The sequence below is a fragment of the Chelmon rostratus genome, chromosome 13 (genome assembly GCF_017976325.1).
Source record: "Chelmon rostratus isolate fCheRos1 chromosome 13, fCheRos1.pri, whole genome shotgun sequence".
NCBI lineage: Eukaryota > Metazoa > Chordata > Actinopteri > Chaetodontiformes > Chaetodontidae > Chelmon > Chelmon rostratus.
In genome coordinates this window covers 603,060-666,166 of record NC_055670.1, presented here as the reverse complement: position 1 = coordinate 666,166, position 63,107 = coordinate 603,060, and the positions used below count along the sequence as shown (strand labels likewise).

At 40.6% G+C, this 63,107-nt stretch overlaps 1 protein-coding gene across 3 annotated transcripts; it reads right to left on the bottom strand.

Annotated features, from left to right (window-relative positions):
• Positions 1–5,029: 5,029 nt before the first annotated feature.
• On the bottom strand, positions 5,030–44,136 carry frzb (frizzled related protein). Of its 3 annotated transcripts, XM_041951428.1 has the most exons (8): positions 43,698–44,136; positions 19,971–20,219; positions 16,542–16,577; positions 16,183–16,242; positions 9,862–9,927; positions 9,231–9,435; positions 8,798–8,861; positions 5,030–6,905 (listed from the first exon to the last, which is right to left on the bottom strand). In XM_041951428.1, exons 1-8 carry the CDS (start codon positions 43,900–43,902, stop codon positions 6,846–6,848), a joined length of 945 nt encoding a protein of 314 aa, XP_041807362.1. In that variant the 5' UTR covers positions 43,903–44,136; the 3' UTR covers positions 5,030–6,845. The 3 variants fall into 3 exon arrangements, with proteins under 3 accessions (XP_041807362.1, XP_041807364.1, XP_041807365.1); XM_041951430.1 differs by lacking the exon at positions 16,183–16,242; XM_041951431.1 differs by lacking the exons at positions 16,183–16,242; positions 16,542–16,577.
• Positions 44,137–63,107: the final 18,971 nt, after the last annotated feature.

Below are 63,107 nucleotides of genomic sequence, written 5' to 3'. Positions count from 1 at the left end.
CATTGGATTGATGGAGCCACTGAAATGGACTTCATTTATGCTGCCATTCTGGGCTCTGCAGCTGAACCCATTCAGTGAAATGAGATAATGATCTACAGTATCAAATGCAGCACTGAGATCAAACAGGACAAGCACATCACTGCTCATTCTGAGGTCATTCACAGCTTTGACTATAGCTGTTTCTGTACTGTGCTGGGCCCTAAGACCATGCTGCAATTTTTCAAAGACACTCTTGTCAGGGAATCATTCAGCTGTAAAAACATGATTTTTCTAAAATCTTACTCAGGCTGGAGATTGACCTAGATCTCATTGTCTTTTTTAATCAGTGCTTTAATTTAAGCTGTTTTAAAAGCCGTAGGAAAGGTGCCTGTGAACAGTGAGTGATTAATTATTGTTAAAACTTCCTCTGCCAAACAATTAAAAAAAAACTCTTTTTAAAAAGTAGTGGGAATGGGATCAAGAACACAGGATTTTAACTCACAGACAACTTTCTTGACCATTTCCAAGTCCACTGCTATAGCAGTGCATGGTGCATTTGGATTCTGGATTAATACTGTGCGGTATATTGTCCATCCTTTTCTGAGTAATTGGCTGTAAGTTTATTGGATTTTGGAGCGCTCAGTTGATAAAATAACTAAAATAACTGATAAAGCAACACTATAGGAGCAACAAGGGTTGGGTTCTAGTTCCTACATTAACTAAGTGAGTAAACCCAGGGTGATGCTAGACGAAATGTCAGGGCATCACCTAAGTCAGTAGCATTCATCCTCTGGGGCAATGAATGTCTATAACAAAGATCATGATAACCCATTTAACAGTTAAGATACTTCACTCTTGACAAAAGTGACTGATTGACCGACCGACATTGCCATCCCTTAATTGAACTGCATAGTCATTGATTATGAATCTTTTTAAGGAACTAAACTTTTTTTTCAAAACAAGAGTGATATGTAATTCAAATCTGTTTGAAAATGTTCGAAGTTTCTCTTATGCCATCAGACAAATGTAGTGGAGTAAGAAACAGAAAATTTCACACAGTAGAAATACTAATAGATGAAAGACTGCCATTTAAAAATGTTTTCTAGTACTGTAATTAACAAAATAACAAAATGTACTTTCCACTTCTGAGTAGTTAGACCAGAACAATTCTGTGTATCTCTCCCTCCCTCTAACCCTCTCTGTTTTGTGGGCAGTTGGAGGTCAGCATTGACGCAGCACTGCTCCATAAACCACTGGAACCACTTACTGTGTGCGTGGTCTATTGTTTCATGATGTGAAATGGAGCAGCAAGTTGGACAAACACTCGCTGAGGTATTGTGGGAACCAACCTGGTAATACTCTCTGTGTGTGTGTGTGTGTGTGTGTATGTGTTTGGATGATGACGTCAGAATAAAATCACTAATTGTGTTGGACTGTTGAAGCTTTGGCTTTGCGTGTTTGAGTTGGAGAGCAGTGCTGATCACAATGACTAACTCACAAAAGAAAAAAGCTCCTATGAGACTGGATCTGTGTATGATTTAATCGTTTAAATTCAGCATTGTATGACAGCAGCAAAAATGAATAGACACGTTTTTCTTTCTTCAGATTTGATGCATGAATTTCTCCAAGCACTCAAAGAATATTGCTGGACTGAACCACGGCTAAAACACAAAAGAATAGAAGACCAAACCAGGGCCAAAAAAACAACAGCAAATATTGGACCAAAACAGGAATAAAATGCATTTTTGTTAATGTATTCAGAACCTTCAGAGCTGAGGAACTTAGTATGGAAAAATCCCTTAATGCAGCTTTAACTGCTTTCTACGAGGTCAGTATAGAATTGGACAAAACAGGGCTAAAACCAAAGAGAATGCAGAATCAAACTGGGACTAAATCACAATGAATACTTGACCAAATGTGGGCTAAGACAAACCATATTCTGAACCAAACCTGGGCCACAGAACCAGAGATTATGAGACTAAACCAGCCAAAACACAAGTGAATATTAGAAAAAACTGTGGCTAAAATACCAGTGAATTTTGGACCAAAAACTAAAATGCCACAGAATATTGGACAGAATTGGCAAAAACAACAGAAAATATTGGAACAAAACCAGGGTCTGAACACGTGAGAAGAGTGTACCAAATCAGGGCTAAAACACCCGGGAATTGACCAAACCTGGGCTACAGCACCACCGAAAACTTTACCAAACCTGGACTACAAGAAAATCCATGGATTTCTTTTTACGGTTCAGATGCTGCAAAATGTAATGAGCTAAGGTGGTACATTGTGGCTGGTAGTTGTTTGTTTTTATCTGTTTTCTGCCCTCTAGTGTTGAAAACTCACTTAATCTTGCTTTAAAGGCTGTCAACTAGGCCAGTCAGTATGAAAATATTCTGTGTGTGACTGTTTTCTGAGTTGCTGTGTCAGCACTCAGGAACATGAATGGAACCACTCAGCCTGGAGGAACAGACTACACCTTATACTAACACCAGGTGTGTTTTCAGTCAGCTGAAGTCAAGGTGGTGAGGAAGGGAATAGAGAGAAGACAAAATTGGAGAGGAAGAGAGCCAAGCGGGATAAAGAGGTGTAATAGCAGTAAATCCATGAAAACATTTTCTCTTCGCTCTCATGGAAACTGCAGCTGAGAAAACACTGCTGGAAATTAGGAGGCAGGAACTACTGGAAGCACGCCTACACACACACACACACACACACACACACTGAACATACTAACACACATTGACTGTGTTTCATGCTGCTGCTCTGTTTTGTTAAACAAACTTAACTCACATCTGTGAGAAACACTGAAGGTCTAAATGTTCTGTTCCTCTCCTTTTCTGGATTGATGCTTGATTTGTATGATATACGGTAGGATTATTTCAGCCTACATTTAAACAAATTCTATATCACACATTTAAACCAGCTTTTACTGATTAGACAGACAGCTCAGTCGGTTTAATTCCTAACAAGTCTACAGACATAGCAGCCTGAGGCTAAAGAAGTTTGTGTCAATCACATGCGTAGAAACATAGATACCTCATTGCCTGCAGGATCAAAAATCAACATCTCAGCCACATTCAGTGGTCAAGACTGGCCTGTAAACAAACAGAAGTAAATGGAGGAACTGCAGGTTTTCTAGAAAAAACACACAATAATGTTTACGTTCATCAGCCAATTTCAGTGGGTCAGTTTTCTATTCAAGGGTTTATGATCTATGAGGAGTAGAAAAAAAGTTTTGTCTCTAGTTGCTTATAACCACTGCTAGGTGTGTATCAACACTTACAAGAACTGAATTAAGCAAGTGTTGTTGTCAAAAGGAATTGTTGAAAGATTTGCCAAACATGGATTTGGCTTATTTTCCTTGGTTAGTACTTAGTGACATCCCTATAATATAATTGAATGTACATGAGATGTGCAGATAGTTTTTTACATGGTGGAAATGGCTTTTTCTCATTTTGCAAAAAGATTGGCACAAGAGAGTATGTAGAGACTATAACTTCATGTAGAACAGTAACATGTATTATATACAGAACCTTATTTATCATATTTGTATTTGTTATACGTATATACTGTATATATTTACTGCCCTGTTCCCAGAAAACTTGAGATGCTGTGTAAAACATTGAATCCACATATTTAATTGAAAATAGCACAAAGACAACATATCAAATGTCAAAAAAACTGAGAAATGAATCTGAAGGAATGTCTGTAAACAAGGGACAAAAGCAGAAAACCAATACTGGATGCCTGAGAGGGCACTGCACAGACACAATTCTTTAGTGGACATCACTGCGTGGGCTCAGGAACACTTCCAAAAACTGTTTGTGAACACGGCTCAGCGTTGCTGCCACCAATGCAAGTTGAAACTCTACCATGAAAGAGGAAGAGATAAACTTTGTTAATCCCCAGCTGGGGAAAGTCAGTGTTACAGACAGCATCAATAGAAATTGCAATAGCAAGGCAGTATAAACCATATACAAACCAGAACCACAAATGTTGCCGCCTTCTCTGGTCCCGAGCTCATTTAGGATGGAATGAGGCGAAGCGTAAAACTGTCCTTTAATCTGACGAATCAACATTTAAAATTCTTTTTCGAAATCATGAAATCATGTTTCCTTGCAAACGATTTACACATTTCATTTGTAAATCCCCAGTCTGCAAGTAGCAAGTTGTTACTGAGAGCCAGTGCTGGGCAACTTAGTTTCAAAATGTTATGTATTGCATGTTAATATACATATTACTGTCTGTGTAGAGTAATATGTTACTAATTACACAACTTTCCTGTTACATTCACCGAAATAACCACAGAAAGTATTTACAGAGTTATGCAGTTTGTAACGATAATGCTATCTACTGCTTCCTACTGGCATTTCTCACACAACAAATCTCATTTCAATCTACAAGTCTACAGTTTTCATTGCTGCAGTTTAGTTGGTTCCTATTTCATATTCAAAAGCAGACTTGACAGTGAGACCTTCCAAAGACAAACAGCCACAGACGTCAACTTTGACCATGTTGTCTAAATTCATTTTTAATGGTTCAAACAGCTGTGAAGAGTCCAGAGTTCAAAGTTGTTAGTATAGTTTACTGATAAAAGTAGTGTAGTATTGAGTGTTAGTGTGTTTACATGAACAGAGCTGCTGTGTGATAATGAGAGAACTATTTGTTTATCAGAGGCTGAGTATACATAAAAGGAACTCCAGTCAGCTCTTTCAAATCACAATGTAGTGAACATAGACTTGCTCTAAGGCCTTTTTCACGAAAGACATTTTGACATAACACATTAGGAAAAACACATGTTCATAATAAAATTGATGATAGTTGAATTCCATTGGGGCTGCACGGTGGCTCGGTGGAGTTTGCATGTTCTCCCTGTGCAGCGTGGGTTTTCACCGGGTTCTCCGGCTTCCTCCCACAGTCCAAAACCATTCTGAGGTTAATTGATGACTCTAAATTGTCTGTAGGTGTGAATGAGTGGTGTGCGTGGTTGTTTGTCTATATATGTAGCCCTGTGGTAGGCTGGCGACCTGCCCAGGGTGTCCCCTGCCTTCGCCCGAGAGACGGCTGGGATAGGCTCCAACCCCCCCGTGACCCTGCAAAAGGATTCAGCGGTGTAAAGATAATGGATGGATGGATGAATTCCATTGGCCTGCTTCAGTTTCAGGGTCCTTGTGTTGTGCACGCTGGCTGGCTGACACACTGCCATGGCTCACTGTGACACTTAGAACAGAGTCTTTCTTAATGGCTAATGGCTATGTTTCCTATTATGACACGTCAAAATGTTTGCTGTGAAAAAGCCATTTGAAATAACTTTACTGGATTCAAAATTAATATCTATCCTGGTTTCCTCCAGACACCAGAGTCTGCTAGACAGTTCTCAGAGCTCATTCATATGGGTAAAAACCAGAACCTCTAAAACCTCTACTCTACTTCCTTAGAGCAGCAGAACTGAAAAGGGAAGGCTTAACAAGACAAATGAGGTCAGCTTTGCTTTGACATGCTGCTGAAAAAGAAAAATTGAGTCAAAACACTCGCTTCTTAATGCGGCTTGACACATCAGTAATTTTATTATTTTAATTTCCTGGATCACCCTTTTACTATCCTACCTCAATGACATCTTCTGTGAGTATTACGCATTTGGTGTGCGACACACATGCCCTTAATTTACTTTTTAGTGTGGAAGAGATCATTGTCATACTTTCTGGAATTCATCTTTTGCAAAGACAGGGCAAGCCTTGTAAATTACTGGAGACAGTGTTATGTTGCATATGTACTCAATGCTTGCCAACAATATTTGCAACATTTACAATTGTTGACACAGCAACAAGTGTAAAAAGGCAGTGTCACAGGATTAACTTGCTTCCAGTGGGTCTCCACATTTCAACTAGTAAAATGTTTAAAGTGATGTTCCACAATGTTAAGGCATGGTCACATTACTTTTCCATTCAGTGAATGCCTCTGATGCAAGTAATAAATATTAATCAGAGTGACAACACATTGCATCAGTGTTTTTACTGGCTATTTGCACTCCAGTGGAGCCGGCTGGAGACTGACCTGAAACAGGAAACGCATGCCTGAATTTGCCTGTCATGTAGGTTTCAACAGAATATATTGGGAGAGATGGAGCAAATATTCATAGGTCTGAAGTGTAACGTGATCATACCTTTTCCATCATATCAATCAAACAGCAGGGTGTTTGTGTGTATACATATATACTTAGACACACACACACACACACACACACACAGATTTATCACACACACACAAATATATATATATAATGATATGTGTGTGTGTGTAGATTTCCTATTTAACAGTTTGTCGTTGTCTATAGTCCAAAATGTTGTAGTCCAAATTGCCATCTCATTTAGATGTCATCCACCACATTTCCACAGTAATATGACCAACTTCCAGGTTTATTAAAGCCTGCTGACTGTGGAGAGGAGCTGTGGAACCAATATGTACACCACTGAAAAGAAATTTGTTCATGAAATTATGCATAATGTATGGCTGTGCATAGGTTTAGTACTACAGCTTTGAAGCTCTACTCCCTCTCTGGTCTTTATTGAGTGCTTTAAGTGCATACCCACACACACACACACACATAAACACACATATACACACACCCCAAATACAAACACACACACATGTACAAGCTGATAAACACACACAAACTAAAGGCACACTAAATAATGTTTGTGCAAAGAAAATAAATGATAAAAATCAGACTCCATACAGTCTGATAGATGAAGAGATGGACTACATCCAGCTACAACAGCCTGTGATAGTGCAATATCTACACACACACACTCACACACACACACACACACACACACGCACATGCACGCACACACAGTCAGATCTCAGTGGCGATTCCGGCGCTGAGTTGCTCGGCCTTTCCCCTGCAGGATCTGATCCCATCTCTGGATAGAAAGATAGACAATCAGGAAGCGAAGTTGACAGGAAGACATGATTTGTCACTCCATAGACTATACATTATGTTCCTGATGAGGTCAGCTGGTATGTTAATCGTGAGGATTTCAGCCACTTTATCCTTGGATTTTATTCAACTTAATCAACAGTCTGAGCAACTCTAAAATATGTTTTCAGGCTGGTACAAATCGATTGTTCACTGTTTTAACATTACACGACAGAAGAAAAGACTTTTAGCATGAAGACCAACAGGCGAGATTGTCAAATTAAACACTACCTTGGAGAACAAGTTTGGCTCTGGTTGAGCAGGACAGAGCTGCGAATGTTACGGTACATCCTGAGCGCTGAGTTCACATTCTTTGTGAATAGGGCTTTCTTAACGTGACCTGTGACCTCACAAATTGTAATTAGTTAACAATATTCACTTTAGCCTAGTAACTCTGAATTAGTTTACTGTACTAGGAAATAATCAAGTTAGCCGGACATGCTAACTTTTGGACCTTAGGGCAGATAAACACACTGTTTAATTAATTCCCTACACTCAAGCCCTAGAGCAGCTAGACGAGGGTCAGACAAAAAAAAGCCGCATCTAGAACCTTAAAGTTTTCACATCCAACACAGAGAACCAAACCAGAGTTAGTGATTGTTGTATCAATTGTTGTAATGGTTTTGGCTTGTTTTATTCTGTTTCTGTGGGTTTGAATGAAGTGTGTTTATGATGAATAAACCGCACAGTTAAACTAGTCTTTGTTGGTAAAAGAGAGAAACTTGAATTCAGAAGGCATTCAGAAGGTTGTATTTTTCTGTTCAATAAGGACTATAGGCGTAAGAGTATTTTCTTTCCTGACAATTTGTGAGTTTGTTTTGTTTATTTATTAGACTAAAAAAAGCTAAGATTGCTTGTGAAATTAACTCGTATATATCTCCCAGCTGAAACTACAGGGGGGCTGTACTATCGGACTGCTGCCTCTTGTGGTATTGAGTAGCAGAACTGCTACTTCTTTACATTCTGTTGATAATATTAGTTCATTTTAAATTAAAATTCTTGCCATAATTTCCACATTGTACCTTTAAATTATCTCTAAAGTATCTCTCTTGCTATAGCCCCATGTATACCACTTCAACACTTGACAGACCTCTTGCCTAGTTTTGTCTATTAATGGTTGTTAAGATATAATTGGACACTCGCTTTTTGGGGCGGGGCTTAGCACATCAGTGCTAGATGAAAATGTTGTATCTAAAGCCAAACATACTCTGCCCACTTTGTTTATGTCCAAACATGTCTGGTTCAGTTCTTTACAATACATCTTAGTAAAACACATCAGCACAACAATAAAAAAGCCAAAAAAAAGGCAAAAGAAAAAAGGAATTAACTAATGATTTCATATTAAAGAAGCAGCTATGCTAGTTCACACATGATAGTGTACATTCATTTGTGTTTTTTGTATAACAGGATGTTGTAGGTCTCTTGTTCAGTATGCTTTAAGCTGTCGTCTGTCATATTATTCCTGAGTTGCAGATGAAATCATCTCATTTTGCAACATGTCTTGACAGGCAACTTAGTTAAGCTGTTGTATTAGAAGTAGAAATGGTACAACTGAACACTAACAAGTGTAGAGCAAAACTAATTACCTATGATGTAGCCATTGGTGTTGACTTCATGCCCAATCTTCAAGTCAAATTTACATTAAGCTGGTGTAACAGACTGCACGTAATACAGTTCCATTCAGTACAAATCAGTAGCAGCTCATAAAGCCTGCACCTGTACCACTGCAGGTGTGTTTATATACAAAAAAGGAGGGGTTGCCCTGAAGCCATCATCACCAGTGTGTTTTATATTTAAAACTACTGCTGTCTGAGTGCATTTGTCTGTGAATCGCACCTTGACCTTCCTGCTCATTTTGTCTTTCCACTTCTGGGCAATGGAGCCATCAATCAGGAGCAACCTGCAAACACAGAGTGAGGTTAATGCAGGCTTTCCAACACCATTTTATAGTGGAGGTAACAAGCAGCACTATATCACACAGTAAGAACATGCTATTTAATGCGTGAGGTGACAAGTTAAACATTGATCTACTAATGGATAGGGAGATCAGTGTGTCCCGGTCTGTCTGATTGAGCTCAGCAGGTGAATAATTGGTCACACAGTATGTTTGCTTTGCAGGATGTATTCTGAGCACAATGTCAGGTAAACCCTCTGAGGTTTAACAAGATGAGACACGGTTTACGTGTAAGTTCTCATTTACTGGACTAGCCAATTTCCTCAGGGAAAACTTGATGTCAATACTATCTGTTACAACTCCTGCTGCTCATACCTAGATGTTTCCTCGTTCTCGTAGCCCATAATGAGGTATTCTTCCCCAGGAGACAGAGGAGGACATAGGCAGGAGGACGAGTAGTAGAGTGTCTGTGTCTCTTTGGGAATGTTGACCAGAGAAGACTTGAGCACCTCCTTTACCTCCACCACTGCTGTGGGCTCCAGACCACGATTCCTCACTTCCCTCACCCTCGCCCTGATCACTGAAGGAGATTCATCAGCAAACATGGACATATTGGACACTGGACTTTATATCTCACACAAAGGGAAATGACAAATCAGGCTTTTTAAACACTTCGCATAAAATATAAAAACTTCAGTCTATAACTACAACAGCTCTTGCTATAACAATTAATAAAATATAAAACTTGAAAACAATGTGGACATTGCTGAAATCTTCTGAGCTGCAGACTATTGATTCTTTGTTGGACAAACAGCAGGAAACACTTCATTAACATGTCATCAACATTATGGGGAAGGATTCAATGCAATGATCAATAATTGATAAATTCTCATTAATATATCAGTAGATACTATTATACTGAACAATGTTACAGAGTGTAAGAGTAAAATACAATGATCCTCTGTCTCATGTTTGTGAAAACTGGAATAAGTCCCCGGTGACTCACCGTAGTTGTAGTTGTTCTTCAGGTAGGTTTTCAAACCCATTTTTACTGTCTTACATCTACAGCGATCTACAGACACAGAAACACACACACACACACACACACACACACACACACACACACACAGACAGACAGTGGGTAATGATATGATTATAATTTTTAAAAGAAAAACAGAAATACAAAGACTGTTCTGGCTCAACCTCCTTAGAAGTTGAAATTTCCAGAATGTATGTTACATGTTGCTTTCATGTCAAATAGGAAGCTCGAGCAGGGGTCCCACTAACTTTTGTCATTTTTCAGGATTTTTTCAGGATATTTTCAGCTACGATCGTAGCTGGTAAGACAGACAGGGATTGCACTACACACTAATATGCTCGTCTCTGTGCAAGTCTGACGTAAAAGAGTATATGGGCATAACCTGTAGATATTTTAATGTCAGTACTTTTTGTCATGACCCGTGCCATGCACGGCGGTTTTGTTTAGTTTCTCTTGTTGATTCTTGCCATTGCCTCATTTAGTTACTGTTGTCTCAGTCATGCCATGTTTTTGTATTAGTCTCCATCCTTGCCCTGTCTTGTTTGTATTTTGTTAAGCTTCCCATTGTGTCTTGTCTTTGCTTGGTTTTGGTTACTTCCTGTTTTATTTTGAAGGTTCATGTCATGTGTCTTTGGGTTGCTTTACTTCCTGTGTTTTCCCTCCCGTGTGATTGTCAGATTGTTTCCACCTGTGTCTCATTAGTGTTCCTCCCTAGTGTATTTAAGTCCGTGTCTTCCCCTTTGTCTTTGTTGGGTCGTTGTCTATGTTTCCTAGCCAAGTCCATGTAACCTTGTTGCCCATGATTCTTTGTCACAGTCCTAGCCAGTAAGTGAGTGTTTGTCATTGTGATTCCTTTGTCCTGTCCGAGTTGTGTTTCTTGATGCGTTACCTTTGTTCGTGTCCGTGTTTCTGTTCATGTCTGAGTTGTTCCTTGGTTCGTCTTTGTCTTTAGTTTGCCACAGTCCTAGTTAGTTTGTCATCTTGTTCTTGTCTTCGTTCGTGTTCATGTCTTGTTTTATGTAGTGTACCCATTCTGTGTTGTCTGCCATTCCCTAGCTGTTTAGTTTCCCAGGCCATAGTTCCGTTGTGCGTGTTATTTGTTTGAAACATTAATAACTTAGTTTTCTGTTTTCTTTTATTAGTTCATAGCCTTGCCGAATTGTTCTCCTCATGTAAGAGTGATTTTCTGTTTGATTACTTTTATTTAGATTCTTGTTTCTGTTTTCTAGGAATGTATTTTGAGTTGTGAGTTTTTCTTATCTAGTTCTCTCAGTAGTCAGTTCCGTTTTCCATAGCCTTTGTCTTTTCCTCCTTCCTTTTCCTCCTATTCATAGTCTGGTCCCTAGCTCTCATGTGTCTTGTGTTAATGTGTTGTCTTTCCCTGAGTTTTGGTTGTCTTGCGTTTTCCCTGTGTTTTAATAAATTTATTAATCGAACCTAGCGCCCCCTTGTGTTTCTGCATTTGGGTTCAGTTTCCCTTAGTCCCAGCTCCCCTTGACACTTTTACTGCTATCTCCACCTGCCCACATAAAAAAAAGACAACAAAAAAATTCATGACAGCCCTTAAATCAGAAATTATAATGTTAATAATAAACTTTACTTAAATAGCACAAATCATGCATGAAATGGAACACCAAGTGCTTAACATAAAAGCAAATGAAGAATCACAGCCATAACAATGCTGACAACATACACAACTGGTGTAGCAGTGGTCTACTGCATTCTGATATGAAGTTACGATTTTTCAGAGAAAGAGGGTAGAAAAAAGGATAAATTCATAAAGAAAATTTAAATTCAATTAAGCTTGTTTTATGAATTGTGATTGACTCTGAGAGTTAGTCCACCCCACTGTAGTAAATCTGAAACTTCATGTTGCTAAAACTGGTTGTCAGATTTTTAAGAAATGCATGTGTGCTGGCAGAGATGAGTTCTGCCAGTATGGCACTGGTTTTTAGTTCTGCCAGTTGGTGGTGATATACTGCCAGTGTATTCATTTGCCAGTACAACAGCCAATCAAAATGACTCAAGTCAGTAAGAAGTAGGAAGAAGATAAGTAAGAAGTTAATGGCCCACAGAGACAGGGCTTAAATGTAAAGCTTCTTCCTCGTCCATCCTTCCTTGTTACTTTACAGAAAGTACTGCCTGTGAGTATTTACAGTAATGAACATGTCTTAGAAGTTATACCGATGTGAATGAGCCGGGTTCAACCCGGCAAACGTGCACGTGAAGGAACAGCTGTGCCCACGGGACCTGGAGCTGCTTGTTGTGGCCATGCGGCTGTACTATCTACAGAGGGAGTTTTCGCATGTGAATGTGTTTTCTGTGTACAGTCCTCCTTTGGTGGAAGCTCTCTCCGCCTCTCTCCCAACGCTCACACAGTATGTTAAGTATCATACGAGGGACAATATGACACTGGACCTGCTGTATGCGAATGTGAAGGATGCTCACACCTCCACCCTCCACACCTCTAACACCTGAGGGGGAAGCTGGAGGACGTGGAAGTGGATAGACATCTTGCTGCCTGGACCATCGACTGCCTCACTGATCGTCCACAGTATGTGTGAATGCGCAGCTGTGAGTCAGAGGTGGTAGTCTGCAGCACAGGAGCACCCCAGGGCACCGTCTTCTCACCTTTCCTCTTCACCATCTACACCTCGGACTTCACCTACAACACAGACAGCTGCGGTCTTCAGAAGTTCTCTCATGACTCATAGTGGGCTTTGTGTCAGAGGGGAACGAGCTGGAGTACCGGTCAGTCATTATGGACTTTGTGGACTGGTGTGAGTGCAACCACCTGTGCTTAAACACCAGTAAGACGAAGGAGATGGTGGTTGACTTGAGAAGAAGGACACTACCACACTCACCAGTGAACATCCAGGGGGAGGACATTGAGACAGTGGAGTTTCAAGTACCTGGTAATTCACCTCAACAATAAACTGGACTACTCCCACAACACTGACGCCCTGGACAAGAGAGGCCAGAGTCGCCTCCACCTCCTGAAGAGACTGAGGTCTTTCAGAATGTGCAGACCAATGCTCATGACTTTTTATGACTCTGCGGTAGCCTCTGCTGTCCTCAATAAGATACATGGTGCAATAAATTCCTATCCAGGCAATATAATCTGTTTATATCTTTCTTGTACATAGGTGTGTATATGTATGTATGTATATACATATGTGTGTTTACATGTATACATATGTGTGTGTATTTCTATATTTTTAATATACTTTTGTTTATATACATATATATATTTACTTCTGTGATGTATGTCGCTGCTGTTTTTTTTTAACTTCTTGTTTGGTCATACTTTCTTGTTTGGTTCTCTCTTTTCTGTTTACACCTGTAAACTGCAGCTGGACGGAGTCCAGGAAAAATTTCCCCACAGGGACAATAAAAGTATATGTTATATTATCTTATCTTATCTACGCTGTCGTCTGCTGGGTCCCACACATAGCGTGACAGGAAGAGACTAAACAAGCTGGTCAGGAGGGCCAGCTCTGTCCTGGGCTGCCCACTGGACTCTGTGGAGGAGGTGGGTGAGAGGAGGCTGTTGGCCAAGCTCACAGCCATCATGGACAACAGCTCTCACCCACTGCACCGGACTGTAGAGGAGCTGAGCAGCTCTTTCAGTGGCTGACTGAGACACCCTCAGTGCAGTTCTTAGTTGCACCTTCAACACTGTTTGCATCCACCCCCTGCCCCCAGTAAATTTCTCCATTGTGAGATTAATAAAGTCTTAAAGTTAAAAGTTAAAGAGTTATCTGTCTGCATAGCTGTATTCAAGTCAAGCAGTAGGGCAGAACAACTTGACGGAGCAGAGAGACTTTTTTTTTACTGTTTCCCTTTTAAGTTTTTATTGAGTTTTCACAAAACTCCACATGTTTTCCACATGTAAACACACTAGTATGTTTTGGACAATTTCCAGCCACTGTTCCTATTGGGAGTGTCTATATTTAGCCACTCTCTGGCAATGGCTTTCTTACTTGCTGTGAGTAACACTTTAGTCAGGTAGGGGTCTCCTCTCTTCACAACACCTTCAGTGTTCCAAAGATACTTCATAGGGTATGTATTTGGGATATTATATCCCAAAACATTTTTAACTATGGCATTAACATTTTCCAAATATCGATTTGTCTTTGTACAGTTCCAGAAAATAAGCACATGGTCAGCATCCATGCTCCCCACAAGTCTCCAATATTGTTGATGGGCAGCAAGTCGCTTACTTTTTATTATGGGTATTATGGAAAAGCAAGTTAAATTCTTCCAGCAGAATTCCCTCTATACTAATGAGTTTGTGTACATTCTGTCTCACACATTTGATGCCATTCTTCCTGCATGGAATGTGATTAAAACCACGTAGAACATCACTGAGGACATGAGGTGCCTGCGTATACAGCCCAAAAGACAGTAAAAGACAATACTCACAATACCAGCCACAGCCTGTCCACATTTAAATCTTTAACTATGCTTCCTGTTTTTTCCCTGTTGCCCCCTCCCAAAGCTTGGTAGAAAGCAGACATGACCCAAGGCCACTTCTGTGTGTATGCGTCCACAATCACTCCAACTAAATTATTTGAAATTCCTGCAGGTCTTCACTCTGCCTTATTGCTCGTGCTAAGGATTCAGTGTATAAAACCAAGAGAATAGGGGAAAGACAACAGCCCTGCCCGAACCTCTCGCCAACTGAATCGTATTAGACAGGCTTCCATTTACCTTAACTCTAGCAGTATGCTCATGACGCATGATTTTGATGCACTGAACAGCACATTGAAGCCAAATCTCTTATTATTCATATAAAAATACCCAACTAACACTATTGTCCAGACTAACCAGAACCACACTTGTACTTTTTGAATGTCATCCACTATATATAGAGTTCTTTTAATATTGTCCTGTGTTTTAGAGCTCTCTCATGAATCCAGTTTGATCAGGATATGTCATATAACCCACGTAAAACAAATTTCAAGGACTGCCTTTTTCCAACTACGTAACATTGTAAAAATCAGGCACATCTCGTGTCAAAACGATACAGAAAAACTAGTCCACGCATTTGTTAATTCCAGGCTGGATTATTGCAATTCCTTACTATCAGGCTGTCACAATTTGTTGCTAAATACTCGCCAGCTAATCCAGAACTGCCACTGACTCTTATCAGTTTATCACATCATACTTTAGCCCCTTTACTAGTAATATTAATTGGAGTCTCTAACGAGGCTGACCACATCCAACATTTATGTTATGTTACAGTCCATTTTACCTTAACCAATGCAGCATTGCTTTGAACTGCACTCTGCCATCTCGCTTCTACAGTGTTGTGTGGGAGTTCACTCTCTTCGTCTCTTTATGAACGCAGGGAGGGCCAACAATTGTACAGAAATAGACTCACATGCACCAACATGTACGGCATACTGAACCAAAGAAAACATAACTGAATCAAACATGCTAACCAATTTAACATTATTCAACCATTTAAAACAAGTTGGGAAACAAGCAAAGACAATCAATAAACCTAATAAAAACTACCACAGTTATATGCCTATGTAGATTTGCAAGATACTGACTTAATCAGAGTCCCGGCCACTTAAGTTGTCATCCAACCTGCATGGTCTACCATGTGACATAACCTGGGGGTGTGTCATAACCAAGTCAGCCTATTCAAAATACTCTCATCCATAAACATTTGAACATGGAGCTCTGATAGATAAGTCCAGTAGTTCATAGCTAAAGAAAATTTTGGAGAATGTTGAAATAATTTTTAGGACAACACAAGATTTTCTCGATTTTTTTCCAATTCTCCATGTGTTTTCCATTACTGGAAAATTTGTTCATTTTTAAGGCACTAAAAGACTGTGTCTGACATCATGTTCATATTTAGTACCTGCCATCATGCAAGTCAATGTTCTTAGCCAAGAAATAGGCCAAAACATAACCCCATGTAAAACCACAACTTGTCATTTTTACACTTCAGTTTTTGTACAAAGACAAAATGGATACAGTGTGTTTATTAGTGAACTTAAGTCTTTGTAGGTGGATTTTGTTGCCTCTGGACAGAACAAAGGTAGCTGTTTCCCCCTGTTTCTGGTCTTTATGCTCGGCTAGGATAATAAACTAATGGACATCAGAGTGTTATTAATCTTCTCATCAAACTCTTGACATGAGACCGACTGTGGGTATTTCCCAAGATCTTGAACTATTCCTTTAATGTTTAGTCCTCTAAATGCCAAGCTCCTCCAAGGCGGAGGAGCGTGAACTGGAATAGAGGCAGAGACAGGTGTTTAGAAAGGTTACCTCCATTTGGTCCTCTGCAGTGGAGGTTGTTGGAGTCCATTGGAAAGTCTGGACTGGATTCTGTCAGAGGATGAAATCCAGAATAGATCACCTCTTTATTAAATTGGTTCAACTTGTTTTCTAGACTGGCTGTGTTCAGATACACAACAGCATGTTATTGAGAAATATATGGTTTCCAGAGGCAATGTCACTGACTGGGTTGTTTCTCTGTCATTTGAGCAAATTCTGTGCAAATGCTGTTTGTAAAGATGCATCCAGTCTGCTCTAACATATGTCTAATCAACCAGCTAATATAACAAGCTAGATTCTAGGAAAGCAGTTACAGCTTGTGCAGAGAAAAGGTCAAATTTCAGCCTCACCTGGATTACACTTGGCTGGGTCCTGGTAGTATGGGTCTACACAGACACAGAGAGGCATCGGTCAGTGTCAAAACAGAAAGAACACATTCCCTTGTTTCTTCATTTTATGTGATGGGAAAATGGGAAAATGTTCAGACAGTTTCACACAATGGCTTTCCCCTCAGGACACCAGAGCAGTTTTAAAAAAATCACTTCAGAAAAATGAACTATTATTCGTTTAGCAGCATCAGCAATTGTATACTGAGAGAGAGAGAGAGGAATATTGAATAACCTTGTATACAGACACTCTTAAGTCCTGCAATAGTGTCCCTTAGAGGCTGCAGTGTTCAGCCACAACATGAGTGTTGGATAGAACAAACGATTGTTGATCATTTAGCTATTGTTTAAGCCTTACCAGTAAGGTTAATCCTAAGGGTTTGGAGCAAGTTGCTGCTCCAAGTAGAGGAGTTCAGGGAGCTCAGGGTCTTGGTTTGAATGCAAAATCGGTAAGAGGATAGGTGCAGAGTTGCCCATGATGTGGATGCTGTACCACACTGTCTTGATGAATTTGATATACAGTATGTTTTAGTCTTTTCCTATTGTTGTGAGCTGTGGGAAGTGACTGAAAAATTGAGCTTGTGGATACAATCAACATAAATGAGTTTCCTACTGAGGGTAGAGACAGTGTTGGGACCTCAGGCACCCAGAAGGAGGTTGTAGTAAAACTGTCCTCCTTCATGCGGAAAAAAAAGCTAGTTGACATGTGTCAAGTATCTGGTCAGGATTCCCTTTGTCTGGGTACATCCAACTGGAAGGACACTGTGGGGCAGATCCACAACACACTGGAGGGATTATTTATCCCATCTGTCTGAAGAATGTCTTGAGATCTTCAACAAGGAGTCTGCTTAGCCTGTTGTGACTGCGACCTGGACCCAATGTCCAAAAACAGATGGATGGCGTTTTGAGAATAAATTTAATAGATTCATTAGGATCAATTAAGCAAAACCACTGAAACCTCAGACTTCTAGTTTTGTTTTTAGTCTTAGGTCAAAGTGGTAGTCAAAGAATTAAAACTTGTGTTTCTATTGAACAGTAATCTGTTCAATTTGGTTGCAAACATATAACCAACATTCACATGTTATTTTCATAATGTCCATGGTTGCTTGTTCTTTCTCTTCTGGGTTTGACTTTGGCTCATTTCGGTTTATTCACATTTCCCACAGATTATCATATTGAAACATAAAGTGGTGTATGTTACTGGGGGTTAACATGGATGGGCCTTAAAATAAATTTCCATCCCGCATCTCTTCTCAGGTAACTGTTTTCTTTGTCCTTTTTTCACATGGTGGGCTGCTTAGTTATTTTGGATTGGTTGTTATCCATTTGAAGCACTTTGGCTCATCACCAAATAACTGCAAAACTAATGATAATCCAATTAGCGTCAGCTGCACTTTAAGTTTAGTACTAATTAGTAAGGTGAGGTAACATGCTAAACAAAGATGGTAGCCTTGATAAACATAATACCTGCTTAACGTTAGCATGTTAAAATTATCATTCTTAACATGTTAGAACAGTAACACTAGCATTTAGCTAATGTACCACTGTGCCCAAGTACAAAACTGCAAGCTAGTATATTAAACAAGGCCAGTCTTGTCTAACTCATTACCTGTTCACACCCTCAAATATTACTTTCATTGGATTAGATTTTGGGGCAGCAGAGATGTGCTTTTTGCAGTGCACTCAATTCTTCACTCTGAGAACATCTTTGAATGTAAGCAAACAGGCAACTGTGGCTGCTTTAGATTTCTGTCCCAGAAAGAGACAGATTCCGAACAGCAACGTTCAGACTGGAGTGCCACTGAAAATCACTTGAATGACTTGAGCAATCCACCCTGACTGAACCTCAGCAAGTCAACAAATCATAGGGAAAATCCTAGAACCCTACTGAGTTGAGCTGAGCTAGGGTAGCTCAGAGATGTGTGGGTGTATCGTTATGGAGGTCAAGGGGATTGAGATTATTTTTTTCTTCAGGACTTGCTGGTCCAAGGCCTGTTTAAAGAGGCAGAGGACAGTAAGGGTTTTATTGAGTGTAAAAAGAGTGGGCCGCATGTATCAAGGAGCTCTTTGAGAAAGTCAGTGGGAGTGAAGTCAGAGGGGAAATGACTCATGCTATCTGTTTGAGAGGTAGCAGAAACAAGCTGCTGAGAGTAGAAACATGATAGAAAATGCCAACAGGGCTCAGCTAAGCAGGGAAAACTGCATCCTGATCATCTGTGTTTTTCAGTGAAGATAATTAAATATTCTTATGCAGAAGTAACCTGCATATTGAGACATTTGCAGGAGTAATTGAGTTTATAACAATTTAGAAGTTGCTAATATTTGACTAATAATACATACTGTACCTGAGAGGTTCTGTGTGCTGTTCCACCATCTCCTTGTTGCCTTTCCATGTACCTCAAGGAGAGAATGACTCTTACCTAAGTTAGTTTTTCTTTCTGTATTGCACTATTTTAACTTTGGGAGTTTTGTGAAGATTGTTTTTATCACTATCGGGTAAAAACAGCAACAGCATTGTTATTACTGTTATATAATAATAATAATAATAATAACAATAATAACAATAATAATAATAATAAACAATTTTATTTGTATTGCACCTTTCATACAGGCATTGCAGCTCAAAGTGCTGTACACGAAAGAAATCACATGCACCAAGTGAGTGCTGTGACACACACACACACACATACACACACACACATGCACGCACACACACACACACAAATATATATATATATATATAATGTTATAATGTTATTTATATTAAAAAGTCAGCCAAAGACTCTACTCTTACCTCTCTTACCTAACTCTGTGTAACTAAACTACATATATGCTCTATGAGAACAGAAAACTCAAAACATAGATTTAGAAACAGTGACCAATGGGGGCTATCAGACAATCAGTATCACCTCACTTTCATCCATTTTAAAATTGGACCACATGCCCATAGATGTGGGCAGATTATTTTTTTATTCAACCCCATTGCTAGAAATTGTCATCATGTCTCTTCAATGCTTGTAGAATTATTCATGACATATTTTATTTTAGTGTAAATGCATGACAATTACAGTAAATAACTGTAATTGTCATGCATTGGAATTAATTGACAAACAATGTCACCATAAGGTTCATTCAATGGCTGTTCTAGCACTTTGAATTATATCAAATGATCTTCATCAGCAGATGTTGTTTGCCCTCTCTCAGATGACTTTTTGTCCATGTTGTCTTAAAAGCCAAGGTTCAAAGTTGTTTCTTTGTACTTTAAACTTCAACCAGCATTAATTGTTGGACTATGATGGAGCAAAAACTCAAACATCAAGAACAGCAACAGAAAACAGGTGTCATTTAATCTATAAATGAAAATAATAATATGAATGATAAACGTAGTGATACCTGGTCCCTCTGCCTTGACGATGGCCTCAGGTGAGATGCAGACTCCACGGTCGTACAGCGGCAGCTCACTACAGGCCAGGCTATCGGGCCAGCTGTGGTTGTAACGCTTCATCACTGGCTCACAGCCGTACTTCGCCCGCTCACACACTGCCTTACAGGGTTTTATGGGCTCATGCTGGAAGTCAATGGTGCAAATGGGAGCATACATGGCACACAGGAAGAAGAGCAAATCCGGACTACAGCCAGTACCTGAACAGACACGGAAACACAAACAGGTGTGTTACTAGGGCTGTTTTCTAATCGACTGGTGAGAATATCTTTGGTACAGTTTGAGCTGAGCCAGTTGAAGTTGGCTGTAGAAAACTTGAACTTAAAGTTGAAATTAACATTTTGTGTAAGGAAATATAAACTACAACAACACTTTACACTTTAGGACAAATCTGGGGAAACACTGTCTATGCTTTAGGCCTATGGGTGGGTGTTTCCCATGGCTGACATTTCAGAGTTGGCTTTGTGAGGAGACGCCCTGTCAAAAACATTTTAAATTTGCTACCACTCATTTGTGCCTTTGACTGGCTTCTTCTCTATGGCAATGGTGGCAGAGGCTCATGGGTAGTAATTAGAGCTGTCAGCCATGCCAAAATGACAAAACAAAAAAATAAGGTTGGGTAACATGGCAGTAAATACCGTGCAATTGTAGAAATGTGTCCAGCAGTAGAGATTTGGCAGTACCTTTTCCACTGCTGGAGCTATCCCTTAAACTGTATTTACACACTCACAGTGTATGCACTGCTACCCTGCTGCACAGCGAGCCAGTGGGCATGTTGATGGCATTACTTGAAGTGTAACTGCTTTGTACTCCTTTTCTGCTTGCCTGTATATTGTTTTCCACTCTTTCATTGATTGCAGATATGTCTGAATACATGCAGTTTTGATGTCACCACTAAGGCAGACATCATTATGGATAAGTCAACTTCTTCCTCTGCACGCTCTACGCAGGCGCCACCCCTGGCCTTAACCAAATGGAGTCTTTCCAGTAAGAGAGAACATGTCTAATATGAACAAATGTGCTAGATCAGGCATGTCAAACCTATTCCATAAAGGGCCATGTGGCTGCAGGTTCTCATTCCAACCAATCAAGGGATCACTTAATTATCAGCTGAAGACTGAGATCAGCTGATTAAATGAGTCCAGCCTGGTGTGCTCCTCCTTGTTTGGAATGAAAACCTGCATCCACACAGCCCTTTATGGAATCGATTTTACATGCCTGTGCTGGATGTTCAAAGTTTATATAACAAAAAGATTTTAGTGTTTCACTTTTATTTTGAAAGAAAAGTTTGTATAACATAGGTCAGTCTTCTGCCAGCTGAGTACTTTCACTTAAGCATAGTTGCTGCTAATACCTTTGGGCTTTAACCTAATTAAGATTTTGAACACAGTTCACACTTTAACTTGTACATACACCTATACATATAGTATACTGTGCCAGGTAGCACCACTATTTGTTTTGGGGCTGCAAATGGAAATGTCCCGATAAAAAAACCTCACTGTCATTGCTACGAAGTTTAGAATGACCTAAAACTTACATGTTATGTATTTTTGTTTGTTTGTTTGTTTTTTGTGGTGATGGCATTATATCATGGTATTACAAAAATAAAAGGGCATTCTACTCAAAACATGATTCTACCTCTTTTCACAAATGCAATGTAAGGGAAAATATCTGAAGATAGAGAAAAATGTTAAAAAAGCAGACCTGTTCAGTGGCACCAAATAGGAATAATATGAAAGCATAGGCCTATATGGGTTTTGGAAGGAGCAACCTGCCCCACAATGTAGGTTAATTATTAAATGTAATGTGATATTTATTGTGCGTAAGAACAATAGACAGTTTACCACGGGGCATGTCTACCAAGTACAGTTACATACAGCAGCAACAGAAACAGTGACTCGGCACGCAGCAGAGGAGGCTTTCCTGTAACAACAAAACCACCTGAGCTTGTGTTGCAGTATGAAGTGTGGAGATCTGGCTAATTGAGTGTGAATAGAAAATAAAACAACATAAAAACAGCAAAACTTACAGAACCTGTAAGATTTGAAGTTGAAGTTAAAGTACAAAACAATGTAAGTGGTAGCCAAAGAGTTTTCCAGTTGTTGTTGTGGGGACATTTCCATCAAGTTAATCCACAGGCTCTTCACGTCCTCAAATAGCGGGATTTGTACTGACTGCCATCCTGCTGCACATTTCACACAGGAACAAGCAAAGAAAGAGTTTAACAGTGGGTAGAGGGTGGATCAGTGTTTTCATTGCAGAGCAGTACTGAGGCTTGGCTGCAAAGCTTCATACTGAAGTCACAGAAATACTTTGAACTTGTGATCTGAAAGTGCGTCCTGGTTTCTGGCTTGCAGGCCTTTCATTAGGAGATTTTTCTGGTTAAAACTCACTGACTTTCCACTTTCTTTATCCACTCCTTCAACCTCAGCTGAGCTCCAAGGTCAGCCAGTGCCTAAATGTATTTATTGAAGACAGACGTGAATGCATCATGGCAGTTAATGAGGTTGTCCACGTGTCTTTAAAGGGGACACATTATAAAAAAACTCACTTTTTCAGTGCTGTGCACATACATTTGGATATCTGGAGTGCCTCCCAACCCACAAATCGTGAAATAAGACAACTCAGTCAGTTTTTTCTGGGCTGCAACATGGGATTCAACAACCCATTCAAATTTGACTCCCCTTCTTCAGTAAAGTGCAGGCTTATCCCAACCCCCCATCCACAGCTTGAACTTAGTATGTTGTGTGACTACCCTGGCTAGCATCTATTGTCCCTCAATATTAATAATTAATAATTAATGTTGGCTAACTGCAATTTAAGCTTATTTGGCTTTATTGTAAAAGGACCTGTTGGTGTTTTCTTTATTTTTCTTTCTTTCTTTATTCATTTTGCAAAAACAGGAAGTTTAAATATTGGACGGTAGTTGAGACTGGAGACATCAATCATCAATTTTGTGTAAAGCTATTAATGCTTACATTAGCCAGGCTCAGTGGCAGTCCTTGTGTGATGTGATCAGTAATGTTGAGAAGCCACTCAGGCCTCCCCATTGTAATCCTGTGGTTCTACATAAAGAGCATGGTCAGTGAAGTCACTGAAAATAGTCACAGACACAAAGAAAATGGCAATGTAAAAAAATAGTAAAAGAATTTACAGTGGTCAAAATAATTCACATCAAATTAGATAATGTCTACGGGAATAAACCATAAATCCAAAAATAAATATACAAAAAAAAGATATTGTAACACTTTCATCAGGCTACATAGGTTGTGGAAGTGATCCTGATAGAAAGCAATTTAAAGAATAATAACATGACAAAATTAATGTAAGTAACACTTAATCAGCCAATGTTTTAAAGATTGTCTGAGTGAACTAATGAAGCTGTGTTTGATGGGGTGTTTTGGACCCACCAGACTCTCCTCACAGTATGAGAAAATATCAGAGGAGGAAGTTATTGCTGGGCAAGTGCTGTGCCTCTGTCATGTGACAATATAGCAGCCATCGACATCATGAAGTCTTGGTATCCACAGAAGGACACGTCAGGATGTCTGCTGTGACCTGAGATCTTCATTACCAGCTGCCACAACTTCAGTACACAAGAAACCCTTTACCTTTACCTTGCATAAATGTTATGGCTTTACTACTTTGCGAATTATACAGTATATACACAACTTATATTTCCATTTCATTGGCTATGAATCGTTTTCTTTTTAAGAGTTTAAAGTTTAAATTTAGTACTAAGAGTCCTGTGATTTATGAGAAATACATCATGTTCTTTCACAATGGCTTTATGACAAAATTATTTTATTTCATGCAAACAGGTCCATTTAACATCCTGACTATGAAAATGTGAAAGAGTATGCTAGTAATCCTTTACTACCTGTAGCAAATAGTGACTGTAAGCAAGACAAGGCAATTCTCTATTTCACAGTCAAACTTTATTATTGTGTTGACAGATCATAATATAAATTATTTTTATTTTGAAACATTTCAGATCATCTGCATCTGTGACAAACACTTTAAAGCATAAATATGGTAATAATTGTCTGAAAAGTTAAAACTTATGTAGTGACAAGGTCCAAGTTACTCTGTGAGGCATGGACACAGTACAGTGCTCAGATTCATTTCATTTTTAATATATAGGAAATTTAAAATGAACATAACAGATGTTAAAATGTGTTCTAAACTCACTGGACTAAAACTGATTTATAGCAGCTTCCTGTTCTGCAGCATGTAAAAGACAGAATTACATTACAGTACAAAATAAAAACAGAAACAAGACAAGAAAAAAACAAACAAACAGCCACTACAAAGGAGGGTAGAAGGGAGTAGGATGGCATATGTGACCTGCATTAGTGCTTCCATCAGATAGTGTTTATATGCCTGTTTGAAATGTGTAATAGAGGTTATTGCTCTAAGGCAATATGGGATCTCATTCCAGATTTTAGAGTATGTGTGGGAAAAATTATGTCTGACCATAGGTTGCGTATAGGCAGTTTTTGAAGTACATACCCACTGAGCCTTAGACGTCTATTAGACGTCTCGTCTAAGTTCAGACCGAAATTCGCCTGTCTATAATCGTCTATATTTTAGCCCGAATCTAGAATTTAATCCATTAATTATTAAATATTAAGTATAAAAAACAGCTGTAAGTTCTATAAATGATGGCCAAATGTTGGATTTAAACATTTTTAACAGTCATTGATCAATGTACAGTGTAGTTTAGATTTAGACCCGATTTAGATGTCTAAATCAGACCTCATTAATGTCTCTTTTTAGACCAAATCTAGACGATTGAATTAAATACATTAAATAATGAATATTGACCAAAAACAATAACTGTAAGTTGCACAACTGGTGTCCAAATATTGGACTTAAATAATTTTAATGGCCATTGATCAATATACAGTAAAACCTAGATTTAGCCTTGATTTAGACGTTTAATCAACGTCTAGATTTAGACCAGGCTTAAACTATTAAGTCATTTTATTTTTAGGCATAAGATTATGCCAACCATGTTTAGAAATAATTAGATATCACTATTAACCTATAGCCAAATAAAGGCAGTTTCCAATAAAGTTTATTGGGCAGTAATGCAAATAATTCCTTTGAAATAAAAAATATTTGTGAAGAATAAAATAAAATGGCAGTTTGCACTAATAACGATTGGGGACAGTAGCCTAAATCTAAAAAAAATGGACAAGATGTGTACTGTAAGCGGATCCCTCCATTCATAACTCTATGATCCCTCCCCACTAGGAGGCAGCAACACGCTGAAAGCTCCGGCCGGTCTAAAGGAAGTAGTCGATGGTGAGCAGAGTCCGTCTGAACACTCACTCTGACACTCCCCTGTTCAAATCAAGTACCAAAAAGCCAAATTTCATAACTGTGACCATATTTTCGTTGCTCTATTTTTTGGGCATACAAAACCAGAATAAGTAGAGGAGTACCTACAGCAGAGCTGAAGAAGGGAATTAAGCAGGCCAAGCTCCAGTACAAAAACAAAATTGAAGATCACTTCAATAACAACAACCCCCAGAACATGTGGAGAGGCATCAGAACCATAACGGACTACAAGCCTAACACTCAGTTTGCCAGCCACGACCCCACCCTGCCTGACCCCTTAAACAGCTTCTTTGCCTGCTTTGACACATCAGGCAGCAGAGAAGTCACACAACTACCCCGGCTGGAGGAGCAGCACCAGCCCCTCGTCCTGCAGCAGCAGCAGGTGACATCCACCCTGAGGAGGATCAACACCCGCAGAGCTACAGGACCGGATAAGGTATCAGGCAAGACTTTGAGGACATGCGCTGACCAGCTAGCAGGAGTGTTCCTGGACATTTTCAACCTGTCCCTGCAGCTGTCTACGGTTCCTGAGTGCCTCAAGTCCTCCACCATCATTCCGGTACCGAAGAAAACATCCATCACCTGCCTGAATGACTACCGGCCTGTTGCTCTGACCCCGGTAATCATGAAGTGCTTTGAGCGGATTATTCTCAGGTACATCAGAGACTTCATCCCCTCGGACCTAGACAGCCTTCAGTTTGCCTACAGAGGGCATCGGTCCACAGAGGATGCTGTCTCCATCACCCTGCACACAGCCCTGACCCACCTGCAGCAGCCCAACACCTACGTCAGGATGCTATTTGTAGACTTTAGCTCAGCTTTTAACACCGTCATTCCAGACAAGCTGACGCTGAAGCTACACGCAGTGGGTCTGCCTGTGTCTCTGTGCCACTGGATCAGAGACTTTCTCACCAACAGGCCTCAGGTGGTGAGAATAGGGAACATCACATCATCCCCTCTGGTCCTCAGCACGGGCACGCCACAGGGTTGTGTGCTCAGCCCAGCCCTCTTCACCATGTTTACTCACGACTGTGCTGCCATACACCCCACCAACACAGTCGTGAAGTTTGTGGACGACACTACAGTAGTGGGTCTCATCTCAGATAACAACGAGACCCACTACAGAGAGGAGATACACCAGCTCACCCAGTGGTGTTCAGCCAACAACCTGGTGCTGAACACAGGGAAGACCAAGGAGGTCATTGTGGACTTCAGGAGGTCCAGGAAGACGGATCACGCCCCCCCTCCTCATGGACGGAGAAGTGGTGGAGCGTGTGGACAACATCGGGTTCCTGGGCCTCCACATCACATCTGACCTCTCCTGGTCCATGAACACCTCCCGCCTGGTGAAGAAGGCACAACAAAGGCTCTTCTTCCTCAGGAAACTGAAACGGGCTGGACTCTCCTCTCGGTTGCTCGTCAACTTCTACAGGGCCACAACTGAAAGCATCCTCTGCCTTAGTGTGACAGTGTGGTATGGCAGCTGCACGACACAGGAGAGGAATCAACTGGCACGGGTGGTTAAAACTGCACAGGGCACCGTGGGCTGCCCCCTTCCTGACCTAGACCCTATATATGAAGGCCGGGTCAGGAAGAGGGCAAGATCCATCGCCACGGACCCCAGCCATCCGGGCCACAGACTGTTTGTACCGCTTCCATCAGGAAAGCAGTACAGGAACATCCGCACCACCACTAACAGACTGAGGGACAGCTTCTTCCCCAGAGCTGTTAGAGCTATCACCCCCAGCAGCCCCTCACTGCAGTGTGAGACTGTGAGAACTGTGAACCACTGCACACCGCACTTTACACCTACACCTCCACCTGCACCTTCTGTGTACTCAACTTTTAGTACACACATACACTTAACTAAATTATATACATTTTAGTATATTGCACATTTCATTTTCATTGGTATATTTTATTGTCCACTGGTATATTTTATTCTGTCGGTACATTTCACTGTGTATATTTTATTCTGCTTGTATATTTTATTCTGCTTGTATATTTTATTCTGTTTGCACATTTCACTTCCATATTCTATTTATTGTTTAGTATATTTTATTGCCTTAGTATATTTTCATTCTGTTATATTTTTAATTGCTTTACAAGTATTTTTATTGCATGTTGGTTTATTTTATTTTATTGTAGTTAACTTAATTTTATTCTTTCTAGTCTTCCTATCTTTCTTACTATCTGTTCCTTACATGGGGGTTGCAATGAAAATTTCATTGACATGCTCAATGACAATAAAGACTCTTGAATCTTGAATTTTGTACAGGAGTTAGTAGACCTTCAAGAAAAGGGTATTAAAGAAGGGATGCAGTTCCAGGTCAAGATCAATGCCTTCATCTGTGACTCTCCTGCAAGAGATGTTTCAGAAGGTAGTATTGGAGACCCTAATGGTCACCCTGGATGAGTTCAAGAGAAAGAAGAACTCGAAGCTGGGAGTGGAAATTTGCTCATAAAAACTCTGGAGACTTTCAACATGATGTCTGGGAAACTGAAGAGAAACAGGACGTACGAAGGTCAATGGTAAATCAGAATAATAAAGCTTTAAATCAGTTTTCCTCAAAATATTGAATGTTAGGGTCTCCCCTTTACTCTGACATCTTAGAAATGGAACCACATGGAACCGAAAGGGTCTATTTGGTTTCATTTATATACCATCAGAGTTACAGATTTGTAAGGGTCACTTTTGCCCTACCTAAAGGAACAAACAAGAGTCCCTAAGTTCAACTTTCAATGCAGCGCTTCCTTAAGTAATTTCACACCTTTTACACTGTTGATAATTTGTAATATCATACAGATTGCAAAGCTGTCTCATGGGGGGAAGGATGTGAAGATGTGCACCAGTAAGACCATTGACAGGTATGATTACACATAGAAGTTTAATATCTATACTGTAGAACAGACAACATGACAGTGGGTGGTTACACTGTGGTAGTGTGATACAAGTTATTTAAGTTTACAGTTGACAGTTGTCTTCATTTTTTATCTGTTGCAGACTCTTAACAAATGACGTAATGCAAAAATTCAGTCCAAAGGTGGTGGGCCACATGGAAAGAGGGCCTTCAAGAAGACTCCCTTCTACTCTGTTTTCAATGCTAAATAGAAAAACTGTCTGATAGTTCTTTGGTGATTGCTTCTTAATGTTAGAAATGTGTGACTGTCGTGACATACATGAACAAACGACAATTTGTCTGGACTGTACTAGGTAATCTCTGTAATACTGACAATTATGAAACTTAATTGGTGTAGTTTCATGAAAGGGAACCATACTACAGTTATAGTCAGACTTTATTAATTCATTATTCTTTACAGAGTAACCCCAAAGTCTCAAATAGGTGGTCCCCAGTGTCCATTGAGTCAAGTCCTTTGAAAACATGTACCTTCTCTTATTGGATAATATCTCTGTGACATCACCTATAATAATAGGCAACCACACTTACAATTTTTCTTCATTTATTCTATTGCTTTGTTTGCAGAAGCTGGTCAGAAAACATTCAAAGAGGCTACGGATGACATGATCAGCTCAGCAATGGCCGTACATTTTAAACAGGCCCCAGCTCGAAGTGGTGGAGGGGGCTATAAGAGGCCCAGGACACCATTGGTGTAATTTTTTTAAAAAATATATTATTATTATTATTATTATTTTCTTTGCGTTTTGGCTTAGGTAGGTATTGTTTCTGGATATATATATATTTTTTTAATTTGTAATGTTTTACATACAAATAACTACATTTTTATTTTATTCTTGTAATTTTGTATATTAGACTTTGTGCTAGTTTTTCAACACAATGTTTAAAAAAATAACCAAAAGTTTCTTTTATTTTGGTAATATATATGTATGAGTTTGAGCTTTTATTACATTGCAATGTATGTTTAAAAATGTGTTTAGAAATTAAAAACATGTATATTGTTTGCATATGCACATACATATGTTTATGATGGTTGGATAATGTTTGAAAAATGTATTGATTTAGATTACAGTAGGATAGTTTGGTTAATGTTAACATCAAGAGATATATTTATATCCAGTGATAAAATAAGCATGACATTAGTGTTACTGAAACCTATTTAAAGGATCCAAAAAAAACAAAAAAAACAAAACACGTAATGTAAATAAATTGTCATAACATCCTGGAACTACATCAAGCTAAGGATCACAGGTTAAATTTGGTCCCTTTTTTTAGAGGACCTGATTTAACATTCAATTTTGACAACTTGTCGACTGTTGTTGTCATGAATAATTTAATAGATTCTAGTGGCTGGATTTATTAGAATATCCTTATAATAATACGTTTAATAGACGTCTATAAGTTGTCTAGATTCTGTAATGGGGTTTAAATTTGGTATAAACGTAAGCGTCTAAATTTAGACGCCTATAAATAGGTGTTCATTTGCAGTTATTTAAACGTCTAAGATTAGATGAGGCGTATACATTTGGAATAAAAATAAATGTCTGGCAAACTTCTAACTTTAGACGTCTAGAAATAGACGTATATTAGTGGTTATTTAAACGTCTGAGATTAGACCAGGCTAGTCTGAGCTTTGACGGTTAAAATACTTTAATTTTTAGACAAGTGGTAGACCGATTTTAGCCGAGACGTCTAAGGACCATTAGACGTCTTTTAGACCAAAAAAAAAAAAACCAAAATGCTCATTGGGTAAGCAAGTAACTTCAGTTATGTTGCCATGGTACAGGATAAAGACTACTCTTTGCAAATTCCTGCCTCATTATGGCATGATGCTTGTGACGCTCAGCAGATAACGTCTCACAAAATTACCTGTAAAAACAACCATAGATATGTCTGGCTATGCAAGAGTAAGACAAACATAACACAGTGTATGTTTAAGGTTTAGAGAAGAACTATGAATTAATGCTGAGCAGACAGTGACAGATAAATAGCAGTGTTTACCTGAGGAAAACATCAGGAAACCCTGTACTCTTGATTGCCGGTGATATTAATTTCTCCACAATTTTAGATCAGGCTCCTGCTTGTACATGTGCAGTTGTGAAGGCTTTGGTTTGGAGGTAGTTACTGATGTATTTAGTAAAAGTCAGTAAAAGTGCAACTAAACTTGATTATAGAGATTCCATAGCTGAAAAAACACCAGCAGAGCTGATACAGTAGTTGGTGGACGGTGCTTGGTGTGTTTGTTAACATTAAAGTGTGTACACATTTTCTAGCGGACACCCAAAATGAAAGTATGAACCTGAAAATGACCATAGTATGTTGTACATTTAGGGATATTTAAAACAACAACGCTCATTTTAACTCTGACCGCTGATGCCTATGACTGCAAACTTTAACATCCTGAAAAAAAGGATGCTAACCAGGTAAGTCATTGAAAAGTAAAAGATATTTGCAAAGTTATTTCTTGGAATAAGTTCTAGTTCTACAAAAATGCTATAAGTGTGTAATTTTCTCTAACAGCTATGTAGGAGTAAAGAAATTACTCAGCCATGCACATGTGGTTAAAAATGTGTCTGAAATGGGAAGAAACCATGCATTAAAAGAAAACCAACAGGAACTGAAAAATAGATTTCGTTTAGCCAAAGCCAAGACAAGAGTCACATATTTAGTTAAATAAAACAATGAATCAAGATACGGGAAAATAATGTAGTTCAAAATATAATCATGGGAAAAGATGAAATATTCAAATTTAACCTCACCAACACTTACACTGTGGTACAAACACTCTGCCACCACTGAGAATAACACAATAACACAACTACAACAGAAAACTTTGTTTAAATGCCTGAATTATGCTACAAAAGATAACTTTTCAACATTATCTTTAAAAAAGTGCAGAGAGCTCCCAGAAGTTTACTGAAAATTTAAATAAATAAAACAGCTCCCCAAAGCAAATAAAGTAAGAATTACAAAACTAGTAAACCTTACATTTGGATAGAAATTTGTGTCCTTCTCTCAAACTCCCTGTCCTCAATTTGTAGTCCTGGTTCAGCAGCAACAGATTGTGGTGCAGAAAGCAGAGTTGTTCAGCATGATCTCCAGCGAGACTTCTGTTCTTCTCATAAATTGTTAAGTCTTCACTGATGACATGGATGAGGGTGATGAGGTTGTTATACTTAACTGTATATCTCTGCAACAAAGTGCATTATTCAGGGACTCTGACTCTGGTGAAAGAGGGACTGATTTAAAAGCTTTCACCTCCACTTCAGGTATTTTTAGTGGTGTAACTGGGAAACTGAGAATGCTTGTCATAATAGAAATAGATCCTAAGATTGTGTTTTTTTGCAACTTCATAAAGATAAAGATAATGAAACAGGAGTGTACTATAAAAAATATATATATATATATTCTCAGTGTCAAATATATGCAGTTCACAGACAAAGAGTGTATGTACAGGACGTGCACGTCCAGGACGTGCAGACTTGCAGAGCAGCATTATTAGCTCAACTTATCAAAAACACACACAGGTTGTGATATTCTGAATAAGCTGGTATGTTGCAAAGAAAAGTTTCTGTTGGAGCAGAATACATGAAGAACAGAGCTGAGTTTCAATTCCACCAGTAAAAACAGAACGCAGTCCAAAGTTTCAAGCTTCAAGCGAACTCCTGTGGACATTAAATGTGACATAAACGAGAATGAACGCTGAATGCTAAAAAATGCATTACAATCATATGTACACTCGTATGTAGCTTGTCCTTTGCAAATCCCTCCATCAACCAAAGCTAGACCCACATCATGTAGCCAAGCCACAGCCAGCTGGCCAACCCCACTTTGTTTACCAGCAACCAAGATGCAAGGCAGGGGATAGCATTAACGAGCAGCCAAACTCAGATTAGCAGATAGCTACAAGCTATCTATGTTGCATGGATCTGCCATTGGTTGCTTCATAATGTTGGTAAAGTAATTTGAAAGCTAGACAATGTACAAGCCCGATTAGCCCTGAGAGTCTAGATGAATTAGCTGATGTTATTGACTCAAGGCAGTATTTTTCCTCCGTTAGCTAGCTAGCAATTTGTTCAGATTAGCAAGCAAGCTAATGTTAGCCAACATAAGGAAGTTAAAACCACAATATTTCATTAGTTTCAATAGTTTTGACTTTCGACTTGTGTTGCAGTGGGTGCCAGTTGTTTGTTGACATTAGTTAGTAAGCAAGTGCTGCAAACTGCTGGCGCTGTAGTGGAGCAGAAGAGGAGCACTTTGGAAAGCACACTGATATGGATTTTAGTGGAAAAACTGTCCCAAGTCTTTACATAGTAGAAATCTCACAGACAGAAATATCAAGATATGGACAATTTATGACCAAAGCTTTCTACATGGTGCGATGCCACTAGAACGAAGGGAGAAGGACAGTTTGTATCTAATGATCAGCTGCAACAATCTGAATTTATTTCACTAACTTTTGGGCTGAAGTAAATCATGAAATCAAGGTTTGGCTGGAGTGCAGCTGGACAGATCAACGCACCAAGATTATGAACATTCAGACATTCAGACAGTATAAAAACCGCAGCTCAACAGAAAAGAACAAAAAGAACAAGACAAGACTCACAACGTTAATTGATTTGAACATCAGAACCTTCCAATCTTTTAAATGCAAGAACCAAAGCATGGTCTCTTGCTAAACAATGAGGGAGCCCATCTCCTTGGCTTGCCTTTAGGCAACTGAGAAATAAATGCACAGCCTCATTAAATTATCAAACCCGACAGATCTAAATTATTATCTGTCAATAGCCAAACTCCCTGCCTGCAAAAAATCCTGGAATCACTGGTGAATAACCAACACGAAGTACTTTTCTCAAAGTATACCTTTCGTGCCCTAACCAGTCTTAGACCAATGCATATTACCATCGCTGCTTAAATAACAACGTTATAAGTTAGAAACAATATTGTTTCCTGTATGGACAAAAGAAAGCATTGTGCTGTTGTTTTCATTGACTACAGTCAATCATCCTCAGACACTATGTAAAGTTGGGTCTGATTCAGTTGCTTGTAGATGGTATCAGAAATCTTTTCTTAAAGATGTCAGCATGTCAATGCTGAAATTAGTAACAAAATGTGATCCAGAGGGATCAGTTCTGCGCCCTGTCTTTTTTGCAATTTCTAATAATAATATAGTCTCTTCTCTGGCTGTGATAAGATAAGATAAAAATAAGATAAGGTAAGATAAGATACGATAAGATAAGATAAGGTAAGGTAAGATAAGATAAGATATACTAAAATCTCTGGAATTTCCCAGATTTTACACAAATTGCAAAAAGGTGGATAAGGTAACTTAAGGTAAACATTTTTACAGCATAATGTCCATCTTTATGCAGATTATGTATTGTTTTCCTGACTGTACAATTTGCTATGTCTTTCAGTGCTCTTCAAGATGCACTTGTCAACCTTAAACTATTACTTATTGCAAGAAAAACAAAGTTATTGCTTTTTCTAGAGCCTGCACCTATCCACACACGGTAGCAATATTGAGAGGGTCAAGAGTTTCATTTACATTTAAACATCACATTGTAAACCTCATCACCAAACCAAGGCAACTGTGATTTTTGTACAAAAACATAGCAAGCTTCCCTTTGAATTTCCAATTCAATTCAATTCCAATTTCAATTTCAATTCAATTTTATTTATACAACACCAAATCGCAACCAAAGTGTCTCAGGACACTTTCCATATAGAGCAGCTACAGATTAAACTCTTTATCTACAGAGACCCAACAATTCCCTCATGAGCAAGCACTTGGTGACAGTGGCGAGGAAAAACCTCCTTTTAGGACCTTCAGCAGAATCAGGCTCTGGGTGTGGGCCATCTGCTTCAACTGGTTGGGTGAGAGAGAGAGGGAGAGCCATAGAGAGAGAGAGAGACGGAGACAGAGATATATAGAGAGGTTTGGGGTTGGACAGAAATCACAGTTTTGACAGGTGTAATAGATGAATTGTAGGAAAAGTGTAGCTCAGGCAGTCCTATCAGTCCATGATTATTGTGATATAATCTACTGACATGCTGCTGCTTCCACTCTCAAACCCCTAGACTCAGTTTATTATTCCCTATGACACTCACCATTGTGTTCTGTACAACAAAGTTGGTTAGCCCTCTCAGCGCTGCTACAGAGGCTGCCACTCACGTCGGCGCCAGAAGAGGGTCTCTGAAATTGAAAATTGTTCTTATTTTACATGCCTTATGTTTCCACCCTTTAAACTGTTGGAACTGTAAATTTCTCTTTGGAGATTAATAAAGTATCTCTCTCTCTCTCTCTCCCTCTAAAATGTAGGCTTTTGGAAATGCTGCTGACCATGTACTAATTTTAAAACTCATTGCTTTGTAGTCTGGACAGGTGGAAGCAGAGATTTTTGAATATGATGGTGCACACAAACCAACGTTCATTTTCTGATTAAGTCCTATCAGTAAAGACGTGTCCTTCTCTTATTCTTCACACCAGTATATATCTATGAGTCTTGACTACCATTCAGTTCAACATGGATAAACACTAACAGGCATTGCTGACCATGTTGTCTATGTTAGGAGCTGTTGTGCAGTTAAATTCTGCATTTTATCATGCTGATACTGGGTCTGTGCTCTTCTGGCTTGGCTGCTACTTTTGTCCCCCAGGCCCCTCTTTTTGGTGATTTGATGTGCAGGTGCCTATGCAAACCACACATCTGGCTAAAGGGTTAGTGCACTACATCACCATTATTTGCAATTTTGCTGCATTTTTGAACAGAACTCAGCTTTGTAAACCAGATGGCTTCCATCTTTCCCTGGAAGATTCACACCTTTTATCAAACAACACTAAATTGACTTTGCGCTCTTGTAATGGTTTTACCTGTTAACCTGCAGTGAGTCCACCTAACTGTATTTCTCTGGCCTCATACAGTATTCTTTTTAGGATTAGGGTCTTTTCAACTGCTAGGTCACAAAATCTGATTACAGTCTGCTGTAGTAATTCCAGTACAGTTAAGGCCCTTATTCCAGTTGTCTATGGTCTTTTAAACTCTCAGTCTGTGCCTAATAAATCTTTCATCCTCAGTGATCTACTCTTGCCTTTCATGCCATACCCTAGAACTCCCATTTCTCACTGAGATCTGACTTTAACCTGGGGAGTACTCACCTCTGTGTTTAGGATTCATAGCCTTTTTTTTCCAACCTAGGTATTATTTAGAGAGTTTTAGCCATCACTGTTTTTCAGTTCTGATAAGATTTTGCCTTCCAACAGTTGTGCTGCTCACATAGCTCACAGGTCTGAAAGGAACCTTAAAATGAATAATTTGGTAGAGAAAACAATGAACACACATTCCTTGCATTGGAAAACTGTGTCTGTAAGCTTATGGTAGGTACAGAGGGTTGGCCTTTTAATCTTTAAAAATATAAAGCTGAGATTCAAGTGAAGAAAATAAAATACTTAGATTACTCTGTAGTTAACGGGCAGATTGTGAAGAGAATAATAATGATTTGGTCTCCTTTTTTGGTCCCTTTTTGTTGGAAGGAGTGAAAGGACCTAAGAAAGGAGGATGGGGAGGACTGGGCATGATAAGGGAAGCAGAATGCATGAAGAAGTGTGAAGGTATGATATTGACACAGTGATATGTTAGCTCTACAATAAACTGAGCGAAAGGTCATGTTTAGTGTTGAAGCTTTTCCCATCTTTAATTGATTCCTCACCATATATGAAATTAGCTTTTTGCTTTTAAAAATAGAACTGTGGATAATTATATCTTAATTTTCTGATTCTAATTTTCAGATTTTTTTGTGATGTGGGGGGATCGTCTGCACTTAATGTGCTCACGCACTAAATGCAGTCTCTCCTCCTTTTCCCCTTTGTTCTCTTGTGTTTTTCCCTTCTTTTTGTCTCCTGTCTGTCTCCCCCCTGTCTGTAAATCTAGCCTGTGTTACTGCAGGGTGCGGCTGAGGTTGTAGTAGTGGTCCCCTTAACCAGTCTGATACGGGGGTCGGGGCAGTACTTTCTCAATGTTCTGGCTCAGACTACAAACTTCATCCCTGTGCCTTTTTCTCCAGGAAACTAACCCCATCTTAGAGGAATTATGACATTGGGCACAGGGAACTGCTAGCCGTGAAGATGGCGCTGTCAAATCGTCTGCCTTCCTACATGGTAACGACAAAGACCAAAAGAGAGCTCAAAGTACCAGTTTGTCAGTTTGCCTCCCTGTTTGTCTGTGCTCACGTGCCCAAATCCTCACCTGTTCCCAGCTGTGCCCTGTATGTCTGCTCTTACCCAAGGAACCTGGATCAGTAACTCTTTGGACTCTGTCATCTGGGACTAAGCCTCAACAGATTTGTCTCTGCACAATCTCCTGATTCATTAAATTGTTGACCTTGTTGAACTCTGGAAAACTTGTTCTGCGTGTTATCTGAGTGAAATAATGTGTTTCATAGCTTGTAGTTTTGCCTTCACTGACAGCTCTGAAATGTGTCCCATTGAACAGGGACAGAAGACACAGCGAGGCTGATAAAGTTCAGGTCAGAAAATGACCAACTGTTCACCGGAGAGAGGCATCCAGCCAAGAAGGGACTGTGCATTCATAAAAGTGTTACATACTTATTTGCTAGTGCTGGAGACTTTTGTCTAATAATGTAAATATAAGTGAATGTTTTCTAAACGGAGTATTGAGGGCGGGGGGTGGTGGGCGTGTGAATATAATATAAATGCAGCAGATCCAGCTGTGTCGCGTCATTGGAAACAAACATCGCTTCACGTAATGCATCAGAGGAAAGGACGTCTCAATTCTCTTAAAACATATTTCCTTGCTTCTTCTCTCCTCACGTGGTTTCCCTGCGTCTCTCCATGCACCCCCGGGGGGAGGGGCTAAGACGCAAGGAAAGGACGCAAGTGAAGGAAACAAGGATGCAATTTAAGAGAAATGAGATGTACCCAAGATCTAGCCTTGCTGTCCAACAGCACACTGTTTCATTCCTCCAGTAGATATTAAACAGCAGAAGAAGAACAAGCCACCGCAGCTGCCATAAAATGGAATCTGTTGGAAACAACTCATCACTGTGTTGAGTCATGCCAAGTCAGTTCAGTTCACCCAAAATTAGTTTTTTTTTTTTCTTGTTTTTGGTCCAGGTTTTAAGATAATGTCTCTAAGATTTCTACCTCAACTCTGATAAAATGTAGGTAAATGTAGTTCAGTGTGTGTTGCTTGCAGCATTGAAATGTCAGATTTAATCATTTATATTTAAAGAGCAACTGACCCAAATCCTGCTTGGGCTACTGACCTGTGGTGACTTTTTCCACACCCTTTACAGTAGTGATGCATCATTGCACTGTAGTGCAACATGACATCAGAGCATGGCATGTTTACAAGCACAACTGACCACATGTTACCATGCATAGCTTTGATGATGAGAGGTTAAGTGGTGTATAGGTGTCCTCCAAGACACTGCAACATCACTACTGGGTGTGATAAAAGGCGCAGCAGAACAGGCGTCTGACCACACGCTTCCTTTGTGACATTTCAAGATAATGCCAGGGAGGACAAAGCACAGCTCACAGTTTTTAATCTGAAAGTAGATTTTATTTATTAATTTTGAGTTTCAGATTTTATTTGCGTTGTAGTGTTCAGAGTGTGTTTGCTGTGTGTTTTAGCAAAGTTTCAGTTTTTTTCAGAAAGGTTTAGTTTTAGCTTTTATATATTTAGTTTTCATTTTCCAGTAGTTTTAGTTCAGTTAGTTTTTGTTTCTGGCCAGGTGTATAATGTGTATAACAAGTAAAAGCTGACAACACTGCCAGCTGCCACCTCCAGAGGTTCTCTGATGATATAGCCATCGTTGAATGTGTATCACAGGGGAACATATTGGAATACAGGGAAGTCGTCACCAACTTTGCCGACTGGTGTGGACAAAACCACCTGCACATCAATACCAGCAAGACCAAGGTGATGCTGATAGACTTCCGCAGGAAGACGTCACAGATCACATCAGTGAGCATCCAGACTTTGGACAGTGAGCGCATCAGGGAGTACAAATACCTGGGTGTGCACCTCGACAACAAACTGGACTGGACCACCAATACAGATGCCAGGGAGGGACAAAAAGAGACTGAATAAACTCTTCAGGAGGGCTGTCCTGCACTGCCCTATGGACACCATTCAGGACATAGTCAAGAGGAAGATGTTAGCTATGCTGACATCCCTCATTGACAACCCCTCTCACCCCCTGCATGACACTGTGGGGGCCCTCAGAAGCTCTTTCAGCAACAGACTGCTGCATCCACTTTATAAGAGGGAGTGCTACCAAAGGTCCTTCATTCCAACAGCCGTCAGGTTATTCAACTGAGGCATTGTATAATGTAGGACTGTGTCCACACACATACTGTTTCTTTGCACTCCTGTGAAAATCCTTCTATAATACATGCTATAACCTGTCCAATATTACATCCTTTTTTCTTAAATACTAAACCTATGCATATATATTGCTATTTCCACTGTGTGTATTTCATATTTTGTATTTTCCATTGCCTTGCTATTCCTATTTATATTGATGCTGCCTGTAATGCAGATTTTCCCCAGCTGGGGATTAATGAAGTTGGTCTTATCTTATCTTAAGATAGATATGCAAACCAAAATACATTGTTGGAGAAATGTGTTTGAATGGCCATGTTTAAAGCTTTGGTTTAAAAAATTGTTCCAGAGCGTCTCTTTGTCTGGAATAATTCATAGAGATGAAGGAAAACCTGCCATGGACACTCAGTTATAGCTAGTGTCTGTGTGATTTGGCCCTCATGGTGAACATTACCAAGTACCTTTAACGCTGTGGCAAGTACAGCTGGAAAGGGAAACCCTATTATTTTCCTACACTGCAAAAACAAAACCCTGCTATATCTGAATATGCTGGTGGGTGAGGAAACTCCTTCAGGCATTTGGAGACAGAATTCAGGACATGAAAAGTAAAGATGCTAATACGCCTGACAACCTACAACATGAAATGAAGCTCAAAAGCAATGACCTACTACTGTCAGCCGTTCTTTTCTAAACTGACTCTTGCAAAGACTGACTTGGATTCAAGACTGACTGACCCAAAACTGGAAAACCAGCTGTGAGCAGAATCATCATCATCACTTCCATCTGACATCAGACACCTCACCAAAAAGAATCAGTTCCAGCCACCGCAGAGGCTAGTGTGATATATGTGTTCAATAATTTTGCGTGGCCAGAGATGTCGGCAGGGTGGCAAAGGCCACCCTCATACAACTGCCCCCATACTCAGTGGCATTCCAAAAATCAAAACATGAAAAAGGTTCCCCACCCCTGTTTTAAAGGGACAGTTCCCCTCCAAAGTCAAAAATATTTTTTTTCTTCTTACCTGTCAGGCTACTTCTCCTTGTAAATTGTTTTGGTATGACTTGTAAAGTTCTGGAAATAAGAGCTGTAGAGATGTCTGTCTTCTGTCTATTATAATGGAACTAGATGGCACTTGGCTTGTGTTACTAAATGCACGAAACCAACTTCTTTCCAGAAGTCATGACCTTGTTATTCTAGATAAGCCACAGACCTTGTTGTGAGCACTTTCATGCAGGAACTATTTTCATAGAGTGTTAGGCAGCTGATTAGAGGAGCCCATGGCAAAGCTGACATCTCTTGGTGTGCCCAAATTTTTTGCATGGTCCTCCTTTCCTTTTTTAACTCTAAAACTGTACAAAACAAAAATAATCCACTGATCTTGCTTACAATGTTGAAAAGAATGTTTCATCTGTAACTTTGTGATCAGTTCATCTTCCAGTCATTTAAGTATTCATAGCAACAGAAATTTTGAACAGAGTGGCCATAATTTGCATGCCACTGTATGTCTCTTGAACCACTGACCACACCCAATATCACAGCTGTGGTCAGGTGTGGTCTTGTTGTACTTGTGTCCACACCCAGCTTAAAGCTACAGCCAGATTAGCTTTCTGCTTAGTTAAAATGTCCAACTGATACAGTGTATAAAAGTTTCTTTTGGCTGATCATCACATCCATAAATTGAACAAATGCAAACTCTGATCTGCAAATATCCTGGAGCTGGCCAGGAGATCATGTTGAAACAGGAAATGCATACTTCAATTTGTCAGTTCGACTCAAGACTGACCGACCAAAAACTGGAAAACCAGCTTTGAGTAGAATCATCATCATCACTGCCATCTGACATCAGATGCCTCACCAAAGAGAATCAGTTACAGCCACTGCAGAGGTTAATGTGATATTGATCAAAATGAATCAGAGACGAATTTGCAGGATGGAAGTGTAATGTGACAGTGTCTTTCTACATTTCAGCCCGCAGAGCTCAAAGATTTTCTTTCATATAAGTGGACTTGCTCTTTGAAAATATTCAACAGCAGCACCTCTTTCAGGAAACACTGTCCACAGAGGACCACTGTGAACCATTTTCACAGGTACCATTTCTGTAGAAAAAAGTAGTCCCAATTAAAAAAACTGTTGACAATGTGCTCTGATAATTATAAAAAGGGACAGGCAAACTAATAATGTTGGACATTTAGCTCCACAAACAGAAGTCCATTCACCTCCTTTGTAATGGGGTAAAAAGAGAGAGCTATCCAAAATCTGTATGAATAAAACCAAAACTATGTACATTGGAGATACTTAAGAGAAGTGAACAAATATGTTTTTTGCAATTTGGATGATCTGAACCTTCGAAGTAGTCTGTTTTGACATGAGCCATATTGTCATATTTTCTCGATTCAAAGTGAACCATAATAAAAGCTACATCTGTCTGCTTCTTTCTGTCCCTCATCTCCTGTCATACCTTTTCTGTCATGCTCTGCTTTCTTACTTTCCTTCCTCCTCTTTCTCCCTTTCCTTTCATTTCATTTCACTCTTTCTTTCTCTTTAGCCCTAAGAAAACAGCTATTAAAACTAATGCTGCAACTAATTATTATTTTTTCACAGATGATTATTGTCTATTAATAGTTTGGGCTATAAACTGACTATAATAGAGATACCCTTCACAAAGAAATAAGAGATTTTTTAGCCCTGTAATTATTGCTTCAATTATGTATATAATTGTACAAAAAAAAAAAAGGAAATTCAGTGCTTTTACTTTAAAATGTCAGTTTTCATGTGATGTGTTACTTAGTGATTATTTGTAACAATGTATCCTCAATTTTGTACATACATTTTACCCTTTATTCCAAGTAATGTTCACTAAACTACTACAACATCAACTTTATTAGTTGATATGTGCAGGTAAAATGTACTGGGGGGAAATCAGCAACCTTCTTTGTACTCGGAGCGTGACATCAGATGCCCGTTGAACGGTTCTTCCCTCGTACATGTGCGGACACGGAGGAGGACAGAGTGGCTCACCATCAGGATTTTCAGCGACATGGAACCACGGAGGTAAGTCTTAAGCTTAACAAACTTTGTACATTCCGTTCTTTACGTTCCTTATTTGCGCAAGTCCGTGCTCCAACACTGAAAACAGTGGTGCTAGTAAATATTTTTTGTTTGTTTGTCCTTCTTGCTTTTTCTGCTTGCTGACGTTAGCACAGGTGTCGTCCTTTTCGTCTGGAGAGGTCCCATAGAGGAGGCCATGGTATTATCAAAGCTGAATATGTTCCTGGGTGGAACGACTGGCTTGCATGCATATGTGTGTCCAGAACTGCAGGTATGAATCTGCAGTCTCAGGGTCTGCAGATACACCCGGCTCAACAATCCAGGCATTTTTAACTGTTTCATGTCATTCAACCTCCCTTCCACAAACTGTATTTGAAATCTAGTCTCAGCCATTGATTTCCAATTGTGGCTGTATGTGTTTTCACAGCATGTCAGCCAAGAAGCAGTGAAAGAGGACTGCAGTCAACACACCATGAAGATCAGTCATCCATTCGAACGTGGCACAGGAGAATCAAGATCCCAGCTAAGTGTTGGTAATCTTGAAGGGGAAAGAGGTTCTGGAGGACTGCAGAAGTGTGGCAAATGCTTGCCTGCTGCTCATGGGTGTCATCTATGCAGTCAATTTAAGTTACCAACTGAAACTAATATACACATTGAAGTGTTTCAGAAACTGTTTCTTGAGCTTGACATCCTCAAAATGTCTTCAAAAGTCCAGGGTCTCCATTAGAAACTCCGAGCACGAGTGTCCCACAAAGGAAAGGTGTTTTGTTTTTGTTTGCCTTTCCTGTGAGTGATCACAGCGATCCACTACCAAGCAGTGTTGGACAGTTGATACATGTGCTCTTCTCTGTTCTGAGACTTAAAAGCAAGACGGTACATGGACTCTTTAAATCGTCAACATGTTTATGCTTGCGGTTATCATAATTTTACGTAGATATTTTAAATATCTATGCCAATTCAAATGTTAAATAAAGTGCACACATTTGAAAAATTGAAAATGTTTGTTTACTCTCTTTCACAGAAATGGAAACAAATGTTTATTGAGGTGATGACAAGTGGTAAATTATATTTAAATCAAGTAAATATTACTTAATCATTTCTTAGATTAAACAAAGAAGGGTTTAGTTAAAAAAAACTAAGAAACATCAAGAATATTTAACTGGATTTTGCAATTAGATGCAATAGTAATTGAGTAAAATTAAGTAGTAGCAGTATATTCTTATTAACCATAACCACTATCATTTGCTCTATATGATATAAATTTACAATCATAGTAGACTTGAGACACTTGAGAGGCTGAAACCAAAGACTTCATGACATTTCTGCTTAAAGAATTATGACAACAGCTAATCGATTGTCAGTCAGTTAATCTACTAATAAATGAATCAACTAGTCCTTTCAGCTCTAAAATAATCAGACCTTTAATTGGTTATTGGAGTCACTTTTTAACCATAAAATATAACTTAAAAAAATTAATGTGTCTTTAATATATGGTTGTGTTAAACAATGATTTTTTTAAAAAGCAAACTAAATAAAGGTAAGAACTGTATGTTATTTTAATGTGTCTTTGTATTATGTCTTTTTATGTTACCTTGTGGTCCTTTTATGTCTTATGTAAAACACTTTAAATTAAGTGACCTTGTTGAAAGCTAAGAAAATATTTTATAAACTCGCTTTGTCTAACAAAAGTGTAAAAAATGAACTTAAGGTTACACGTTGTGCACAGTGGAGATATGTTAAAAGAAACAAGAAATTACAACAGAAAATGTATATGATCTGGAATGCTGGGAATTGTTGGGTCTCTGTAGATGAAGAGTTTGGTCTGTACCTGCTCTATATGGAAAGTGTCCTGAGACAACTTCCGTTATGATTTGACGCTATAAAAACTAAAAATTAAATTGACTTGAATGCTAAAATACGACGTTTTCTGTCTAAGTTAGTCAGTTTGTGGGTCAATTAGGCACCATTAAATACTTAATTAGCGGGATAATTAGTGAACAAACTGGGGGTAACTCACCCAGCAGTCCTTCAAACTGCTCGATGGCCAGCACTGCATTGTCCTGCGTGCTGTGGTGGAGGTGGTTGGGCATTTTGGTCATGTTCCAGGGCATGGATCGGCACAGAGGGATACGCACCGACTCACAGGACGCCGCCCGGACCGCAGCCGGCCACAGCGCGCAGGACACGGCCAGCAAAGACACGGAGAGTCCCGGGGAAAGCATGTCGGTCGGTTCAGAGGGGAGACACACTGTCGATGGTCCGGGGAAGTCTCGGTCATTCACGGTGAGTTAAATCCAAATACGAACGTGATTTTCCTGCTAATTGGTGCTTTCTGCTGCTGTTGCTGCTGTCCGGTCTGAGGGCAGCTCGAGGAAGCGGGAGGAGTTGCTTTCTTATTCAGATTTTCACCTCCTCCTCTTCCTCTATCCGTCCTTCTCTACAATTCCCCTCCTCTGTTTTCCTCACATCTCCTTTTTCTTCTTCTTCTCCTCCGCCTCCTCCACTTCTTTTTCTCTCTCCCGTCGCCTCTCTCTTTCCTTCCCTCCCTCCTCTCCTCTCCTCTCCTCTCCTCTCCGCTTATCCTCCGTGCTAAAAGATAGATTCCTTTTAGATGAAAAGTCAACACCGGTAAAGCCGTTAAAAGCTCATGGATGTGTGTGTCATTACGTTTCATTAAATCAGTGGTTTGTACTCACATCATTTACTTAAGTAAAACTACCAATACAACAATGTAAAAATACTCAATTACAAGCAAAAGTCCTGCGCTCAAATTGTACTTAGATAAAAGTACAGAAGTATATTTAGTTAACTGTACTTAAGGTATTAAAGGTAAAAGTACTGGTTCTTTAGTAAAATGTATCCCTTGATTGATATATGATTCTATCTGACATGATGCTACTGGGATGGCCCCTCCAGAGGGTCACCATGTCTCTTTGCTGATGACTGATAAAAACTCTGAAAGAAATTTGAAATGTAACAACAGACCCAACCACTGTTTTGTTTGTTTTGTTTGTTTTGTTTTTTGTAACAGGCCACAAACCAAAAAAGTTAGGAACCAGCTGCTTAATCTTTAACAGTGGGTTGTATTTTATTAACATATCATGTGTTTTTCTAATGTAAAAAATCTTAATCGTTAAAGTAACCAGTAGGTATAGCTATTAGATAAATGTAGTGAAACAAAAAGTGCATTTTTCCCTCTTGAAATGTAGTGGAGCAGAAGTAAAGTAACATAAAATGGAAATACTCAGGTAAAGTACCAGTCTTCAGACCTGTTTTCTCGCATTGGGATTGAGGGGTGGCAGCAATCTTCAGACAAAGAGCTTTTTGCTGTCTGTAAGGTCAGTGAGCAACACTTTGTTTTGCTTCTCATTAAATCCTAGTTATAAGTAATCACTGTACTGTAGTTTCAACAAAGTGGGTTTTGGAGGTATGGTCTTTTCTCTCAGCTGTCAAATCCTGAACAAAGGAACACTTCCATACACCATCCACTGAGGAGGATGTATGGGAGTGACTACCATTGACTACCATTTCCTGTTTACAACTAGTTATCAATAAGGTCCAAGAAACGAGACCACATCACACCTATCCTTTCATCCTCACACTGGCTCCCCATTCATTTCAGGGTGAACTTCAAAATTCATCTGATTGCCTATAAATCTCTTCATAATCTTGCCTGAATATACATCTCAGAACTTCTCACCCCTAACAGCACCATCAAACCACACAGATCATCCCACTGTGTCAAGTTGGCTGTGCCCCATTTGTGGAAAAAGATGGTCAGGGACAGGGCTTTTTCTGTAGCGGCTCCTTGGGTCTCGTAGAGCCTGCCAGATCCCATTAGACAGGCTGAGTCTGTTCATGCTTTTAAGATGTGCCTTGAGATCCACTTTTATTTTCTGACTTTTAATTGTGTTTAACCTGTTTTTATCTTTATCTGATACCTCAACTTTGAAGTTATGTTTAAACTTGTTCATATTTCATGCTTGTTTTATGTCCACATTTGTTATCCACATAAATGTTCTTTTGCTTGTATATGTATACCTATAAATATATGCCTGTTTTGTGAAGCAAAATCTGTTTGCTTATATAAATGGATAAACTTAAGAGCCTTGCAGTGTATTGAACTGGCACATCCTATATAATAATTAAAACTCAGATCAAAGTGTCTATTTAAGATTAAGACATGTATTCTTATCACAAATTGTCAGAATCATGTCCGGCCCTGTGACTCTAGTGTCTTCTGTACGATGTCTGACTAGTCATGGCTGTGTTAACCTGCTTGTGTGCCCTTGGGCAAAAATGAGCTCCAAGGCCTTCTTAACCTGTTCTTTCCCTTCTCTGTCCATTGAACACAGTGTTTCTATCCTTGAATATGACACATCTGCAAGTCTGCTGTGTGGTAATCTAATTGAATAAATACAAATTAATTTAGGAACATACTTGTAGATCTTGTATCCATAATATCACTATGAAATAATGAAGGTCTTAAGAGTAGATTTAAGATTTGAGTTATTATTCCACTTTAAATGCAACACACAACAGCTGCGTTACAGAGCAGTACATCATTTAATATGTGTTAATTGACACCTGTACCACACACATAATGGGTCATACAGATTGAGGAAGTTGTCAGTGTACAGTAGCAGGCATGTGTCAGTCTGGGAAGTGTTGGGATCTGGTAGGAGCAGGTTTGGTTATTAACAGGGATATTTATTGATATGAATTACTGCAATAACATCAATAAAAACTGTTAATATGAAATAATAATAACTTGGCACCATCCCAAGATCAGGGACCAATAATGTTGAGGTTTTGTTCACTGGTGTCATGCCTTTGTCAAGCACTTCCTGTCAGATTGTGAAATCTAACCCCCCGTTTGTTTCAGGCCCTTGGTCTGTCCATTATGCCATCGATTTCCGAAGGCTAGCAGCAGACAGTGGGTGGAATCGTCCTGCGCTGATCGGTGCCTTTGTCCACGGTCTCTCGGAGGATCTAAAAGACCCGATGGCTCCCCTGCACTTGCCCTTGGATCTGGAGGCCATCATCACTACAGCCATTCTCCCTCGCCGGAAGGAGAATGCTCGTCGGACAGGGAATTGGAGACACCCTGCTGGGGCCACCGAGTGCTGTGACCACCTGCAGTAGCCTCATCCTGTCCACATTCCTGGTACAAAGGAACCCATGCAAATCGGCAGAGCCAAGCTAAACCCGGAAGAGAGACACCGTCGCATCAAGGAAAAAGCTTGTTTCTACTGCTGAGAGCAGGGACACCAACTACCAGACTGTCAGGTCTCACCAACCAAGAGGAGGGCGTTGGTGAGCCGAATGACTGCTGGGCAGAATCCTCCTTGCACAACAAAGGTAACGTTACGCTTGCATAACCACTTGGTGGAGCTAGAGGCCTTGATAGACTCAGGGGCTGATGGTAACTTTATGGACTGGCAAATAGCTCACTATCACCATGTTGGTGTCAAGAAATTAGCCTGTCCCATAAATGCCAGTGCCCTGAACGAGCAGTTCATATTCCAAGTTACCCATTGTGCGGAGCCGTATGAAATGACTGTTGAGGTTAGACAGCCTTAAACACTGACTTTTCACTTGTTTGATTCTGCACAACACACGCTCATTTTGGGTTATCCTTGGTTAAAACAAAATAAACCGCACATAGACTGGCAGATGGGGAAGATACTGGGGTGGGGCAGGGAATGTGTCACTACCTGTATTTCTGATTCTCTGCAGTCAGAAGGTTGAGAAACCTGATCCGGTCGCACCACCAAAGACCAAAGAAATGGACCGGTATCCAGATTTCCTCTGTACTATTTGGACCTGAAAAGGGTTTTCAACAATGTCAGAGCAACCTCCTTACCTCCACACCGATCATCGGATTGCGCCAACTGCTGCCTGGAGCACCCATCTCCAAATGTCGGTTATACTCACTCTCCAGTCCAGAGCGAAAAGCCATGGATGAGTATATCCAATACTCTCTGAAAGCGGGTATTATCCGTCCCTCATCCTCTCCTGCCGGGGCGGGATTCTTTTTTGTAGCCAAGAACGACCCTCTATGGACTACAGCCCTCTTAACACATTGCCTTTGATGTCCTCTGCCTTCAAAGCAGTTCATGGTAGAGGTGGATGCCTCGAACGAAGGAATTGGAGCAGTCCTTTCCCAACACTCCGAACGGGATAATAGGATTCATCCCTGTACTTACCTTTCGCATAAGTTGTCCTCTGCTGAAAGACGTTATGACGTTGTTAACAGAGAATTATTAGCAGTTAAAATGGCCTTAGAAGAATGGAGACATTGGTTGGAAGGTGCCGAGCAGCCCTTTTTAGGCTGGACTGACCATAAAAATCTTGAGTACATAAAAAGGCCAAAAGATTGAATGCTTGGCAAGCTAGGTGGGCTTTGTTCTTCTGTTGGTTTTGGTTCACCCTGTCGTTTATACGCGGGTCACAGAACACCAAACCTGATGCTCTTCCTCGACTATATGAACCGGAACCCACCGCCAGGGAGCCCAAGCCCATCCTACCACTAAGTCTCCTGGCCCAGCTTAAGCAAAGATGTTCTGAAATATGTACGTGTCTGTGAGGTGTGTTCCAGAAGCAAGGCGTCTGGGACTGCTACAACCGCTGGACGTTCCACAGAAGCCATGGATGCACCTGTCTGTGGACTTCTTCATTGGCCTACCCTCCTCAAAAGGTAAAACCACCATTTTAACGGTTGTAGACAGATTTTCCAAAATGGTTCATTTCATTGTCTTACCAAAGTTACCCTCAGCTAAGAAACCACAGAAGTAATGATAAAAGAAGTGTTCTGCATTCATGACATTCTGAAGAACGTTCTCTCTTATTGAGGACCACAGTTTGCCTCACAGTTCCTAAAGGAGTTTTGAAATCAGCTAGGGGCCACAGTGAGTCTTACAGTCAAACTGACTAAATCAGGAGCTGGAAACCTGCCTTCGCTGCTTGGTGTTACAGAACCAGACGTCATGGAGCGATCTCCTGGCATGGGTTGAATATGACCACAACACCCTTCCTACCTCAGCCATCGGTATGTCACCATTTCAATGGGTTTATGGTTACCAACCACCACTATTCGAAGTTAATGAACGGGAGGTAGCAGTTCTGTCGGCGCATGCATTGGTGAGATGGTGTCGACACACTTGGGCGGCTGCAAGAAGTATTCTGCTCAGGAACCAGAGCAGGGTGAAGGCAGTGGCAGATCACCACCGCAGAGCGGCACCCCACTATACCCAGGGTCAGGGGGTCTGGTTATCTGCACAGGGTTTCCCTCCCCACGTTCCCACTCGAGGTAGGTGGCACTCAGGTTTGTTGGACCTTTACCGACATAAAAAATCATTAACCCTGTCTCTGTCTGTCTGAAACTCCCCAGGTCGATGAGAATACATTCCACATTCTATGTCTCTAAAATAAAACCAGTCCAGGACAGCTCCAGCATTTTTGCCTTGCTTACCTTGCCATTGTATTGAGAGTCTTTGTGTTTTGTAAATAGAGAATTATTCTTAGTGCTATTTGTTTGTACTTTATATTGACCAATATTTTAGTCTTTTTCTGTCCCTCTCAGAGCTCCCACAGCCCCAGCAGACCACTGTGTAGAAATTTGCAGATGCCACCACAGTGCCATAAAATGTTATCAACAGTGTCCTATACACTCCAAAGGGCCTCAGTCTTCTTAGCAGATGGAGACAACTTTGGCCCTTCCTGTACAGGACATCTGTGTTTTTTGTCAAGTCCAGTTTGTTCACCAGTGTAGTTTGTGGCACCTTCCTGCGGAAGTCTATCACCATCTCCTTTGTCTTGCTGCCGTTTATGTGCAGGTGGTTCAGTTCACATCATTTGACAAAGTTGGTGATGACTTCCCTGTATTCCAGTACATTCCCAAATTACCAAATACAGTGATTTCTGTCCATCCGCAGGTCATTCATTCCCACCACTGTCACACTGTACAACTCCAATGTATAGGTATTATGTGCAATAACCTCTGTTATTCTCTGATTACAAAACATCCAAACATCCAAATCCACTACTGCTGGACAAAAGACACTTCAAACTTTCACAGTTGTAATTTATTGCTCCGTTTGTTCCTATTTGCGCCTTTATTTGCACCTCTATTGTTCTTGTTTTTCCTATTGTAGCGCTACCGCAGGTCATTCATTCATTCCCCCGCTGTCGGACTGTACAATCCAATGTATAGCTATTATGTGCAATAACTTTTATTCTTCTCTGATTATAAACATCCAAATCCACTACTGCAGGGCAAAAGTCACTTTAAACTTTTACAGTTGTACATTTTTTTGCTCCGTTTGTTCTTATTTGTTCTTCTCTAATCATAAACATCCAGATCCACTACTGCAGGGAAAAGGTCACTTAAACTCTTACAGTTGTTATTTATTTATTTATTTGTGTATTGCTGTTATTCTTTTTTGCTCAGTTGTTGCTTATTTGCACCTTGTTCTTGTTCTTCCTATTGTTCTTATTAGCACCCTTATTGTTCTTGCATCTTATTGTTCGATCTGTACCTGCTCTATATGCAAAGTGTCCTGAGACAACTTAGGTTGTGATTTGACGTTATATAAATGAAATTGAATTGAATTCCCCTGTGATACACATCCAACGATGGCTGTATCATTGGAGAACTTCTGGAGGTGTGTTGTGTCTGAAGTCAGATGTGTAGAGGGTGAAGAGGAAAGGAGAGATCCCTGTTCCCTGTGGAGCATCCATGCTGCAAACTGCCACATCAGACACACAGTCACGAAGCCTCACATACTGTGGTCTGTTGGTGTGGTAGTCGGTGGTCCACGCAGCCAGGTGGCAGTCCACTCCAGCGCCTTCCAGCAGTGAAGGCAGTGATAGCTGGATTTTGTTGAAAGCACTGAAGAAGTAAAAAACACAACCCTCACAGTGATCCCAGTCTTCTCCAGGTGGGAAAAAGAGTGGTGAAGCAGGTAGATGATAGCATCCTCCATACTAATGCCTGGTCGATATGCAAACTGTAGAGGGTCCAGCTCACTGCTCACCAGGTGACGAAGTATAATCCTATTCATCATCATATTCATCAGGTGAGAAGTTAATGCTACTGTCCTGAAATGGTTGGGCTCTCTGGGATGCACAGTCTTTGGGAATGGGGGACAGCTCCTGTTGAGTGAGGTCGGGGGAGGAGTATGTAGTCTGTGATGTGGAGCAGAGGGTGCTGATTTTGTCAGGGATGCTCCGAGTGTGTGACATCTGGTCTGGGGGGAGGGAATGGCGGTAGAATCAAATCTGTTAAAAAAAACGATTCAGTTTATTTTCCCATTCCTGTTCTCCAGTTTCAGCGCCCCTCCCACTGTCACTGCTGTGGCCAGAGATGCTTTTCAGGCCTCTGCTAACCTCTCTGATGTTGTTCAATAAAAGAAACTCCTACAGCTTCCTCCTGTAGCTCTCTCCCTTTTCATCTCCATCTACACCCTCCTCAGCACAGTTTTGTAGATCTTAATACCCCCTTCTTCTCATTTAGCAGGGCTTTCAGTTCCAGGAACACCCAGGGTTTGTTATTTGGGAAACACTGCACCTTCCTGGTAGGCACAGTGTTTTCCACACTTAAGTTTATGTAGTTTGTGATGCAGGTTGTCAAACTGTCAGTGGCCTCCCGGTGTGGACTGCACAACATTTCCCAGTCAGTGGGGTCAAAGTAGTCCTTTAGTGTAATACTTGACTCCTCTGGCCATCTTCTCACATACCTTATGGTTGGCAGTTGTTTGTTCACCAAAAGTATGTAGGCAGGGAGCAGATGAACCAGGTTGTGATCTGATTGGCCCAGTGGGGGGAGGGGTGAAAAACTGTAAGCATCCTTGGTGTTTGCATACAGCAAGTCCAGTGTTTTATTGTCTGGTGTGGCATTTAACATACTGGCTTAAGTTGGGGAGAGTGAAAGACAGAGAAGTGTGATTGAAGTCTCCAGATATGAGGAGCAGCTATGAAACTAAAGTGTGCATGACCTTGCATGCTGCTGCAGCCACTGAGAGTACCTGTTGCACAGTGCTAACAGCTGTTCCGGTGTGTAAAGCTGCAGAGCTGCGACTGAACGGATGTCCCGGCGTTGTTTCAAACAGTCCAAAGAAGAGTAAAAAAGCAAATCACTCATCTCACCAGTTGTACATCCATTAGTGCACACGATCGACTGAGACTAGTGACAGAAGAAACACAAAAAAAGACACACTGAAACAAAGAAAAACGGTCAGTGCTGCTATAACTAGCTGCCAGTCATGCTGTGCCATTGTAAAGACTCACCTTGGGGTAATGGTGCACTTCAGCTTCTTTTGGTTGAAATGAGTATTACAACAAACAAAATGATGCAGACCAAAAAAAAAAAAATGTATCTGCCAAATGAAGAGATGGAGAAAAAGTTACTTTAAAAAATTATCCTGGCAAAACTTTTTCAGATGGCAGAGTAATTTCCCCCCACCTGTTTCACAGATGGAAAATAATTAAGGACCTTAGAAATATCCTGGTGGACCTTTTTTTCACATGTCCTTAAGTGAATTAGATCCTAAGCTTACTTAATATTTTTTACTCAAACTTTGCTGAACTAGTAGTGCTTTTACACTGAATATTAACTTAATAAATGTTTTCAAATCTTTATAGGTGGGGATCTGCAGTTTTCCCCTCGTTTTCCTATTGTGTCTTTGTGTATTCTTCTCCCTCTGTCTCCTGTCTGCCTCTCCCCTGTCTGTCATGTTTGTGTGTGTTTAAATGCAGGGTGTAGCTGACAGGTTTGGTGTGGCCTTCTCCTCTCCTGAGCACACCTGCCACAGTATAAAAACACCAGTGTTTCCACCCAGTATTCGTTGAATTGTCAGTTTATCCCTTTTTTTAATCTCTTTCCCTGTCTGTTTACATGCCTTCCTGAGTCTTGTTCTTGTTTTTTTTTTGTGCTCAGGTGTCAAACCGTCGCCTGTCTCTGACCATGCCCTGTCTGTCTGCGCCTTGTGAGTCTTCCTCAGTCATCTTCCCAGTTCTTTGCGAATCATCTGAATCCATCCATCCATCCATCCATTCTCTTCCGCTTATCCGGGGCCGGGTCGCGGGGGCAGCAGTCTAAGCAGGGAATCCCAGACTTCCCTCTCCCCAGACACTTCCTCCAGCTCTTCCGGGGGGACCCCGAGGCGTTCCCAGGCCAGGCGAGCGACATAGTCCCTCCAGCGTGTCCTGGGTCCCGGTGGGGCATGCCCGGAACACCCTCCCAGGAAGGCGTCCAGGAGGCATCCGTTGAAGATGCCCGAGCCACCTCAGCTGGCTCCTCTCGACGTGGAGGAGCAGTGGCTCTACTCTGAGCTCCTCCCGAGTGACAGAGCTCCTCACCCTATCTCTAAGGGAGCGCCCCGCCACCCTGCGGAGGAAACTCATTTTAGCTGCTTGTATCCGAGATCTCGTTCTTTCGGTCATGACCCTCCCACAGAATGCCACGAGGGACACGGTCGAATGCCTTCTCCAAGTCCACAAAACACATGTGGACTGGTTGGGCAAACTCCCATGAACCCTCGAGCACCCTGCGGAGGGTGTAGAGCTGGTCCAGTGTTCCACGGCCAGGACGAAAACCGCATTGTTCCTCCTGAATCCGAGGTTCGATCTGTTGCACATACTCTGAAGCATTGTTAAACTGTTTAAACCTTTTTAGGACTGTGGTGGCATCTGCAATCTTCTACACAGTGGTCTGCTGGGCCTGTGGGAGCTCTGAGAGGGACAGAGAAAGACTAAACAAACTGATCATGAGAGCTGGCTCTGTCTTGGACTTCCCTCTGGACACCACTGAGGAAGTGGGAGACAGAAGGATGTTAGCCAAGCTGACATCAATCATGGACAACTCCTTTCACCCACTGCATGAGACGGTGGGGGCCTTAAGCAGCTCCTTCAGCAACAGGCTGCTGCATCCACTGTGTAGGAAGGAACACTACCACAGCTCCTTCATTCCAACAGCTGTCAGAATATTAGACTCTGCCATTACTTAACATAAGACTGTGTTGATGTTGTTTCCCCTACACCACAAATCTACTGTTTTGCACTAATGTTATTTATGCCAACATATGCTCATATCCTTTTTACATATCCTTTTGTGCAATATTACATATTTTTACTGTTTTTGTATATTTTCTTCTACTGTGCAATAGTATCATATAATGTACATAGCTGATTTTCTAGTTTTTATTCTGTATACCTTTTTTGTTGACTATTTTGATCCTCCTATGACTCTTTTGTTTGCTGCATGTAACAAGTTAATTCCCCTGGTGTGAGATTAATTAAGGCTTATCTTATCTTAAACTTTTGGACTTTTTACTTTGGACTAAACCTAACATACTGTATATGCTTTTATACAGATAACTCACATTTGGTGAGTACACTTCTTTAGAGTATCTTGCACTGACACTGAAATGCACAACCCTCATCTTATTAATCAGTGTATGGTCCACCAAAAACAAACAGTTTTCACATGTGGTGTTATTTTCACTCTCCTCTTTATCCTGTTCCTCTTGCGCCTGCCACTCCTGTTTTCTCTGCACCCAAGCCTCACCTCCAGGTTCCCCGTTAGTTCCTGCCAGAGCCTCAGCTGTAGTTTCTAGAATCAAGCCAGCTAGGCTATAGCCAGTTAGCCTCCAGTCTGCCAGCCCATCTGTCCTGGCGTCCAGTTGGCCTCCTGAGTGCTCCACCCATCTGACCTGCCTCCTGGTCATCCTCCTAAACAGCTTCACATTTCTGGTTGTCCTGCTGCCTGTCTGCCAGACCTGCTCAGCCCATCTTTTCTGCTCCTAGGCCATCTGTAATCTCTGGCCCAGCTTCAGTCCCGCCCCCAGGTCATCTACCTGAGGTTTCCGACTCTGCCACTGTCCAGCCCTCCATTATTCAGCTCCTAGGCCACTTTCCAGGAGTCCCTCCTCTAGACCCCGTCTACTTGTTTTTTGAAAGGATGTTTAGGAGCTGTGCCAGAGGGTACTGTTATGGTTTGGGGGTTTCAGTGTAATTACCGTATTATGTTGAAAGTTAACTCTCGTCATGTGTCATGTTTTGTTTTACTTCCTGTCTTTGTCTTTTCTCCACCTGCTTTCTGTGTCACCTGTGTATCATTAGTTAATTAGTCCGTCGTTTATTTAGTCCATGCGTTTCCCTCTTTCGGTTGTTTGTGTTTGTTGCTTGTCTTGCTAGTCAGTGTTCCTGCCTGCATTCCTCATGTAATCCCAGTTTGTTCTTAGTTCAGTTTTTCTATTTCTTCTGAGCTCTTGGATTTGCCTCTGCCACCTTCCTCAATTTTTGTTTTGCCTGTTTATTCACTGGAATCAGCTTTATGTTATTAAAGCTTGCTTTCTGTATCTTCTACCTGCCATGCTGGTGTCCTGCATTTGGGTCATCTTTTGAACTACAAAAAAAAAAAAAAAAAAGAACGTAGTGAACTGAAACTGTAGCGAAACAAGGGAGCTACTGGCGGTAGCATCTGCATGTACCACCATCACCATGGTAACATTAATGATAACTATTAATAACAACATCACATCATCACAACCCTTCAGATTTACCCTGTAACCCCTGATCCCAAGGTTGGGAACCCTGGACTAAACAAGCAAACTATATATTAAGCAATTAAAACTAACTCCTTGTCAAGCAGCTACAATAGTAAAATGCTACTTACACATTAATGCATCAGTATTTACAATCTAATAATGTCAGATAGAAACATATACCAGCCACATGGGGCATTTTACTGCATAATGAGTACTTGTACTGATTGCTACTTTGAACTTGTTGTACATTCAACTAAAAATACTTCTCTACTAAGTACTTAAGTTTAATTGTAGTATGCAAGACTGTTACATGTAATGTATTTTTACATTAATGTATTTGTACTTTTAGTCATGTAAAGGATATGAGTGCTTCTTCCGTCACTGCATCAGGTTGAAGCCCACTTAGCTACCGGATGCCCTGCTGGAACGCTGCTGCCATGTTACCATGGCAACCACTCTCCTTCACACACAACTAAGTAGTCAATGAAGTGTCAGCAGTAACATTTTAACCAATGAATTATAAACCAAAATAACTGTCGACCAATGAACTGACTGTTAGATATGCAACTGTTTTACTAACTGACTGGTTTAGTCGCTTGTGTTTACCTTTGACCTCAGCTGGCTTCTTGCATTAACAGTATTGTTATTGGCCCATTAAAGCTAAGTATGACGCTGCAAACTGCAGTGAGTGAGTGAGTGTGTGTGTGGGTGGGTGTGTGTGTGTGTGATAGCAGTAATGGTTGTCAGATGTTGAAGGAGCTTCCCATGTTAGGGTTGAGTTACAGCCAACACACACTCACTCACTCACTCACTCACACACACACACACAAAAACACACACTTCCAGGTTTTCTGACTCATGGATCAACATACAAAGAACTGAGTCAGCACTTTCCCTTCCATCCTTCCTTCACTCCTTCTTTCTTTCTTTCTTTCTTTCTTTCTTTCTTTCTTTCTTTCTTTCTTGTTGTTTTGGTTCTCATGATTTCCCTACAAGTGTGTATGTGTTTGTGACGTAAAAGCCTCTCACATTTGGCAGGAAAATCTTATCAGTGGAACAAACATACACACGCAACACACACACACAGACAAGGTGAATGCACATTCCAATGCAACCAAAAACCTCTCCTCTCATCTCCTATTTACTTCTTGTTTCCTCGAGTGTCCTCACCTATCCTTTCTTTCTCTTCTCTTTTTCCCTGCTTCCTCACATCTTTTCCTCTTATCTCTTTATTTCACCAGAAATAAGGAGAAACCTGGAGAAACCTGACCTCTCTCTCTCTGCCTCTGTCTCTCTCTCTCTCTCTCTGTAAGTGTTGGGGGAATTAAAAGGTCCAATTTCAACCAGAACTGTTTCTCTCTCTCTCTTTCTCTCTCTCTGTATGTGGAAATATTCTTGGAAACTACCAGAATCTTTTCCAACATAAATAAGACTGCAGCTGTCCACACACACGCACACGCACACGCACACACACACACACGCACGCACGCACGCACGCACACAGGCACGCATGCACGCGCGCACACACACACATACAGTCTGGTTTCGATCATTTTTGGGGACATTGCATAAACTACATACTTACATACATTCATTTCCTGTAGACTTACCCTAACCATAACCATAGCCACTACTAGCCTAACCCTAACCCTAACCGTTACTTTAGCCATAACCTTAACCCAAGTCTTCAAAGTAAAATTTAATGATTTACATTATGATATACATCACTTGAGGACACTTATCAGACTGACAGACTTCATACAGCTGTCTCTGGACACACATTTCTTGCATGTTCAGTAGTACTCCCCAATACCTGGAGACACACTTCCTAATGTGTAAAATGGGTGGAGTTCCCTTTAGATAAAGATAGAGGCAGCAAGGAACCAAAATAATTCCAATACATAGTATATTGTCAGTCAAATCACAGTGTTCTAACATTTCTTTCAATGACGTTGCTTTAACACAAGTAGTTCAATTCATTTGTCCCAGGACAAAGACAAAAAAACATTTACATTGTTGAAATACATTAGTTAATATGTGAGTTAATATATCTGATGGCAACATGCACAAATGATACCATGTCTTACAAGTTACATGTTCCACTCTACAATATCACAGAGCAAACTGTAATTATAAATGAAGGATGACTTGCTTTGATAAGTGTACCACAAATATATATATCATTACTATAAAAGACAATCAGAGCAGATGTATTAGTTTTATCAGCTTCATCAGCTATACTTTCTACTGACTTGAAATCTTTAGCTCGTAAAAGTAGGGTGTGGCTCCCTCTTTTGGGCCACACAGTAAACTTCCTCCACCAACATGTGAGTGGTGTTTGTGTACTGAGTTTTTTTTTTCAAATGAGATCTAAGAAAGGGCAGTGAGAACAAAACATGCCTTAAATTGTATTCTTTGTAAATGTTAAAGCATTTTTAATTGAACTGAATTTGGTGTAAGTCTGTGTTATTAGTTATGTGCTTGGTAGACTGTCATTGTTATAGAGCACTAGTGAAAGACAGACACAGACAGACAGACAGCAGGTTTCATGTTACCCAGCAACAGCTCAGTCTCACCTCCAGCAGAGCTGGACCAGTTCACAGTTTAACTCAGTTGGGATTACAGACGGATTACAGGCCTACAGCTAGTGAGACTGGATTTGTTCTCGACCTGGTCTTGGTTTAGTCAGCAGGAGGAACCCGAACCAGACCGTGTCTTACTGTATTTACATGTTCTTCTCTGGAAGATGATGAGGGACGAAGTGTGTTTCTTCACTGGAAACTGAACTGGATCACCACTCTGGTTTCTGTTGTTTAAGCTGGACTGTGCCATCAGCTGAACCAGAGCCATTCGGAGCCAAGCTGGACGAAAGAAACAGAAGAAACAGGTTTTTATGAGATATAGTGTATCATACATATACAAACAGCATATACTCTATATCACAATATTGACTTATTTCTATGGTTATTTTATTTTTCCAGCCGAGCCAAATGAACAATCTATCTGACCATATACAGTGGGATAGACAAAATATCATGAACCACTCTGCAGTAATCCTTCCTCTTTTAAACTGAAATCATTCAGTTATTAGGGACACGGGGCAACGTCCCGAGTCACTGGCTCCTACAGCTATGAAATAGCTGCAGGAGCCAGTGACTCGGGGCGTAGCCCCGAGTCACTTATTACTATCCCGCGCGTTTCTTCTTCTTCTTCTTCTTATTAGGGACACGGGGCAACGTCCCGAGTCACTGGCTCCTACAGCTATTTCATAGCTGCAGGAGCCAGTGACTCGGGGCTACGCCCCGAGTCACTTATTACTATCCCGCGCGTTTCTTCTTCTTCTTCTTCTTCTTCTTCTTATTAGGGACACGGGGCAACGTCCCGAGTCACTGGCTCCTACAGCTATGAAATAGCTGCAGGAGCCAGTGACTCGGGGCGTAGCCCCGAGTCACTTATTACTATCCCGCGCGTTTCTTCTTCTTCTTCTTCTTATTATTATTATTTTTCATCTTCCTCCAAGTTTTCGTCCTCAAACTCGTCCCACAGCTTTGAGAAAACCCTCGCAAATTATATATCAAAACGTGCGTATTGTTCGGGATCGGTGTGCTATTACTTTTCTCAAATTTATCGCAGTTTTTCGCGTCGTAAGACGCGAAAAACTGCGATAAATTTCCCATAAGAAATGAATGGGACGGGCGAAAAAAACAAGATTGAAATTGGAGTTTTTCAAACATCTGTTGCTCAGGCATACATTCACCGAGAGACTTCATTTCAACTTTAAAATGTAGACCCAAGTCTGGTCTATTGGTGTGTTCATCCACATTTTGATTGGTCCTATAGTTTTTGATCAGTCACTGTTCAATGACAGTGATCGTTTGGCGGGAAATTTTGAGATTATAATGGGTGTGTATTGCGCGGAATGTTCGTGCTAGAGTGCGTGCTAGAGTGGCACAGAGTCTAAAAACGATCTGAAAATCTTCTCTTTTTCTCGTCGCTACGGCCACAAATTACACTCTACACGCATAATTTTGGGCTCATTTTGTAGACAAACTTGTCCTCTTTCGTGTGATGTCCTCGAAAAAGCCGAGAGACTTACTGAATTTAAATAGTGAGACGTTTTGTGCAGCCAGCGCCCTCCTGTTCTCCCATTAAGTCCCATGTTAAAATTCAGAGCTGTTTTGTGAGCAAAGCAGAAATGCCTCCTGTCTTTAGATGGCCATAAAACGAAAAGTTGTTGTGTCAGGAATAAAACGAGGAGATGGCCGGACTCAGGAAGTTCTCGGGAGTCCGATGATCTATAGTACACTCTGATACGAGGTACGGTTCTCTCACCAGAGGATTTAGTTCAGGAGGTTCGCCGAACCCAAATCTCACTGCATACAATACAAACTCCTGTTCTCTGAGTCGCAGAGTCTTTTTAAGTCGACCATTTTGTCATTTTTCTAAAGAATATCTGGACATAAAACACACGTACATCTGGCCCAGACTTGTCCGCATCTCACAGTGTAATCGGTTTTTTGATAGCAGCTACGGTTTTGACACAATTGCAAGTTGTTCGGAAGAAACCGACAGCGAAAAAGCCGCTTTTCAAGGGAGGAGTTTAACAGGTGCAACTGTCATTTACACACACACCGGTCAATAACCCACGCACACACATCTGCAGGACAACAAGCCTGAGAATGATTATCTTAACGAGCTCAGTCAAAACAAGGGCATTGTTTGAAAACAATCTCCATCCAACAAACAGTTAAACTCAGCTTCACCAAGCGCTTTGCCAAAAAGGTTGAGAAAGTAGTCACACAAACACACACACAAGCAGGGCTAACCAACAGCTAAAAAGTGATTAAAAACAAGCACGTCAAAACTGAACAGGAACAGGTAAAAAGTGGGAGAGGTAGAGAGGTAATTATCAGCAGGTGGGGCAGAAGTTACACACGCACACAAACAAACACACACACACACACACATTCAGACACACATATACCAGACACATCTCCATGTAGGAGCAGGTTGGGCTGCTTGTGTAGTTCAAGCAGACACACACACACAAACAGACGAAGACACACACATACGCAGTCACACACAATGACAGATACATAAACACACACACACAGACAAATGCATAATGAAAACCCCATCCCCCCGCCCCTTGTTAACGCCGTTAGCTCTGTTAGCTCTGTTAGCACAGTTAGCTCTGTTAGCGTTAGCGCCGTTAGCTCTATTCGCGCCGTTAGCTGTTAGCTCCGTTAGTGTTAGCTCCGTTAGTGTTAGCTCTGTTAGCTCTGTTAGCATTAACTCCATTCATGCTTATTGATTCAGTTCATTAATTCATGTTAACAGAGACATGAAGCAGAGGAGAGAAGCAGACACAGACAGCTGAGGTGATCAACAGAGACAGACAAGGAGAAAGCCACAGAAACACAGCTGAGAGCAATTCATTAATCAGGGACTGACTACCTCTGATATCTGCCGTTTTCTCAATTTGCAGCCTTTTTCAATTGTCCGCTGCTTCGCCATAGTTTCTCCTAGAGACTTCATTCAAACTTTAAAACGTAGATAATTTTGTCGGCTCAAAATGACCCTCGGCACATTTTGATATCTCTTACGGTCTTCGAGCTATGACCATCGAAGGCCGACGTAAGACGCAAACAACTGCGATAAATTTCCCATAAGAAATGAATGGGGAAATTTCCTCAAATTTCAGCCTTTTTCAATTGTCCGCTGCTCGGCCATACTTTGTCCTAGAGACTTCATTCAAACTTTAAAACGTAGATAATTTTGTCGGCTCGAACACACCCCGTGTCCCTTTCAAAATTTCCCAGGGGGAATTTTCTAGTTATTTTTCATCTTCCTCCAAGTTTTCGTCCTCAAACTCGCCCCGCAGCTTTGAGAAAACCCTCGCAAATTATATATCAAAACGTGTGTATTGTTCGGGATCGGTGTGCTATTACTTTTCTCAAATTTATCGCAGTTTTTCGCGTCGTAAGACGCGAAAAACTGCGATAAATTTCCCATAAGAAATGAATGGGACGGGCGAAAAAAACAAGATTGAAATTGGAGTTTTTCAAACATCTGTAGCTCAGGCATACATTCACCGAGAGACTTCATTTCAACTTTAAAATGTAGACCCAAGTCTGGTCTATTGGTGTGTTCATCCACATTTTGATTGGTCCTATAGTTTTTGATCAGTCACTGTTCAATGACAGTGATCGTTTGGCGGGAAATTTTGAGATTATAATGGGTGTGTATTGCGCGGAATGTTCGTGCTAGAGTGCGTGCTAGAGTGGCACAGAGTCTAAAAACGATCTGGAAATCTTCTCTTTTTCTCGTCGCTACGGCCACAAATTACACTCTACACGCATAATTTTGGGATCAGTTTGTAGACAAACTTGTCCTCTTTCGTGTGATGTCCTCGAAAAAGCCGAGAGACTTACTGAATTTAAATAGTGAGACGTTTTGTGCAGCCAGCGCCCTCCTGTTCTCCCATTAAGTCCCATGTTAAAATTCAGAGCTGTTTTGTGAGCAAAGCAGAAATGCCTCCTGTCTTTAGATCGCCATAAAACGAAAAGTTGTTGTGTCAGGAATAAAACGAGGAGATGGCCGGACTCAGGAAGTTCTCGGGAGTCTGATGATCTATAGTACACTCTGATACGAGGTACGGTTCTCTCACCAGAGGATTTAGTTCAGGAGGTTCGCCGAACCCAAATCTCACTGCATACAATACAAGCTCCTGTTCTCTGAGTCGCAGAGTCTTTTTAAGTCGACCATTTTGTCATTTTTCTAAAGAATATCTGGACATAAAACACACGTACATCTGGCCCAGACTTGTCCGCATCTCACAGTGTAATCGGTTTTTTGATAGCAGCTACGGTTTTGACACAATCGCAAGTTGTTCGGAAGAAACCGACAGCGAAAAAGCCGCTTTTCAAGGGAGGAGTTTAACAGGTGCAACTGTCATTTACACACACACCGGTCAATAACCCACGCACACACATCTGCAGGACAACAAGCCTGAGAATGATTATCTTAACGAGCTCAGTCAAAACAAGGGCATTGTTTGAAAACAATCTCCATCCAACAAACAGTTAAACTCAGCTTCACCAAGCGCTTTGCCAAAAAGGTTGAGAAAGTAGTCACACAAACACACACACAAGCAGGGCTAACCAACAGCTAAAAAGTGATTAAAAACAAGCACGTCAAAACTGAACAGGAACAGGTAAAAAGTGGGAGAGGTAGAGAGGTAATTATCAGCAGGTGGGGCAGAAGTTACACACGCACACAAACAAACACACACACACACACACATTCAGACACACATATACCAGACACATCTCCATGTAGGAGCAGGTTGGGCTGCTTGTGTAGTTCAAGCAGACACACACACACAAACAGACGAAGACACACACATACGCAGTCACACACAATGACAGATACATAAACACACACACACAGACAAATGCATAATGAAAACCCCATCCCCCCGCCCCCTTGTTAACGCCGTTAGCTCTGTTAGCTCTTTTAGCACAGTTAGCTCTGTTAGCGCTAGCGCCGTTAGCTATATTCGCACCTTTAGCTGTTAGCTCAGTTAGTGTTAGCTCTGTTAGCTCCGTTAGCATTAGCTCCATTCATGTTTATTGATTCAGTTCATTAATTCATGTTAACAGAGACATGAAGCAGAGGAGAGAAGCAGACACAGACAGCTGAGGTGATCAACAGAGACAGACAAGGAGAAAGCCACAGAAACAGACGAAGACACACACATACGCAGTCACACACAACGACAGATACATAAACACACACACACAGACAAATGCATAATGAAAACCCCATCCCCCCGCCCCCTTGTTAACGCCGCTAGCTCTATTAGCTCTGTTAGC

What these genes read in the sequence shown, in the direction of transcription:
- frzb (XM_041951428.1), bottom strand. Translation starts at nt 43,902, where the DNA reads ATGCTTTCCCCGGGACTCTCCGTGTCTTTGCTGGCCGTGTCCTGCGCG. An exon ending in CTGCAGAGGACCAAATGGAG is followed by an intron (nt 9,928 to 16,182) that starts GTAACCTTTCTA and finishes CTGTGTCTGTAG; the next exon opens with ATCGCTGTAGATGTAAGACA. An exon ending in GAGAACGAGGAAACATCTAG is followed by an intron (nt 8,862 to 9,230) that starts GTATGAGCAGCA and finishes CTGTGTTTGCAG; the next exon opens with GTTGCTCCTGATTGATGGCT.